We start from the raw sequence: 72089 nt of genomic DNA on the forward strand, positions 1-72089 counted from the left end.
CATACGTTTATTTATTTATTTTTTTCTTTGGTTTTTTGAATATACAGAGGTCAGTAATTCCTATCCACCACATTTTAAACATTACAATAATAGAAACTCTTTTACGGAATGTAAGGAGTTGTCAAGGAAAAGCTTGCTTTCTGTGGCTTGTAACTGACACACTTTAAAATATTTATCGTCCTGTGGCAACTCTTTTCTGACAAGTGGCTACGGTAAGCACGTTATCAAATGTGAAACCTAGAAACCTCACCGCTTAGTTAACTCAGAAATGGTGGCAATCACTTAACAACGAAGGTGGATTTTAAAAGCATTTGAAATGGTTCCAGTTTCTTCCTCTCCGGATTTCCGGTCTCACTTCCACACAATTCTTTGCTGCAGATGGACACGTCCAGGAACTTAAGTCTGGGTTCGACATCAGTTTCTGAAATCAGAAGAAACTTTCTTAACCTGCACTAATATTTTTCTATCTTCCTCAGCTTGGCTTTCCTTTGCGATGAGGAGTACTAAAAGTGAGGACAATGACTTGCTTCATTCACCACTTCAGACTTTTTTCTATGTGCTTGCACATCACAAGCTAGACATCTCACATGTCGAAACACAGATTTTACCCATCTAAGAAACATATCAACTATATATGACGGTAGTATCTGTTCCCGAAAGAACAGTTACCGTGGATGACCATGCAGCTTTGCTAGAAATGAAATGATAATTAAATAGACACCCTAGCTGCAAGCAGGCGTTGATACGCTTCATTGGGGACATGTTGAAAATGTGTGCCCCGACCGGGACTCGAACCCGGGATCTCCTGCTTACATGGCAGGAGCGTGCAAGGGATAAGTCCCTGCAGACGCACTATCCTCTGTGCCCGCGGTGGCTCAGATGGATAGAGCGTCTGCCATGTAAGCAGGAGATCCCGGATTTGAGCCCCGCTCGGGGCACACATTTTCAACACGTCCCCAATGAAGTGTATCAACATATCGACTGCCTAATACTCCGATTAACTAACAGTGAGAGGAGGCACATTTCAGTAACATCTTTTGAGGATGGCTTTGTAGCTTCAAGCTCGTCATTTTTAAATCTACAAAAGTTTTTCTCTATAATCTAACTCTAGAAATTTACAAAATCACTCTGCGCCTGTGTGAAAAGTGATTCTGGCGGAAGACTGTGTTTGTGCCCAAAGCAATGAAAAATCTTGAGTGTATTAATAATCTGAATCCAGATGATCACCATTTACGTGAAAAATGCAGTTGTGAAGGAATCATTGTTACTTCTAATATTGAAGACTCGCCGTAGTTTCAATTCTCCTAGTGCCATACTCACTATCTGTGACGTGTGTAAAACAGAATTCATGACTAAAAGAATGGAAGAGGATTTGATGATTGTTCAACATTTTATTTTGTTCACGAAATATACATAAAGAATACAAATTATTACACTTTGCAACACTTTCTAATTATAGTTAAATAATATTTTGCAGCCAACAACATAATACAAGAGTTTCTAGTTTTTATTGATTCCCCCAAACTTATTTACCCTATGTAAAAATGAGTAATGTTTTCTGATTTTGTTTAGAAAGTTGTCATTCCTATTTCACCAAAGGTCTGTTCGTGGTCTCTGCATATCTTAAGCGAAGTTAGTATGGTTCATTACAATCATAACTTCAGAGTGACACAAAAGCTAACGTTCACAAGTTCGTTACGCTCTATGGTCTAGAGCGACACCCTAGGGGGTCGGGTGGCCTTGCTCAGGTATCGCGGACGCAGGAGAAAGCAGTTGCAGCTTAAAAGAAACTTCTCCATTTTATGCTCGCTCAGAGCGAAGCGCAAAGACAATAATCTCGTCCGTGCTTGCTGGCGTACTCGGACAACTGATTGTAGTGACCAAAAACGCGCGACTATGCCCATGTTGACGCCTTGTCACATCCACGCCTCTACGGCGGCGAGGAATATAATTATATCTCTTCCCATAGAGCGCTGCGACCTCTTTTCACATGCACTTGATTTCTCGATCAGTATAGTATCAATAAAAAGAAAAGTAAATACGTTGCCTTTGAAATCGCTGACATACTTTTATTATACGACGGTTGACTGAAAAGTAATGCCTCCACCTTCGTAACTCTTCAACAGTTGGCAGCATTGGTATGCGACAGGTACTGGTTTGTTCCATAGCCTCTTCTCTACAGCTCCAGTTGGCGGGAAGCCTTAGCATTGAATGGTTGTGTTGTTACAGTGTAAAGTATGGAACTCGGCGTAGACGGTCGGTCAATGCTATTTAAGCTACAGGACGATCGTCGTATCACTCAGAGAGAAATTGCAAGCAATTTCGGCATTTCACAAGAACGTGTGGGTCACATTATTGCTTTGCTTGGCTATTGGAAGATCTGTGCACGGTGGGTACCCCGGATGCTGACTCCTGAAATGAAAGCACACAGACTTGAAGTTTGCAAGGAACTCCCATCGCGTTACAAGAATGAAGGTGGCGCCTTTCTGCATTCAATTGTGACAAGAGACGAAACGTGGGTACACCATTACGAGAGAACTTTGAAACAGTGGTTGCGGAAACAGAGTGTCGACTTCTTCCGTGACGGCTTCAGAAAACTTGTTCATCACTGCATTCGTTGGCAGAAATGTATCCAACTGGCTGGTGATTATGTGGAAAAGTGAATATTGGTAATTAAAGATCACATTCTAAGGATTATTTCTGCGTTTCATTTATTAAAGTATTCCCATCCAAACCCAATTAATGAAGATGGTGGCATTACTTGTCACTCAACCCTCGTAGTTCTGGGAGTCGCCAGAATATTTTTACTTGGACAGGGGTCGCATATTCAAAAAGGTTGAAAAACACTGGTGTAGAAAAACAGACTGAAAGCAGCAAAATACTTCCTACCTTCGTTTTTAGGTAATTAATTAGGAGTAGATTGACTATGAAAAGAGGAAAATGCCACATAAAAGAACTTCTTGCTACACCGTTAATGATCACTCAGAATTGATAGCTGTGACTGGATGTTTGCGAATGCTGTTACAAATGGAAGAGTCACAGTGAACAAGCAGTTTCTCTTGTTATATTGTGCGATAAGACAAAGTCAAACTAAAGGTCTTAATCGTTTCTTACATGCTGCCTTTTACGGTGAAATAGATGTATGTCTCCGAGATATTATCAGAGGAACTAATTCCTGAAATGAGTCCGCGATCGTTATTAAATTTTACGAACAGTACTGTCTACATCGCCCAACGATTTATATTTATTGCGTAACATTTTGCAACTGCTGTTGTCATCCGACCCAAACTTAAAACTCCTGTAAGGATAATAAGTATCAAGTGTGGCGTCTGCTTTCAGCTCTGCCCCACTGTTTACACAAATACGAGTACTGTTGTATTTGCTCATTTGTGTTTGTGTAATCAGTAGTGAAAAGTTGGTAGTTGATGCGACGCTTCGGCGTGAGTCTTACTGCTCACTTGCTGTGAACTTTGCTGCACAGGTTGTACGTTTGGATTAGAGGTCGGCAGCAGCCGAAACGTGCTATGAAATATTGTAATTAATAAAGAAATCGTTATCGGGGGTAGGACGTCAAACGTTCCGACTTGGAGCAGGAGAGGCACCACAGTACATTTTAATTTCCACTGTCTACACTTTTACAAGTAAATCCATAAAACTTTGTCAGCATGACCAGGAAGGATTCAGGATTCACACTTGTAGCAGCGGAAGTTCAAAAACATAACAAAATAATTTTTTTACATGTGAAATTTCATCATTTTTTCACTTACTATTGGCTGCATTTGTTGCTATAGGTACACTTTTCTTCATAATTAAGAGAGACTGTTCGATGAACTTTGCATAGCATACAAACCATACTTACAGGTGTCTGAGACTCTAGAATCTATTTAATTTATGAAAAAATGAATGAGCTGTTTCGTTTTAAACTTTATGTTTAGAAAAAATTCAAATTTTTTAGTTAATTATCTCAATTTTTACCACAGTTTTAATATATTTGGAAAATTCTAGATTTCAATACACCTGTAAGTATGGTTTGTATGCTGTGCAAAATTCATCAAAGAATCTCTCTTAATTGTGAAGAAAAATGTACCTATAGCAACAAATGCAGCCAACAGTAAGTGAAACAAATGATGAAATTTCATATCTAAAAAAAAATTATTTTGTTATGATTTTGCACTTCCACTGCTATGAGTGTGAATCCTGAATCCTTCCTGGTCATGCTGTCAAAGTGTTATGAATTTATTTGTAAAAGTATAGGCAGTAGAAAATAAAATGTCCTGTGGTGCCTCTCCTGCTCCAAGTCAGCCCGTATGACGTCCTACCCCCCGTAAGTGATCTGAACAATCTTATTATTGTGTGTGCCCAACATTGTGTCAGCCCTGTAACTGGTAGCTGCCCAGGAATTTAAAAGAGTGGTATTTAAAAAACCGTTGTGTCGTTTTCAGAGAAGGACGACGTGGTTACCTCGTCTGGCATTCCGTCTGCACCAGTGAGTCTGAAGTTCAGTTTAGATACGAGGAGAGAATCCAGATTTGTGTGTAATGTGGAAGGAAAGCTGCCATTTGTAGTGACTTCCACATCCCCACTGGAATAGTCCGATATCGAGGCTACAGTAGAGACTGGTCCTTCGCCGCAAAGTGTCTGGAAAAGACACCTGTGTGCGTGTTTGCCATCGAAGAGCACGTCGAAATCGAACGGCCTGCTCGGGTCGTCCGTCGCCGGCCAGCACTGAAACGGTGGGAAAGTGCCGGAGAACGGACAAACCCATTTGTCCGCGACCAGTTTCTGGAACACGTCGCTCGCCGGAGGATCGGAGAGAGACGGGAAGTCGAGGTACGTGGCGAAGAAGCACGAATACGGGAGGGGCAGTATGGCGCGCAGCGGCAGCGACGTGGGCTGCTCCTCACGGGAGACTCCACACACGACGGTCGGCGCGCCGCCATGGAACGATATGGTGACGAGGCCGTCGCTGGTGACGAAGCGGTCGCCGTGGAGCTTGTCGGGCACGGGGAAGCACTTCTGCCACTGGGTGCCGGGGCGTCGGGCCGTGAGCGGGAACACGGGCCCCGGCAGGGGGGTCTCGCCGGCGAGGCAGTCGAACTGAGGCGTCCTGGTCGCGCTCATCAGCCGGTAGTTGTCGGGCCAGTGGGATCTGCGGAACCTGAAAACACCGACACACTATATTCACCTTTTGTGTTTGCAGCTCTCGTCCTTTTCTTTCCGCATTTGCTTTTAAACTATGGGATACAGCTTTCAAATAACTTACGGGAATTCAGCCAGGTAACACTTACAGCGACCGCCGATATTTCGGCGGGAGAACACCCCGCCATTTTCAAGGCAAACGGCAACGGACAGGCGGCGTACATGCAAATTTAAAACCTCGGTCTTTCTAGAACATCTGAACTCGATCCACCCGAACATTCGTTTTACGATGGAGGTGGAAGAGGATGGTTGCCTTCCCTTTCTTGACGTGTTGGTTAGGAGGAAGGATGATGGATCATTGGGACATGCAGTCTACAGGAGACGTACTCACACCGACTTGTACTTACAGGCTAATAGTTGCCACCATCCGGCTCAGCGTGAAGGGGTACTTCGTACCTTGGTACACAGGGCACATATTGTTTCTGACGCTGAGACTTTGCCAGCTGAGCTGTCCCATCTTGAAGTTACATTTCGTCAAAATGGTTATAGTGATTGACAGATTGAACGTGCGTTGCGCTATCGACCCACTGTACATCCGGTGAATGATGATAATTCTGAGTCAATACGTAAGTCTACTGCCTTTTTGCCTTACGTACGAAACACGTCCAACAAGATCGGTCGTATTTTATGGAAATATGATGTGAAATGTGTTTTTCCGACCTCCATCTGAAATTAGAGCACTTTTGAGTTCCGTTAAGGATGATCTTGGACTGAGTAAGGCGGGTGTATATCGTATTCCTTGTAGCTGCGGCATGGCATATATTGGTCAAACTATCAGGACCGTGGAGGACCGATGTACTGAGCATGAACGGCACACACGATTACAGCAGCCAAATAGATCTGCTATTGCCGAACATTGCTTGGATACTGGTCACCCCATGTTATATAATAACACCGAGATATTGGCATGCACGTCCAGCTATTGGGACAGTGTTATTAGGGAGGCAGTTGAGATTAAATTAGCGAGTAACCTCGTTAACAGGGATGGGGGTTTCTGTTTAAACTCTGCTTGGAATCCGGCTCTCTCCCTTGTCAAAAATCAGAGGGACAGAGTCAATGCTACCTCACCTGCGAATTCATAGTCTCACTATCGATAGCTCTGACTTTGGTCATCTTTGGTGGCACTAGTGTTCAGTGTGTGTGTTATCTTTCCTGCTTCAGTCCGAGAACCGAGATTTTAAATCTGCATGTACGCCCCCTGTTCGTTGCAGTTTGCCTTGAAAATGGCGGGGTGTTCTCCCGCCGAAATATCGACGGTCGCTGAAAGTGTTACCTGGCTGAATTTCCGGAAGTTATTTGAAAGTTGTATACGCAAGGAGAAACTCAGGTCTCACATATGGGATACAGGTTCCGCTTTTTTTTTTTGCCCAAACATGTTTCAGCACCTATGTGCCATTATATGTTGGTTTTTGTTTACTGAAAAATCGCAAAAAGTGAAAATATTTTAGGTTATAACTGATTTAACAAAGCGAGCCCTAAAGGAAGTTTTTGTTCGTTTTGCTTCTTACCGTGATTTTACATTATGTGGTGTTGCAGGACCAACTCTATAGTGTCCTGTTTGTCATCTTCAAACCAAACGATGTAAATGCAAATGTCATCGGCGTTTTAACACATCTCTTGTTTTTTAAAAACAATTTTTGGCATGTCAAAATGTTTTGTGCATATATTTGTTATTATACGCATTATTACCTTAAAAAGAATGAATAAAAGCGTTATGAGTTACCAACAAATGTGCTAAGAGTTATTGGAACCAACAAATCGTACTCATTTAGGCGTAAAGATGATGGTGATGCACAACCATCAGCTTCAACTTTGGGGCAATTTCAGTACCCTTTAATCTGTCTAACTGACTTTAAGAGACATTCCAGACTGTTATAAATACGACTAACAAATTCTGAAATAATAAAAGTATATATAAATATTTTTATGTTTTCAATCCCATCAAATTATTTTAGTGACATCGAGCTGCTTTTCGTCTTCATTCTAGCGACATTTAATTAAGTCTTGTTGGCAACACACCTACGAATGTCGTTTAGCTGTTTGAAGTCGCTTATATTTTAGCATTGTTGCTCAATGAGCATAACGTCATAATATTACAAGGTCGTTGTTACGATTGGTCACTTGGGGTGGAAGGAGCGGGAACTAAGATGGACAGAGGGGATTCTGAAGTTGTCTATTGCTTCTGGCACTGTTTGCTATGACTGTTACTTATCGGCGAATGAGGCGTGGCCTCCGTTTTCTTCCCTCAAGAAGCAGAGAGCGCGGCTATACACTATCTGTGGCGCTAGAAGAGCAGTAGGCTGGGGAAGCGTGGGGAGAGAAGTCTATGGGGGAGAGCGGCAGTTGGTGGGGGGTCGCTCAGAGCTCTATAGGGGAAAAGCCGTCCTAAACTGAGGCCTACACTCACATTTTTGGTACATATTAAGCGGGGCTCACCCACGCCCACAACTGCGACGTGACCTTCCGAAAAGGTCAGTAAAACCTACACATTTCTCTTGTTGCCATGTAAAAATTTGCTTCTTAAGGCCAGAACTCAGCGGGGTTTACACGCTCATCTCACTAGCATGTTGTGCAGACGCAATTGCAAGAGAATTCTGAAACGGTGGTGTATGAAGCTTATTAAGTGAGGAACTGAGGAAAAGTACGAGCAGCATCTGATGAAAAAGCACGTCCTCGGTATAAAATAAACGTGTAATGACTTCACTATGTTGTTCCAAAGCCCGTAGCATTTCCTGTTTCACCAGCCATCGATGGCCTTTAAAAATTACATTCTTTCATCGGAAAAGTCTGTAGTCAGTGTAATAACGCGGTAAATAATGAAATTTTGCATAATAACCATACGGCAAAATACTCTCCTCTTTGTATGCTATGATTTGCCAAGATCTCATTTGGATATTCAACCCGTTGTGAATATTTCACTCTGACGTTATCGCTGGCGCGGTGCGATCGCAAATGAGTGCGCCACGTCAGATCAGTTTTCTCGACATTGGTGACTGACAGAGGCTTCCAAGCAAGTCTAAAGAAAAATTCGATGTGTTAGCAAAATTTCATATGCAGCAACATATTATGTAATGTGCACCAGAAGCAAAATCATACCGACCCCTACTTTTCATGACAAAGTTTTTCGGATTTCGCGCAGTGTTCACCTTCCACGTAAATGTCACAATTATGTTTATTAACGAAATGATGGACACATCAGAATGAACCTGACATATAGTGCTACAAGTAAGCAAATATGAAATTTTTTTACCGAATAGTTTCTACAAAAGCGTTTGAGAAAGGTTGCAGGGCGTGTACGTCGATTCTGTCGTCGCCGACCGGCCGTAAGGTGCCAAGAGCTTGTCGGCCTCCCCTACTGAACACAGGAATGAACTCGCCGAGCTCTCACAATATCCTGCGCGACGTATACTCGCCGCTAGGGCCTGCGTTAGGTGGTGCTGGTGTGGCCTGTTGACTGGTAGCCAGGATGGGGCAAACCTGTATCCATCCTCCCTATTCGTGTTGTTAGTGTGTTTTATTATTTTTGTGGATTCTCTAGTCTTGCGTTTCGTTAGGGCTGGCGCTTAGCTAGTTCGCAATTATAATCATGAGACGTCTCTCGGATAAACCATCGCTGGAGGCACCATGCAAGACGATCGTCAATCTCACTGACATGGAGTTGTCTAATGAGGCGGTTTCGGTTCTGGAGAAGGGACTCAACTTTGCTCCCACCCCTAGGTTCACGCCGGTCGCGGACGTCGTCAGTGCAGTGGAACAGGTTGCAGCGCGATTACCACCTGAAGCAGCAGAAGAAGTGCGTCGGAAACCTGCCGGGCTCTGACCAGAACTAAACCTACGAAGACTAACATTTCCAGTAGAGAGACGGCGGCCATTGGGGACCTAAGAGAGTGCTCTGATACTGTTATCTTACCTGCTGACAAGGGCAATGCCACTGTTGTTCTTTCCCGTAAGGACTACATTGAGAAGATGCAGCGCCTGCTAGATGACGACTCCTATAGGACCCCACGAAGAAGGTGGAGAACAAGACCAGGGCTCTACTCAAGGACGCGGATCTACCAGAAGGGGACGCCAAGAAATTGTCACCTCAAGGATCTGTACCACCAAGACTTTATGGACTCCCTAAGGTCCACAAAGAGGGGGTACCTATGCGCCCTATTGTCAGCAACATTAGGGCACCTACTTACTTGCTGCAAAATATCTGGCTGAATTACTTAGCCCCTATGTAGGTAAAAGGAAAGACACTGATATCCTAGTGAGCTTCGACGTGGTTTCACTATTCACCAGGGTGCCTCTACGAGAGTCAGTCGAGCTTATTGGGCAGAAATTGGACGAGAAGACCACCACTCTTTAGGCATGTCTTGGCCTCAACGTATTTTTTGTTTGATGGGGAATACTATAAGCAAACGGATGGAGTCGCAATGGGCAGCCCACTCTCGCCGGTGGTCGTGAATTTGCACATGGAGTAGTTCGAGGAGGAAGCCTTGGCGTCATCCAATTGGAAACCTACTTGTTTCTTACGTTATGTCGATGACACGTTCGTCATCTGGCCCCATGGTAGGGACAAGCTCTTGGAATTCCTTACACACCTGAACTCCATACATCCAAACATCAAATTCACTATGGAGACCGAAGCAGATGGAAGATTACCTTTCCTGGACGTCATGGTCAAGAGAAGAGCTGATGGTACCCTGAGCCACGGTGTGTACAGGAAGAAAACGCACACTGACCTGTACCTGCACGCAGGCAGCTGCCACCACCTTTCTCAGAGGAATGGAATACTAAAAACACAAGTACACAGGGCGCGCAGCATCTCAGACGCAGAGAATCTGCCCCAGGAATTGGAACACCTCAAGACCGTGTTCCGAAATAACGGATACTCGGAATGGCAGATTAGACGCGCTTTTCGTCCCACCACGACAGTACAACCTGTGGAGACGGATGAATTCACGGAAGAAGAGGTAGCGACTGCCTTTATTCCGACAATGGCGCACTATGGGGGAAAATCGGCCGTATATTAAAGAAACACCGAGTTAAAATCGTCTTTCGCCCGCCCAATAAAACATGGGCATTACTGGCAAGTGTGAAAGATGACCTCGGTTTGAGGAAGGCCGGCATATACCAAATTCCCTGTGAGTGTGGGAAGACTTATATCGGACAAACAGTACGCACCAACGAAGATCGTTGCCGAGAACATCAAAGGCACACTCGACTGAAAGATCCAAATAAGTCGGCGGTAGCAGGGCACTGTTTGTCCGAGATACACAAGATGGATTATAAGCGTACCAAGATCCTGGCTCAGACCTCTAAATATTGGGACAGCGTTATAAGGGAAGGTATCGAAATTCGTACCAGGAAAGATCTTATCAACCGAGATTGAGGCTACAATCTCAGCAAGGCTTGGGACCCGGCACTGAATGTAATTAAGAAGACTCTCAGCAAGAAGTACGGACTGGCGACCAGGGTGGACGTAGCAAGCACATCGACGCTACGACAGATACCGACGCCCTCGTCTTCGCGACCACCGGCGCGTGGGCGCGGACGGCGAAGAGAGCGGCCCGCGGGGGGAGGGGGGGGGATTTAAATCGGCCGCCCGCCCTCAGGAGCTCAGTTCGTCAGCGCACTGACGATGGCGACATGTCTGATCGCCGAAATATTGTGCCCGTTGGACACTATGAACCGGCAGTATACCCGTGGACTGTTCGAGCAACAAATACGCCGGGAGAAACTGAAGAATCATTAGACAAATTGTTTCTTCTACATTTATTCTTATTCCTAAATACAACTTCAAACAGGAAAGTTGTATTTATGGCTTATTGAATTATAATTGGAGTACTACTATGGAATCTTGCTCACCCGAAACTTCGTAATCCTGCCTGTTCGCGGATTAAAATAATTCGAAATACTATCCTTGAATTTACTATCCTCACAGATCCAGCAGCTGGAGAGGCCTCTGTGATACCCCCTATACCTCTGGTTTTCAAACTGTGGGGTGGGCCCTCCAAAGGGGGGGAGGCTATGGGGATGTATAAAAGGGGGCGTGGCCAGTGCGAATGGTACCAACGCATTACTTAATTAAGAAAGTAGCTATTTGCACAAGACAAATGTGTTAGTACTGTAAGATGGCAAGAATATGCCCCTTACATTAAGTCATTAAAGATCACCTAACTCACGTTGAGCGAACAGTAGGGCTGAACAAAAATGACTGACAAGGCACAATGCATCTTGTAGAGGGTATAGTATGGACGTATTGGAATAATTAATATCAGGTGATGGTTTTAAAGTAATTCACATGACATGAAAACTTTGTGGAAACACGTCGATTTACTGGAGGCTAGTTTATCCCAGGGAAGTATTCGAGTTGACCGTGGCCAGCTGGGGAACGGCGAAGGGAAGCGACAATAGGCAGCTTAGGGCGGCTCAAGCTCTGAGAAAGCGGTAACAGGGCGTGGCCTCCAGCTGCCTTAAGATGAGTGACAGTGAGTGTGTGGTTGACCCCATGCTGGTGTACCGGGAAGCAGACGGAGAACTTGAATGCATGTTGATAAATGTACATCGTCCCATTTTCAGTGAAGCGTGCGAGGAAGCCACGCAAAGCTGTGGTGGAGTGGTCAACAGAGGCCAAAATATGCATGTTCGTGACTATAGCAACTTCACACAGAATTCACGGTCCACAGAGTCTGAAGTAGATCAGGTGAAGGGCGACAGAATGAAATACGCCGGCCTCCGATGGGAACATAGGACCAAGGAATCTGAAGTACTCTCCTTGGAGTCAGAATTCCGGAAAAATTGGTGTTTGTGCAGACGCTAACCTTGATGGGTGGCCTGGGAGGAGCTAAATAGCAGAAGTTGAGAGGAAGGGAAATTTTGTGGGAATTTGTTCACTTCCCAGAGCAGGCATTGGTCGGCGCTGGGAAGCGACGTATAACTAAAGCGACTTGCGCTGCAATTGGTGTAAGTGATTTCGCTGGAGAGGAAACCGAGGTGAAGAGCAGACTGGGAGAAGTCTCTGTAGGGGTCTTCCTTTGCCAGCTTGCCTAGAGAGTGGCCATGGCGTTCTTTACTCAGCTTGCCTGAGAAAGAGTGAGCATCTCTGCAGTTTAGTACTTAGCAAATGGAACGATTGAGCTTGGAGATAGGAAGTTTTGGTTAAGCTATGTACTGAGCAAGATAGCTAGGAGTGAATAGACGACAACAGCCTTGCAGCACCATGAGGTCGGCCGACATCCACACAACGACGCCGCTCCGCCACGCTGTTATCGGTGATATTGCGCCCGCTCCAGCCACTGATTAATTTGTTCGATCACGTCGGCAAAGTTTCCACAAGGGTTTCATGGGCTGTGTATTGTAGAATTCTTCTCGCGCTTTGCATTATGCCTGGGTCAGTCGATAGGAATTACTTTTGAGTTATCGCGCTTTACTCCACACAAACGTGATTTATTACCACTGCCTGGTAGGAGAGTCATATAATGTGATGATTGAAGGTCGTGAGTTAAAATAAATTTTTGCTAATTGACTGCATCTGTTTTCAATCAAGTAGTTGAAATCCCAAGTAATTTTCTTAATTAATTTTATGTTCAACATTTGCATCTGGTGTTCAATAGTTGAATATAACATCAGTGTGCACCCCTTTTTAATTAAAAGTGATCAATTCTGAATCAATTAATGTCAACACTGCCACCACAGTTCAATCAGGAGTCACAGGGTCTTATTACTTTCTTTGCATTATCTGACATTGCGGCAGTTTTGCACTCTCTGTTGATCTGTTAGTCAATTGGCTGGGGTGTACACACGCCAAAACCAGATAAGTGACGGGTGGGGTGTTACATATGGCGACCCTGCCAGGATACGATACTTCAGGATTTGCTAGGAAGTAGTCTTGAAAAAGGAAATTTTTCCATGTGATTCATTGCTTAGCTATTTTTAATTGAAAAATGGGTAGCATTAGTTACAATAAGTTACATTGTCTTCTGCATGTGCTGTCCTTTGCATTTATAGGTGCCTGTGCATTGTATTTGTGATTTGTTGGAGTACTTATGATGTGCAGTGCTGTAATCAGCCGATGCTGAGCACACAGAACACAATCATTGGCACTAGCCTTGATGGGGGAATGCTTCATGAACTGTTTGTCGGGTCACTGCTCACACCCAGTGTATTAATTTGTGTCCTGATATATGTTTCGCATTATCTAATTATTGAGAGTAAGGGGTACCTGGGTTTTGAGTTTTCGTGTAACATAAAAGTGCAAATGATAACGAAGGGAAAAGCCAAGACAACGGCACAATATAATCAGATTGTTACTCGGGAGAACATGGGTGATAGTAGGGAAAGCTCTACCGATGAGCGTGACGAACGCGAGCTGCAACTTCGTGAAACTGGGTCTCACGACTGGTTTAGTCCGCTGAATAGCAAGGACGTTGATTCAGGCAGTGATACTGAGGGTTCGGGGGACGCAGGGAGTACAGGATTAATCCACAAGTATGGAAGATCCAGCCTAAGAAGCCAGAGTGTGTTGGAACAAAACGGTGTGCGACCATTATCAAACGATTCATTCACAAGTGATCCGACGGGGGTGCGGAGACGGTACTTGTCTAGATATGGAAGGGTTCTTCAGAACAGAGGAGAAGAGTCGCATTTTCAATCACAAAAGAACGAGGATCAAAATGCTGCTACTCTCAAATATATTACGGACCTTTTGCAACAGATGCAAACAGTGAACTTAGAGCAGAGCGCCAACCTTAATGCCGAAATTAAAAAGGCGAATTCGGAGTTGAAAGAGCAAGTAAAACAGGAGGTAAAGAATCTCGGCGTCAAAATAGAGAAAGAGATTGTCATCATCAAACGAACGGCAATTGAAGCCAAATTAATTGCGAAAGGTGCAAGGAAAATAGCGAGGAAACTCGGGACTCCACGCAAAGCACGGCAAAAGTAGGAAGGGTCATGTTATCAAGGCTACAAAGCCGGATAAAACGTGTCGAAGAAAAGCAACAAGAGCAACCGGACATAGGGCCTAACGAGATTAAAAGTGATCAATTCTGAATCAGGTAATGTCAACACTGCCACCGCAGTTCAATCAGGAGTCACAGAGCGTTATTACTTTCTTTGCGTCATACGATATTGCGGCAGTTTTGCACTCTCTGTTGATCTGTTAGTCAATTGGCTGGGTTGAACACACGCCAAAACCAGATAAGTGACGGGTGGGGTGTTACAGTACTTATAACGAACTGTCTACCGGGTACCCATTATTTTCTGTGTACTCTGAGATTCATGTTCCTCTTAGATAATCAGTCTAACGGACCGTAGCCAATACGACCGCTGGAATTCATAGCATATGAGAACAGTAACGTGCGAAAACTTTGTCCATCGTCGCACGTCGGCCCGTTTCGGAACACTTCGTGTCCACTGTCTTCTGTAAAGGATTTCTCACAGCTTCAATGATACGGTAATTGTTGCCAGACATGGCGTAATTTCCAAGCAGCGCTGGCACTCGAGTTCTAGTTGGACTGAGTTGTTCAGTCACTATCGATCAAAGAAGTAGTTTAGTAGTGTTTACTTTTAATGTGAAAGCTATTTTTTTCTTTACTTCGTCATGAGTAACATGCAATGAACAATAACGAGCAAAAAGATATTTTTAAAAAAGTGGTTAACGAACCAGCATAGTGAGTAGGAGATCACGGGTTCGAATCCCAGTCCGGCACACATATTCACTCGTCGCTGCTGATGCCACACGAAGTTCTCATGCAGCTGACATCAATAATACGTTCCCTTCCCGATCCTTTCTCCAACCTCATCTTTCAGTTTAAATCACACTCAATACTGATAGTTATTTCCATCATGCACTTTCTTCTATTCAATCAATAATTTAAAATCTTTTCAAAAATATGCAAGATCATCCATCACATTGATTTATTTGTTTCTTTTTTTAATTAGTACATGTGTATACAAATCGTATATGTCTCCAATAAAATATTTATATTATAAAGTTTATGAAATTTTTTGCTCTTTTTACTCTTATCCGCGCGAATAGTTGCGACCGGCCGTAGTTCAGTCATCCAGTAGCGTCCCCATTCGAAGCACTTTGCGTGAACTGACTTCCGTTTCAGACTGCTCGCAGCCTCAAAGATCTGTCAGCAGTCCCCATTTTTCATCTAATCATTGCGATGTGTTCCAACAGACTTAATAATTTACACGATGTTTGCCACAAACTAGCCATCTCTGTAAAGAGTAGAGCCCGAATATGACGCAAATGCGTGTACTGACCATTTCAGGCAATAAACGCATATGCCGAAGAATTTTTTATTTAATATCTTGTATTTAGAAATTTTTAAAGGATACAAACCATTTGCTTGACTTCAATGGAGATGTTGCAGTAACTTGCATAGGCATCATAAGTACTGTGTTTTCTCATGTGATTTATGATCAAATTGAAGATTACGTAAAATTTATAGTAATTTGGTTGCACTAATTATTATTTTAGAACTGTAAAATTTTGGCAATTTTTGGAGGGCTTTGTATCGTAGAATTGTGTGTAAGACACAATACAATAGGCGTAAACCATTTTCTTCCCATGTCTATGTCAAGATGTTAGTCGACAAAGCACATATACAGGGTGGTCCACTGATCGTGACCGGGCCAAATATCTCACGAAATAAGCGTCAAACGAAAAAAGAAACTTGTCTAGCTCGAAGGGGGAAACCAGATGGCGCTGCCATAGGTCAAACGGATATCAACTGCGCTTTTTTAAAATAGGAACTCCCATTTTTATTATTCGTGTAGTGCGTAGAGAAATATGAATGTTTTAGTTGGACCACTTTTTTCGCTTTGTGGTAGATGGCGCTGTAATAGTCACAAACAAATGGCTCACAATTTTAGACGAACAGTTGGTAACAGGAAGGTTTTTTAAATTAAAATACAGAACGTAGGTAATTTTTATTTCGGTCGTTCCAATGTGATGCATGTACCTTTGTGAACTTATCATTTCTGAGAACGCATGCTGTTACAGCGTGATTACCTGTAAATACCACATTAATGCAATGAATGCTCAAAATGATGTCCGTCAACCTCAGTGCATTTGGCAATACGTGTAACGACATTCCTCTCAGCAGCGAGTGGTTCGCCTTCCGTAATGTTCGCACATGCATTGACAATGCGCTGACGCATGATGTGAGGCGTTGTCGGTGGATCACGATAGCAACTATCCTTCAGCTTTGCCCACAGAAAGAAATCCAGGGACGTCAGATCCGGTGAACGTGCGGGGCACGGTATAGTGCTTCGACGACCAATTCACCTATCATGAAATATGCTACTCAATACCACTTCGCCAGCACGCGAGCTATGTGCTGGACATCCACCATGTTGGAAGTATATCGCCATTCTGTCATGCAGTGAAACATCTTGTAGTAACATCGGTAGAACATTATGTAGGAAATCAGCATACATTGCTCCATTTAGATTGCCGTCGATAAATTGGGGGCCAATTATCCTTCCTCCCATAATGACGCATCCTACATTAACCCGCCAACGTAGCTGATGTTCCACTTGTCGCAGCCATCGTGGACTTTCCGTTGCCCAATAGTGCTTATTACGTATGTTTACGTTACCGCTGTTGGTGAATACGGCTTCGTCGCTAAATAGAACGCGCGCAAACAATCTGTCATCGTCCCGTAATTTCCCTTGTGCCCAGTGGCAGAACTGTACACGACGTTCAAAGTCGTCGCCACGCAATTCTTGGTGCATAGAAATATGGTGTGGGTGCAATCGGTGTTGATGTAGCATTCTCAACACCGAAGTTTCTGAGATTCCCGATTCTCGCGCAGTTTGTCTGCTACTAATGTGTGCATTAGCCGCGACAGCAGCTAAAACACCTACTTGGGCATCATCATTTTTGCAGGTAGTGGTTGACATTTCACATGTGGCTGAACACTTCCTGTTTCCTTAAATAACATAACTATCCGGGAACGGTCCGGACACTTGGATGATGTCGTCCAGGATACCGAACAGCATATAATGCACACGCCCGTTGGGCATTTTGATCACAATAGCCATACATCAACAAGATATAGACCTTTTCCGCAATTGGTAAACGGTCGATTTTAACACGGGTAATGCATCACGAAGCAAATATCATCCGCACTGGCGGAACGTTACGTGATACCACGTACTTATACGTGTGTAACTATTACAGCGCCGTCTATCACAAAGCGAAAAAAGTGGTCCAACTAAAACATTCATATTTCTTTACGTACTACACGAATATATAATAAAAAATGGGGATTCCTATTTTTAAAAAAAGCAGTTGATATCCGTTTGACCTATGGCAGCGCCATCTAGCGGGCCAACCATAGCGCCATCTGGTTTCCCCCTTCAAGCTAGACGAGTTTCGTACTTTGTAGTTTTTTCGTTTGATGCTTATTTCGTGAGATATTTGGCCCGGTCGCTATCAATGGACCACCCTGTATACGAGTATTTCCTCGTTACTCAAAAAGGAAAAATGGGCGAGGGAAGTGCAGTACGCCCATCTTTAGTTATTCTTCCCGTGCCGTGTCAGAAAAGTCGGAACATTTGGTATCGATAAACCTCTTTGTCCCACTGGCGCCATCGTCAAAATCTTACTGGTGTGACACTAAAGACGCGAGGGAAGTGGTGCTGTGTCATGGTGTATTGTCTGGCGTTGCCAATTTAAACAATTACGAAATGAGCGAGTAATTACTAATGGTAATAAATGTACTTATATAAAATGATCTGACATGACCTAAAATGCTCAATACGCTTTTGTAATATCGTTTTTCTCCACTGACTGCTTAGTGCCACAATCACTTCCAAACAGTTTTATTTATCTTTATACATGTGAACGACGCATTTGCAGATGACCGTCTATCTGTATAATGAGTAATATCAGATCAGTGTTTCTTCCGTGTCAAATTTATACCATTCCAGCGTTTTGGTACGATGAGCGAACTCGTCGATTGGCAGCTCCGACCTGGAGACAGATACATTCCCCCTCTCACGTCACCCGTCGCCGCAGTACAATGGTACCCTGCTGCTCTCCTCAATCTGCTCGCCCTTGAGGTAAAATACTAACTTCAAATGTTCGTACTGTAACAAATACTCTACCGCTCACAATCCACTGAACGCGTGAACATCAGTATATATTTGTGTAGAACTGTGAAGTGTACTCATCGTACTTACCAGTATAAGACCTTGTCCCAAAATGAACTGAGGAAACAGTTATTAAGAAAGGGCATTGTGTTGTGGATGTTGTACGCACAATTTTAGTTAGCGGCCTAACTCGAAGGCTTGCGTAATGCAGAGGGAGTGTTGTTAAGCCGTCGTCTACGTGAGAGGTGGAATGTTGACTTGCCTCCACATGGGTCCTGCCAACCCACAGGTGCGTGCATTTCCTACGGACCGGAACTGGTGGCCGTAGGCCACAGTTTTGGATAAAAGCATGTGCCAAAATGAAGTAAATATAAATATAAAACTGAAACCGAATTTTGATACTAAGCAATTTTTATTGTTTTTTACTTCATTGTGCAATTTTGATTTTGTGGCAGTTCATGAATGCACGAATATTTAAGATGTGATAGTGCGTGGAAATTGGGGCTCTAATAATGATTCTTCACGAATCCGTTTTACTTCCGTGCGGTTTCAATACATCCTCTGTGGATGACGAACTGCGACTGTAATTGGCGATTTATCTGGTAATAAATATGCAACCGGTCGATTTTTTACGATTTATTCAACCATAAACATGTTTTCGAGCCACTGCAAGTTCATCATCAGATGGAGGTGTTACAAAAGCTTTATGTTGTGGACCAAGTGTTGGTGCTACTGGCGGAAACGACGGAAATTTAGTAATCGGTGACGAAACGTTTACGAACCCGAAAGTTTTTTATGTTTTAGGTACTTACAGTGCGTTGCTTTGTGGTATCTATATCAGATCTCTTCCTAGAATGGCCATTATTGAGATATGTACACAAATATACACAATGTTCAGCTGCTCTTGGTTTTACACTGATTCACAGAAAGTAAACACTAGAAGTTTTTACCAACAGTTGCAAATGTCTCCTCTATTACGTTGCTTGTTACCGAGCGGAGTAGCGTAGTGGTTAAGCACACTGGTCTGGCATTCGGAAAGACGACAGTTCAAACCTGCGTCTGGCCATCCTGATTTAGGTTTTCCATCATTTCCCTAATCGCTTAAGCCGACTGGGATGGCCGAGCGGTTCTAGGCGCTACTGTCTGGACCCGCGCGACTGCTACGGTCGCAGGTTCGAATCCTGCCTCGGGCATGGATGTATGTGATGTCCTTAGGTTAGTTAGGTTTAAGTAGTTCTAAGTTCTAGGGGACTGATGAACTTAGAAGTTAAGTCCCATAGTGCTCAGAGCCATTTTTTGAACCTAATCGCTTAAAGCAAATGGCGGAATGATTCCTTCGAAACGGCACGGCCGCTTTCCTTCTCCTCCTTCCCTAATCCGAGCTTCTGCTCCGTCTCTAATGACCTCGTCGTCGACGGGTCGTTAAACACTGACCTCGTCCTACTGCTCCCAAAGTTGCTTGTTAACGTATAACTTGTTGAATATGTAGAAAGCAAACTTCCTGCCTTGTATCCTCCATCTGAAGTTCTATCAGATGTAAATTATTTTGCATTTTATGTTCGACGTTTTCCATTAATATAAAAACAACAAGATTTCTAACTGTAGAAAAGTTCGTAAAAATATCAGACGTAGAATCGGAAAGCTATGTAGTAGAGTTTTAAATCCAACTATTTTGATGTCACTAATGTGGGACGTTGAGAAACAAAAGATTGCCAAAAAACTGAGCTTCCTAGAATTAGCTGAAAAAATGCGCCACACCGATCAGTTTTCAGAAAACTGACGACATCACTAACGATGTTGTGAAATAAATAACACTGATATAAATAATACTGCCAATGGAGAATAATATTGTTGTGGCTTTTGTTGTTGCGCGTCTCCAGACTGTTGTCTCACAAGAAACTCCTTGTGTGGAGGGTCGCAAAAGGCCAATGATGTTCACGGCTTTCGACACCCTACACGAGTTACTCACAACAGTGCCATAGTTTTTGTGGCGCTGTTACAAAGCAGAGCAATGTCAATGATTAACGAAGCAAGGATTGTGGTATATCTACAGCAATAGTTGCCGAAGTTGACATTTCGACAGAATGGAACCCAAGGAATTTCCCATAGTGAGAAAGAAGTGGCGAACAAATTATTACCGTTTCTGTAAGATGAGTCAGTGGAATGTGTGGTGTCGTATACGCTCCACTGTCCGGACTATGTACGTGTGGCGTACAGTGACGACAATACGTGCTTAACAAGCGAAAGTGATACTGAAACACGTGTCGAGCCATGTAATCCGTCATCCTTGTCAGACAGCGAGCCACAAATTCCGTCTCCAGTGAAACGTGGTAAAGGACAGGCGTTGTCCAAGGAGCGAGTACCAAACATAATTACATACAAGAAAAATCATCCGCAGCGTAGTAAAGAAACAATTATGAACAGATTTCGAATAAGTCCACGGCAATAAGACAATGTAGTGCATAAGGAAAAGCTATGGATATCCAAGGGAGGCCAAGGCGCACTTGTTACAAAAACTGGTGTTCGCGCGTTTCCAGGATGCTCGATACAGTTTATAGGATGTGCATGTTAGTGACCTACTACGTAATGCACATCAGATTGCACGCAGCATAAATTGCAGGAAAGCAGTGGATGGTTGCATAATCTCCAACATAGTGGCGGATACAGAAAAACCTCAAGGAGGAGGCGCTAAAGATATCTTGAGCTACCTTTACTTTTAAGCTACCTTTACTTTTACCATAACAAAAAATAATCATGTCACATGCAAAGTTTAAGAAAGTTTTATTTAAACTGATTGTACACATAGACAATGCCATCTTATGATATAAAAAAAATCACAATTGTGGTTCTCTTCCTTAAATGATGGATTCTATGCACCTATTATTCCTGGCAAATTGGTTAATTACATCGTCAATAGGACAATCAATGTTAGGGTCAGTTGCTTGCCATCACGTTCCATCAGTTTTCATCTCCCAGTTACACCCATATGAGTCTACACGCATTCTTTAAGAGTGGATACGTAGCCGAACGTCCTGCACAGTTTGTAACTCCCAAGGAGTTCGCCTTCGATCTTGATGCTTCGAACCTTTGTGATCACTGTGGCTCGCCATTTTTCATCCTGTGTGCATGTTGCATTTCTTGACGATTGTCCATTTCGTTGAGTGTAATGCATACATCGCATAGGAGGCCGATCTCTGCACCTCCCGGCGGCTCATTTTCTGTCGCCCTCATGATGCACATGGTGAGTCATTAGCGGCAAATATTTTCCCTGTCACAATCGCTAATACAACACTATCAAACGAACATTACTAAAGACTGAACTTGCTATCTCGCACCCAAGAGGTTCCTCGTGAGTGCTCCTTTCCCAAGGCAGCGCTTACCCCTGAAGAACTAAAGCCACGCCTCATATCTGCTTCTGCCTCCTTCCGTATCAGATACTAGCAATCTTCGCATCTGCTTCCTTCCACGGCCCTAGTAGGAATGATTCATGTCTGCTTCCCTCCGTTGTTGACTCAAGAATGATTCTCTCTGTGTCCTTCTATTGATTCCGACCGCCACTTGAAAAGCCATAAGCTTGCTTTTAGCAAATAAAACTTGTAGCAACTATTTATCTGACAATCAGGCGAGCCACTATTTGCGAGGCATCCTTCTATGGGGAATTCATATTATTGACCACTGGGACATGGAGAAGCCGACTTCCTTTCACTTCCTCCAAGTAAACTCGAATGGAATATTTCCACGTAGACCAGAATGAACAAAATATATAGGTGGAGGGAGATAGAGTGTGTTTGCACAACTAACCCCCTGTCATCAACTTGGCTGAGAATTTTAGAACCTTTTAGAAAATTTCCTGTTGGTACTCTTGCAAAGGAAGCTACAAAGAAGCCTTTCCGTACCACTAGCGAACTCCAGCGGTTTCTGAACGTCCACTGAGATGACATATTTGCTCAACTCCTCCCCTCATGGCATCACTAGCTCCCAGAGCCCGTGACGGAAGCCATTATTAAGATCAACAAAGGAGGCGTACATGAAGAAGGCCGAAATTCTAAACCTAGCTTTCAAAAACTCGTTTACGGTAAAGGACTGCAGCACCATTCCCCCTTTCAATTATGGAACAAACGCAAGGACGGCTGACATAGAGTGTAGTGTATCTGGGATGGTAAAACGCCAGGAAGGCATCTGGCCCAGACGGTATCCCCGTAAGATTATATGTTGACGGTGCTACAAATATAGCATCATTCTTATCCATCATCTATCATAGGTCATTGGAACAGCTGAAAGTTCTACGGGACTGGAAAAAGGCCGAGGTCATAGCAATTTATAAAAAGGGTAGAAAATCGGGTGCACGTAATTACTGGCCAATTTCACTGACATCGATTTGTTGTAGAATCGTGGAGCATATTTTGTGTTCAGACATAATGGCCTTTCTAGACTCTGAGAAGCTCATCTGCAGAAACCAGCACGATTTTAAGAAACAGCGGTCATGCGAGACACAGCTGGCCCTCTTTGTACATGATATACAACAGGCTCTAGATACCGGCTCCCAAGATGATTCCATATTTCCCGACTCTCGAAAGGCGTTCGACTCAGTTCCGCACTGTCGCTTGCTACAAAAAGTGCGCGCTTGGGGTCTATCCGATGGCATATGCGGTTGGATAGAAAGTTTTCTAGCAGACAGAGAGCAGTATGTCGTCCTGAATGGGGTGACTTCAACAGAAACAAGCGTAACTTCAGGTCTGCCCCAGGGCAGCGTAATAGGTCCTCTGCTTTTTACGATTTACATAAACGATCTGGTTGATGGTATTGACAGCGGCATTAGATTGTTTGCCGATGATGCTGTATTCTACAGGAAAGTAGTATCACACGAAAGTTGTGAACAAATCAATGAGGATTTGCAGAAAATAAATGCTTGGTGTAATGACTGGCAGTTATCCCTCAATATTAGGAAGTGTAACCTACTGCGTGTATCAAGGCGAAAATCCCCATTAATGTACGAGTAGAAAATAAATGCCCAGTCTTTGGAAGCGGTAACATCCTTCAAGTATCTGGGTGTGACTATTCGAAATGATCTCAAATGGAATGATCAGATTACACAAGTAACGGGGAAGGCGAGCTCTAGATTGCGGTTTATTGGTAGAATCCTGAAGCGATGTAGTCCTTCAACAAAGGAAATTGCTTACAATACGTTAGTTCGTGCAATCTTAGTATTGTTCGTGTGTATGGGACCCTTACCAGTTGGGTCTGATTCAAGACATTGAAAAGGTCCAAAGAAGAGCAGCAAGATTCGTGACTGGTGTATTTAGCCATCGCGAGAGCGTTAGCGTTAGCGTTACAAATCTCATAGAAAATTTGAAGTGGGATACACTTGCAGATAGACGATGCGCTAAACGGAAGGGGTTGCTCACTAAATTCCGAAATCGGATCTTCGCTGAGGATGCAGAGCATATATTATTACCACCAACTTTCACATGGCGCAACGATCACCATTTAAAGATAAGGGAAATTAGAGCTCGTACTGAGGCGTTCAGACAGTCGTGCTATCCGCGAGCGGAAGAGAGGGAGGGAAATATGACTAGCACGAATTGTGCCCTCCGCCACAAGCGGAGTATATATGTAGATGTAGCTGTAGAAGTTAGCATCTCAGTTGGTGATGTCGTCAGCTTGGCGCCTACACAGAATACGAATTTGAAATAATTCACTGCAAATCACTCAACTTTATTCTTCAGAAAACCGTCATCATTTGAGGGAAACCTGGACACTGATGATTTACACATACAAATCAGTACAATCACTACAAACTTGGCTCTAACTCACAGAATATTTGCTAATCATTACAGCAGCTTACGTCGGAAGATCACGATCGCAAACTTGAAACACACACACACACACACACACACACACACACACACACACCTCATGAGCCAAACCATTATGACTATCTGCTTAATAGCTTGTTTGTCCATCTTTGGAACGAAGTACATCACTGATTCTGCGTATGATGGATCCGACAGTAGGCACAGGTCATGTAATTCGCTTCAATAATGTGCCGCTGATCTGCGTACGCGGTGATGTCGTCCGATAGCGACCCAGATGGGTTCTATGGGGTTTATATCAGGCGAATCTGGTCGCCGAGACATCAACGTGAGTTCATTGTAATACTTCACAAGCTACTGTAGCGTGGTTCTGGTTCCGAGACAGGGACAATTATGGTGCTGAAAGATGACGTCGCCGTCGGGGAAGACACCAGGTGGTTCGCAGCTGTCAGCATGTCTTCGATTACTACCACAGGTACCATGCAAGCACAGGAGAATGTCTCTCATAGCATAATACTGCTCGCACCAGCCTGTGTCCGTGGCGTGCAGCACGTTCCGAACCGCTGTTCACCTCGATGACGGCGTTTGTTGCGGGGACCATTGCTTTAGAGCAGCAAAAATGTGATTCACCCGAAGAGCCGAAACGTTTCTATTGACCGACGGTCGAATCCTGATGGTTCCCTGCTCACTGCAATCGTAATTGACGATGTCGTTGGTTCAACATGTGAATGCGTAGAGGTGATCTGCCTCGGAGCTCCATGTTCAACTGTGTCCGAAGAACGGTGCACTGTGAAACACTTGCGCGTGCACCATCATTGTGCTCTTTCGTCAGAGATGCCACAGGCTACCATCTGTCCTGCTTTACAGAGCAAGCAAGCTCCGAACCTTACGTTCTGTGAAGAGTCATGCACGTCCAGCCATTTAGCACATAGTGGTAGTTTCACTGTCCTACCTCTTTCTGTACACGCTCACGACAGTAGCAAGCAAACTTTCGGCCAACTTCACCATTTTCGAGATACTCTTTCAGCGTGTCTGCATAACAATAATAATCTGTCCTTTGTTAAAGTCGTTTATCTCAAACGGTTTCCCCACTGGCATCCCATATCTTCGTTACGGCGACACCCCATCCGTTTCTGCTCTGCCTACATATTCTTGTTACCACGTCTTGTTACCAGGCGGCATCCAACGTCGCAGTGGGGAGTGATCATAATGTTTCGGTTGATGAGTGTATTTCATCAAATCTGCATGGGTCCAGTTTTATACCTTCAGTATTTACAATGTGGTCTAAGAACTTCTCTATGAATCTGAGTTTTGCAAGTTTTATAGTTATTCCTTGTGAATACAATCTTGTAACAAGTTGGTCTAGCGTTTGAAGATGTTACTGGCGGGGGAATCGGAAAACAGGTAATAATTAAAAACAGATTTTAATGAAACGTTCCAGCGAGCAATTGACAGGGACCTTTTCAACCGAAATCGAACCTTTTTTTTGGTTGTATGGCCCGAAAATTAAATCCTGATCTTTTGACGTAAGTAGCTGAAATGATCAGCAAATATTGTACGAGCCAAGATAGAGTCATTTTATAGTGGGGTATGTACGTGTAAATGACTACTGTCTTGCTTTCCATTCAGTGATGATGCTTTTGTGAACAGAAACCGGTAGAGGGATGAAGCTGTGCTAGGTACAGATGGTGGTTTGTATTGCATTACTTCAAGTACTAGATAGCTATAGACTGTTGCTTCAAGAATATTATAATACATAACATAGCTCCCGTTGTCAGTGCGACAACGCACTGGCGGTGCACCGTATACACAAATGAGCCTCTGGGAGACAAAGTGGTATAACCCGGTTTTTCCCACATTCGAGAAATGAAAGGTTTTGCGGTTCATTTAATGTAAAATCGTGCTTTACAATAATTCGTGATTCTTTTGATGAAGTGTACAAATGACATATTATAACTACGTTTGCGACACACATTTCAGTTATTAAGAAATTCGTTTTTATAGTCCCTAAAAGTTGGAGTACTACTTTTGCTCTCAGAAACTTACTCATATGAAAGGTGAAGTGGTATAAATAAATAGTTTTACCACCCTTATTATAAAGATTTTGGAGAAGTTTAATACCTGAAATGAATACACTATCTTTTAATGTCCATGACTGTAATTTATTTATAAAACATAAACATGATGTTATACAGTAAATGTGAATCTGCACCTATTTTTGCGATGGTGTACTTTTCTCAAATGAGTTAAAATAATTGCATTGTTGTTGTTAATTATTTGAATGCTACCTAATGAGTCTGTCTAATAGTTCAGCAGTGCGTTTCACTACGGATTATATATAAATTGTTGTTTCTAGATGTCGAAATTTCTTAAAATGTAGTTCTTGTCTTGCTGTTGTTTAAAGAGGCTTTATAATGGAGTACATATGTTTACTTGATTTTGCGTCAACATCATCTTTCTCTATCAAAGGATCAACATATCCAGGTCCAGATTCCTGAGCCGAACTTGCAGTTGTCAGTTGGTTGGAGGAAGCTTGGTGCACCGGAGGGATGCACAGGAGAAGTGTCATCCTGTCTTTCCTTTTGTTTCGGTGACAGGTCACACAGCATTGTTGAGAGGGATCAAATGGCTCTGACCACTATGGGACTTAACTTCTGAGGTCACAGTCCCCTAGAACTTAGAACTACTTAAACCTAACTAACCTAAGGACATCACACACATCCATGCCCGAGGCAGGATTCGAACCTGCGACCGTAGCGGTCGCGTGGTTCCAGACTGAAGCGCCTAGAACCGCTTGGCCATTCCGGCCGGCTGAGAGGGATCAGTTTTATGGTTTATGTATTTAATATGAGACATCAATGGGAGACTTCGGCATGGATTGCAAACTTCCCTCATAAAAACAATTTCTGCTTTAATAAATCTGGATATTACAAATCTAAAGGAAGAAGATCACGTGGCCTTGCCGCTTGATTTATAGCACTATTCCCGCGAACGCACGTCACTCTGGCGTGAGAGGAAGAATGCATTTTGAGCTCCCAAGTGAGTCCGGTGGGAGGTATCGTTATACCACTTCTCCACAGCCAATTCCCGAACATTGTGAGTAAATTGAGTGGTATGGTTCAAAAACTCTTACATCAAGTGATCAGAACTACCCTTGATTTGTCTGTCCTTTTGCTATAGGTTAACGCTTTGCTCACACCCATCCTATTAGGATTGGGGGTGGGGGGAGGTGGCGAAATCAAGTTATAAACAGAGAAGCAGAGGTATGCATTTCTTTTAATTACACGATCCAGCCAGCAATTGGCAGGGATCGTTTCAAGCAAAAGCGAATCAAAAGCGTTTTGCGCTTCGGAAGATTAAATTCGCCTTGTATAAGTCCATGTTGTAGTATAAACATGTAAAATGAATGTCTTTTACTATAGTTCATAAAATGAAAATTTGTAATACGTCGATTTTGACGATCTAACGCACCAATTGGACAGAATTTTGCACATTACCTTCCGGGAGGATATCCAACAATTCACTCTACTAAGCAGTGCCAGGCCGACCAGAGTTGGATCAACGCGTTATTGACTTGCTCAATTTGTGAAGATCTTTCTCTTGAATAAATCATCCAGTTTTTTTGAAACTGTAATCATTTGACTGTCTGTACATGTACATCAATTCTACCGATTTCTGTCCCATTCGGATAATTTCTTCGTGGCGCATAATTTTTTTTCTTAGAGTTTACTAACGTAAAATCGACACTTTCCTGTGTCTCTTGATCATGTAGATGGTATGAGTGGGGGTTGCTGTAGGTCATGCCAAAACAATGCGCTCATTTTTCAATTTAGTAAATAAATACTTTGTAAAGTGGAAAAATGTTAAACGGCGCGGAAGGAATATCATTCTAGCAGCCAGAAACTCCTAATAGTCACTTTTAATAGAGTAACGCACAATGGTTTGAAGTGATGAAATGGATTAAAAGGTATTGTATCTGAGAGTGTGAACTCGCTGACGTTCGTATTGCTGCAGAACGTTCAGTACTGTAAGGGGATATTTTATTTCAGTACAATAATAACAGTTTTTTTGTTTTTAGATTCAGCTTATCCATTACGGATGTTTAAGAATCCATCAGTGTTTATTGAATATAACTACAGAAAACTGCAACGTCATTTTTTTTGAAACATTTATTCCATGAATCGCAGGTTACATAGCTATTGCAAAACGTAATGCTGGGTGGTGGCTCTGTGATAGTACTCATGGCTATGCATTAAAATATGTTCCATCTTCTTGTCACAGAGCCAGCACCCAGCATTATGCTTTGAAATAGCTACGCAACCTTCTGTACACCATCTGAAAAGGTTCTAAAACCGGTTCATGGAATGAATAACTATTCCAAAACGATGGCTGGTTATAGTTTTGTGTATTTACATATTTTGCTTTAGTCACAGAGTGTAAATATTTCGGTGAAATGGAGATTTATTTGTAGCTTTAGAGATTTAAAGCTAGTCTTAATCCTTATTAAAACACTATGTAAATACAACAGTGTTCGCATTGGCGCTATCTTTCAGTAATGACTTCAAATCGTTCAAATGGCTCTAAGCACTATGGGACTTAACATCTGAGGTCATCAGTCCCCTAGGCTTAGAACTACTTAAACCTAACTAACCTAAGGACATCATACGCATCCATGCCAGAGGCTGGATTCGAACCTGCGACAGTAGCAGCCGCGTGGTTTCGGACTGAACTGCCTAGAACCACTGGGCCACAGCGGCCGGCCAGTAATGACTGTCTTGCAGAATAGTACGTATGGTTACAAAAGTAAGTACTGTACAGGTAAAGGTAACGGATATCAACAGTGCGTGTGACCTACCAGAAACTTGGCCCATAAAAATTTAGAAACAGTGTTCTTCAGAATGCAATAAGCATATTGTAGTGACTCCAGTTGCCAGATATTTTAATTTAATGCTAGGTGGCACTGAATACGACATACCTGGTTTTGACTTCCGTGCAGTGCCAGTAATACGGCTGAAATAGTTTTCAACATTCATTTTACTCATTTGATAATGATTTTCTAACGGAACGTCGTCCTCGGCAGATAACTCTCTTATTAGCCTATTGGGTTTTCCAAACGATTCCTACGAGATACCTGTTTCCATTCCCAACATTTGTAGGTTCGTTTTCCCTTCGTCAGCGTCACTATAAATTCTTCTGCTAAAAGCTGTGCAACTGCCGTACGAATAATTTATCTTGTCACCATCTTGAAATTAGCTTAAGTGGCGTTTACAACTTCGCCGTGTGGAAACACTAACTTGTGCGTAAGGGTAGCTGTGGGGAGGGGGAATGGGTGCACGCGTAAGAAATTAACGGCTGAGGAAACTCGGCTTAAGGACCGGGACAACGATAGTTGTGGCGTTTTGCTTGAGAACGACGATGTACAGCAGCGGCGCTACAGTTAGACAGCTGTAGCCTATATACGGACGACATGTTATCTTGGACAACTTGTATACTAAAACTAGCGAATCTGCAAGCGATCATACTGACGGGTTATTCGTTTACGACCAATTATTTGACAAATATAGTCGATAGTTTCCCACTACAGTACCCTAAACAAAGCAGTCGCATAAACAGAGGATCAACCACAGCAATGCAAGAGCGACCATCCGCTGTCAGAAGGAAATCTAAAACAAAACGAGATAAAAGTGTAGCGTAGCACATAATAGCGCTTACTACAATACTGACAATGTAAAGAACGCGTCACGTGGAAATTATCTGCCGCTCACCTAGCGGTCAGTATCCCAGTATTACCTAAATAAGAAATTTTCTTTTGCTTTTTCTACGCGTTCCCTGAAGTAGTGAAGCCTTGGGAAGCACTTGTAGCAATGTTTTCCCTCTTGTTAGGAATAGATAGCGGCTCCTCCAACCCTCTTGAGCACAATTTTTAACTCAATGTTTCCTCGTTTATTCTTCCAACATAAATTTAATGACACTGCATACAATCACGCGTGCCTGCTTATGAAGTACGATCCTTGCACACAGGCCCGGGAATAGACAACGTTCCGTCAGAACTTTGAGAGACAGCCATGACAAAATTCTTCCATTTGGTCAAGATGTATGAGTCAGGAGGAACACCCTCAGACTTCAAGAAATTATTCCTATTCCGACGAAAGCAGGTGCAGAAGGTGTGAATATTATCGAACTATCAGTTTAATACGAGGGCTATTCGCAAAGTAAGGCACGATAGGTCGCGAAATGGAAACCACTGTGAAAATCAAAACTGTTTTATTTGCAACAGTTAGCTACAACTTCCAGTTACTTATTTCCATAATCGTCGATCCGACTCAGACGTTTGCCGTAGCGTTGTACCAACTTTACAATACCCTCGTTGTAGAAGGCAGCCGTCAGTGCTTTCCGCCAGTTCTCGTTGTCTGTGCCAAAATGTTGTCTTCATAGCCAGCGGTTCATGTGAGGAGATGAAACTCAGAGGGAGACAATTACGGGCTGTATTGTGGGTAATAAAACATTTCCAATTGAAAAGGATGCAGGAGCATCTTCATTGCCCCTGCAGAATGCGGCTGAGAATTGTCTTGAAGAAGAAAATGTACGACAGTTATGTTGGCTGCATAGCTTCAGGCGAAATTTCCCACCAGACCCTCGTATTTGGCGGGAAACACTGTTGTTCTAGGTATCTTTATGTACTTCCTGTGTGCTCAGAACTAAAAAGAACGACGTAACGCGATCGACGGGCGTACTAGAGACACTGCCCAACACACCTGTGCAAAACTTCACCGGATTTTCACTGTGGTTTCCATTTCGCGACTGATCGTTCCTTACTTTCCGAAAAACTCTCGTAAATCATCGTTGAAAAATGATAACATGAATTCCTTACAGAAGAATGGAGAAACTGGTTGAAGACCAGTTTGGATTTATGAGAAATGTAGGAACACGCGAGGCAGTACCGACCCTACAACGTATTTTAGAAGACAGGTTAAGGAAAGGCAAACCTACCTTTGTAGCATTTGTAGACTTAGAGAAAGCTTTTGACAACGTTGACTGGAATATTCTTCTTGAAATTCTGAGGGCAGCGGGGATAAACTGCAGGGAGCGCAAGTCTATTTACAACTTGTACAGAAACCAGACGGCACTTAAAAGAGACGAAGGGCATGAAAGGATACAGTAGTTAAGGGAGAGAGGATTGTAGCCTATCTCGAATGTTATTCAATCTTTACATTCAACAAGCAATAAAGGAAACAAAAGAAAAATCTGGAGTAGGAATTAAAGTTTACGGAGAAGAAATAAAAACTTTGAGGCTTGCCGATGGCGTTGTAATTCTATCAGAGACAGAAAAAGACTTGGAAGAGCAGCGGGACGGAATGGACAGTGTCTTGAAAGGAGGATATGAAGATAAACAGCAACAAGAGCAAAACAAGGATAATGGAAAATAGTCGAGTCAAATCGGACGATGCTTAGGGAATTAGATTACAAAACGAGGCACTTACAGTAGCAGATGAGTTTTGCTATTTGGCAAGCAAAGTAACTGATGATGGCCGAAGTAGAGAGGATATGAAATGTAGACAGGCAGTGGCAAGAAAAGCGTTTCTGAAGAATAGAAATCTTTTAACCTCGAATATAGGCTTGAGGACTAGGAAATCTTTTCTGAAGGTATTTGTCTGAGTGTAGCCATATACGGAAGTGAAACAAGGACGACAGGTAGTTGAGACAAAAAGAGAAGTTCTTTAAATGTGATGCTAAGAAGGAATGATGAAGATTAGATGGGTGGAGCGTGTAACTAATGAGGAGGTACTGAATAGAATTGGGGAGCAAAGAAATTTGTGGCACAACCTGACTAGAAGAAGGGGGAGACATTTTGAGACATCAAGAGATCACTTTAGTACTGGAGGGAAAAAGAGGGAGGGGTGTAAAAATAGTAGAGGGAGACCAAGAGATGAATACACTAAGCAGATTCAGAAGGATGTAAATTGCAGTTGTTACTCGCAGACGAAGAGGTTTGCGCGGGACAAAGTAACATGGAGCGCGACATCAAAACAGTCTTCGGACTGATTCGTAAAAAAAAGAGGTTCCGATCCTGTTATCTCCCAGGGAGTGTTTTTGAAATTTGTACTTCTTAAGACGTTATTTTGATGCTTTTCTCAAAATCTTAAAAGTATGAATGCAACATTTGTTTTACATCGCTTCATCGTAAAGGTCAATGGTACCACATCTCAGAATCTGTGCTTCTGATTTTTTTTTTCGTCAGAGATACTGGTACGACGTACTGGTGCGTACGGTCACAAATCAAGCACTGCTTGCACATATGGTGGGCGAAGACGGCGGTACTATGTGCTATGCACTAGAGAGATAGCAACGAGATCAACCGAAGTGCCCTGGTCGGAAAGCGTCAATCGATTAAGGCATGGGCCTCTCCGCAACACAACGGTATAGACTCGCGCAGCACTCTGGATGGGAAAACGTTTCTGCTCAAGGGCCACGCTGTTTTGCATGTGCTCTACCTGGAGCCAGGAGGCGGCCACGAGTACGACTTCGCGTGACGCTACCGAAGCTCCGTAGAATGGACAACAGGAACGTTTCAAATTTACGGATTGAGTCATTATGGTAGTTGTTCCTACTACACTGCATTGTGTACGCACAATAAGTAAAATTTCACTATCCGATGTCGTTTCTGGTACTGCAGTTTTAAAGGCCAGCAGTGTAAACTGTATACAGGAGACAATGAAGACCTGCAACACTGAGGAAATCGATCAGGAAGAAGAGGGATACTATATCTTGCGCGATGGGTTCAACTTTACAGCCAGGCAGCTAAAACCTGGGAGAGCCATTGAAGTTGATGATATACCAGCAGAACTCAAAAAGGCTGCTGGAGAACCGCTAGATGAAGAAGTATTCCATTTCATAAAAGTTATATATGAAACTGGGGAACTCCCAACAGACTTTACAACGTTTCACAGTGCCAATGCCAAAGAAGATATCTGCGAACAGATGTGCGCAATATAAGCGCCTCAGTTTGGTAACACACGCCTCAAAGAACTTGACGTCTATCATTCCTAAGGCGGACAGATGGCAGGATAGATTCAATGATCACAGACGATCAGTTTGGCTTTAGGAGAGATGTAGACACATGAGACCATTAATTATTGAGAAAAGACTAAGGATGGGGTCAAGATACATGTATTGCCTTCATTGACTTAAAAAAAAAAAAGCATTCGACATGGTAGACTGGCTACAGCGTTTTTAGACACTGAGGAACACTGGTATAAAGCATGACAGAAGAGTAATGCAGAGACTGTACAGAAAGACGTGGCCGTGATAAGGTGCTAGAGCATCAATAGGAAGTCACCATCAGGCAGTGTGAACGACAGACCTGCTCAATCTCTCTTGTCTTGTTCCATGGATACATTCAGAGGACAATGGATGAAGTTAGGGAGAAACTACGAGACGCAGGAGGAATTAAAATTTATAGAAAGAAAGTAGACATGCTGAGATTTGCTGACGATGTGCAGTGTCGAAAGAAGATGCAGAGCAACTAGAAGTGGTGTTAGCCGAGATGGAAACCACCCTCAGCTCTTCCTGTAATCTGAAAACTAATAAAGGTAAAACAAAAATCTCAGTAGTGAGCAGACAAAACATTATTGCTCGATGTTCACTTAACACTGAGTGACTGGAGATTGTCAGTCCTGTGGCTACCTACGGGCAAAATTACAGCAGACGGAAAAAAATGAAATGTTGTGTGGCTAGGGCCTCCCGTCGGGTAGACCAGTCGCCTGGTGCAAGTCTTTTTAGTCGACGCCACTTCGGAGACTTGCGTGTCGATGGGGATGAGATGATGGTGACAACACAACACCCACTCCCTGAGCGGAAAATTCTCCGACCCAGCCGGGAATCGAACCCGGGCCTCTTAGCATGGAATTCCGTCGCTCTGACCACCCAGCTATCGAGGAAGTTCAAGAAAAGATACTGTAAGCCGAATCCACCACACAAAAGCCGCTTTCAACAAGAGAAGAAACCTTTTCACTTCCAGCAGCGTAGACAAACATCTCAGAAAAAAACTCATAAACATCTACATTTACATCTACATTTATACTCCGCAAGCCACCCAAGGGTGTGTGGAGGAGGGCACTTTACGTGCCACTGTCATTACCTCACTTTCCTGTTCCAGTCGCGTATGGTTCGCGGGAAGAACGACTGCCGGAAAGCATTCGTGCGCGCTCGAATCTCTCTAATTTTACATTCGTGATCTCCTCGGGAGGTATAAGTAGCGGGAAGCAATATATTCGATACCTCATCCAGAAACGCACCCTCTCGACACCTGGACAGCAAGCTACATCGCGATGCAGAGCGCCTCTCTTGCAGAGTCTGTCACTCGAGTTTGCTAAACATCTCCGTAACGCTACCACGCTTACCAAATAACCCTGTGACGAAACGCGCGGCTCTTCTTTGAATCTTCTCTATCTCCTCTGTCAACCCGACCTGGTACGGATCCCACACTGATGAGCAATACTCAAGTATAGGTCGAACGAGTGTTTTGTAAGCCAGCTCCTTTGTTGATGGACTACATTTTCTAAGGTCTCTCCCAATGAATCTCAACACGTTTGTTTAGACTGTGCTGTTGTACGGAAGTGAAACATGGACACTTGGAGACACAGGAAAACATAAAATAATAACCTTCGAGGTGTGGTGCTACCGCAGACTGCTCAAGATTTTCTGGGTAGACAGGTTGTCAAACTAAGAGGTGTTCCACAGAGTGAAGAGAAGCCTTGTCTCCTGAAACTAATTATACACATAAGGAACACATGGGTCGGCCATCTAATGAGACACAATGGTATCATTAGAGGTATCATGGGATGAAATAAAAGAAGCAGACCGAGACTAGAATAACCGGATCGTGGAGGTGCACCACCTATACTGCTCTCAAGGGGAAGGCTAATTGTTGCTAACTAAACAGACAGTTCTATGTAATGCTGGACGGAAAAAAAAGCCGATGGCGTCGACAAAAGAACGGTCTCACCGAGGGCCTCCCTACTATTTAACCTATACACCAATGATCAACCAACACCGGAACGTACTATCCACATCTTGTATGGCGATGATCTGGCCATTACAGCGCAAGGAAATAGCTTCGAGGAAGTAGAAGGGAAATTAGAAAGCTCGCTACACGTAATGTCTGAATACTATAAAGAGAACTCCCCCAAACCAAATCCATCTAAGACACAAGTTAGCGCTTTCAACCTCCGCACAAAACAGGCAAACAGGAAGCTGAACGTCACCTGGAATGGCAACAAACTGGACCATACGGACAAACCAACATACCTTGGTGTCGTGCTGGATAGATCACTGACGTACAGATATCACTGTGAAAAAACCTGCCAAAAAGTTGCTGCCAGGAACAATATTTTAAGAAAACTGACGAATAGTAAATGGGGAGCTAGTCCGACTGTATTACGAACAACTGCTCAAGCACTTTGCTTCTCCACGGCACAATATGCATGCCCTGTATGGTCTCGATCCACACATGCCAAAGAAGTCACTACAGTCCTTAATGAAACACGCAGGCTAACAGCATGCATGAAACCCACTCCACTTGGGAAAATATACAAAGCAGCTGGATTCTCATCTCCTGAATCCCGAAGAATTGCGCTCGAACATACAGAAAAATTTAAACAGATTAACCCCTGCATGGTTCTTCATGTGGACGTAGCAGACTTAAATCCCGCAAGAGATTTCTCACTAGTGAGTTGAACGAGCCTCCGAAGGACTACCCTGTCTCACGAGAAATACCCAGCGGCAGTACATCAACCTGGAAGATTTGAAAGCTGGCCGGAGTGGCCGAGCGGTTCTAGGCGCTACAGTCTGGAACTGCGTGACCGCTGCGATCGCAGGTTCGAATCCTTCCTGGGGTATGGATGTATGTGTTGTCCTTAGGTTAGTTAGGTTTAAGTAGTTCTAAGTTCTAGGGGACTGATGACCTCAGATGTTAAGTCCTACAGTGCTCAGAGCCATTCGAACCATTTTTTTTTTGAAGATTTGGAGAACACTGAACCGCATCAGAACAGGCGTAGCACCAGTTAAAGGAAACCTAGTCAAATGGGGCTTCAAGGACGAAGGAGACAACAAATGCGACTGTGGTGAAGTTCAGGATATGGAACACCATCTACAGTGTTCCATCTGCCCCACAAGGTGTACCCTTGACGAACTATGGCTTGAGAAGAGAGAAACATTGGACTTGGCCCAACATTGGGCTGAAAGGCTTTTTGGGTTCTGCGCGCTGGGTGGAGATTTTAATTTGCCGGATATAGACTGGGAGACTCAAACGTTCATAACGGGTGGCAGGGACAAAGAATCCAGTGAAATTTTTTTAAGTTCTTTATCTGAAAACTATCTTGAGCAGTTAAACAGAGAACCGACTCGTGGCGATAACATATTAGACCTTCTGGTGACAAACAGACCCGAACTATTTGAAACAGTTAACGCAGAACAGGGAATCAGCGATCATAAAGCGGTTACTGCATCGATGATTTCAGCCGTAAATAGAAATATTAAAAAAGGTAGGAAGATTTTTCTCTTTAGCAAAAGTGACAGAAAGCAGATTACAGAGTACTTGACGGCTCAACACAGAAGTTTTGTCTCAAGTACAGATAGTGTTGAGGATCAGTGGACAAAGTTCAAAACCATCGTACAATATGCGTTAGATGAGTATGTGCCAAGCAAGATCGTAAGAGATGGAAAAGAGCCACCGTGGTACAACAACCGAGTTAGGAAACTGCTGCGGAAGCAAAGGGAACTTCACAGCAAACATAAACATAGCCAAAGCCTTGCAGGCAAACAAAAATTACGCGAAGCTAAATGTAGTGTGAGGAGGGCTATGCGAGAGGCGTTCAATGAATTCAAAAATAAAGTTCTATGTACTGACTTGGCAGAAAATCCTAGGAAATTCAGGTCTTATGTCAAAGCGGTAGGTGGATCAAAACAAAATGTCCAGACACTCTGTGACCAAAATGGTACTGAAACAGAGGATGACAGACTAAAGACCGAAATACTAAATGTCTTTTTCCAAAGCTGTTTCACAGAGGAAGACTGCACTGTAGTTCCTTCTCTAGATTGTCGCACAGATGACAAAATGGTAGATACCGAAATAGACGACAGAGGGATAGAGAAACAATAGAAATCGCTCAAAAGAGGAAAGGCCGCTGGACCTGATGGGATACCAGTTCGATTTTACACAGAATACGCGAAGGAACTTGCCCCCCTTCTTGCAGCGGTGTACCGTAGGTCTGTAGAAAAGCGTAGCGTTCCAAAGGATTGGAAAAGGGCACAGGTCATCCCCGTTTTCAAGAAGGGACGTCGAACAGATGTGCAGAACTATAGACGTATATCTCTAACGTCGATCAGTTGTAGAATTTTGGAAGACGTATTATGTTCGAGTATAATGACTTTTCTGGAGACTATAAATCTACTCTGTAGGAATCAGCATGGGTTTCGAAAAAGACGGTCGTGTGAAACCGAGCTCGAGCTATTCGTCCACAAAACTCAGAGGGCCATAGACACGGGTTCACAGGTAGATGCCGTGTTTCTTGACTTCCGTAAGGCGTTCGATACAGTTCCCCACAGCCGTTTAATGAACAAAGTAAGAGCATACGGACTATCAGACCAATTGTGTGATTGTATTGAAGAGTTCCTAGATAACAGAACGCAGCATGTCATTCTCAATGGAGAGAAGTCTTCCGAAGTAAGAGTGATTTCAGGTGTGCCGCAAGGGAGTGTCGTAGGATCGTTGCTATTCACAATATACATAAATGACCTTGTGGATAACATCGGAAGTTCACAGAGGCTTTTTGCGGATGATGCTGTGGTATATCGAGAGGTTGTAACAATGGAAAATTGTACTGAAATGCAGGAGGATCTGCAAAGAATTGACGCATGGTGCAGGGAATGGCAATTGAATCTCAATGTAGACAAGTGTAATGTGCTGCGAATACATAGAAAGAAAGATCCCTTAGATGGCTCCGAGGACTATGGGACTTAACTCCTGAGGTCATCAGTCCCCTAGAATGTAGAACTATTTAAACCTAACTAACCTAAGGACATCACACACATCCATGCCCGAGGCAGGATTCGAATCTGCGACCGTAGCGGTCGCGCGGTTCCAGACTGTAGCGCCGAGAACCGCTCGGCCACTCAGGATGGTGAAAGATCCCTTATCATTTAGCTACAATATAGCACGTGATCAACTGGAAGCAGTTAATTCCATAAATTACGTGAGAGTGGGCATTAGGAGTGATTTAAAATGGAATGATCACATAAAGTTGTCGTCGGTAAAGCAGATGCCAGACGGTGATTCATTGGAAGAATGCTAAGGAAATGCAATCCGAAAACAAAGGAAGTAGGCTACAGTACGCTTGTTCGCCCACTGCTTGAATACTGCTCAACAGTGTGGGACCCGTACCAGATAGGGTTGATAGAAGAGATAGAGAAGATCCAACGGAGACAAGCGCGCTTCGTTACAGGACCATTTAGTAATCGCGAAAGCGTTACGGAGATGATAGATAAACTCCAGTGGAAGACTCTGCAGGAGAGACGCTCAGTAGCTCGGTGCGGGCTTTTGTTAAAGTTTCGAGAACATACCTTCACCGAAGAGTCAAGCAGTATATTGCTCCCTCCTACGCATATCTCGCGAAGAGACCATGAGGATAAAATCAGAGAGATTAGAGCCCACAGAGAAGCATACCGACAATCCTTCTTTCCACGAACAATACGAGACTGGAATAGAAGGGAGAACCGATAGAGGTACTCAGGGTACCCTCCGCCACACACCCTCAGGTGGCTTGCGGAGTATGGATGTAGATGTAGAAACAAATCTCCGGACACGAAAAAGTAAAGTAAAGTAAGCTGCTAAATAAACTGTTGGTGAAGACCTAAGAAGAAGAAGAAGAAGAAGTGTAAATGAAAAGAAAAGTGTGTGCGGAGTTACTTGTTGAGGTTGATGGTCCACCTGGCGGTGAGCGGCAGGAGGCCGCCTTGGCTGGCCGCGAACAGCCCGGCGCGAACGTCGTCGGTGGCGTCCAGGCGGCAGCGGTAGAACTGCCGGGACAGCCAGCCGCGCATCCAGAAGTCGGCGCGGCTGTCGTCGCCGTGCGCGGCGTGCTGCGAGGACAGCTCGCACTCGACCTGCGGCCAGCCGCGCGGGCGCAGGAGCACCGTGTCGGAGCAGGCCGCAAGCCGCCCCGCCGCCAGCAGGCACGCCACGTGCAGCAGTGCTACGGCCCGACGTTTCGGCGCCATGTCCCACCCGCAGCACCTCGCACACGCCCGGACCCTGCACTCGCCAGCGCGTGGGCGTACCGGAACCGCTGCTGCAGACTAAATCCCGCCGTGGCCCCATCTGGCCCCCTCCGGCACAGGAGAAAGGAAGTCTGCAGATAACCGCTTCAGTGTCGCACGCTCATGCTCGCGTGCTGGTCGATGAAACAGGGTTTCTCAAACTGTCCGTCTTTGCAGAGACACATTTCTCCAGGATCGCCGGCCGGTGTAGCCGAGCGGTTCTAGGCGATACTGTCTGGAACCGCGTAACTGCGTCGCAGGTTCGAATCCTGCCTCGGGCATGGATGTGTGTTCTAGGGGACTGATGATCTCAGATGTTGAGTCCCATAGAACTCAGAGCCATTTGAACCATTTTTCTCCAGGACCAAGTCTCACGTTTGTCGAGGGCGTTCAACAAATAAGGGAACTCTTTTTTTTTTTGGGGCCAATTTCAGTTCAAAAATGCGATATACGTTTCGGGACAACGCGTAACATTCCAACTTCAGACCCCATAGTCTCACGAAGTTCCTATAGCTGACTATGTACCTGTTGTGTACATAGTTCCGCGTAGTCAGCACGTACACAACTTTCCCAATAGAGCGCGCCCAGTTAAGCACGACAGCGCAGGGGCAGCCCTCGTCTGTCTCCTCACTAAGAGATGGCGCTGCCTTAGAGACGGACCAAATTCTGCTTCCGCCGATCCACGTATTAATATGTAACGCAGCCAATGAGATTGCTGCTAATGTAGAACCTTTTCTCCTCACCGATCACACTCACGCAGTGATACCTGAACGAGCGAGGTATAATAACGAGTGTACAGACCTCCGATTAGTCAGTCTGCATTTGTCTGCACCAGTCTACATTAGTCTGTACCAGTCTATAGTCAAGTTTCAGTCTACACCTAAGAAAATTATCATTTTCCTGTACATAGCCATGAAGATAAATGTATAGACACTTTGTCAAGTATCAGAGATATGTGAGAATAAGATTAACGTACCCAGACCAAAGGAACTTCAGATTGTCAATTGTAAACAGCACCCAGAATCAAGTTACGCAATGTCTATGCTTTTTATTATTTTAATAAATGTGTGTGAAAATTAATCAAGTTCTGTTTAAGTTGGTCACTGTCAATCTGCTACTCTAAGCGTGCAAATGGCATTTCTATCGTCTGACCTAACGGCAGAAGATAAACACGCCACGATAAGACCACGAGACATATTGCTGACAATCGCCTACTTCGTTAGAGCGGCAAGTCAAATAATCTGATGGTGTGTGAACCGAGGGTCTTACAGTATGCACACCACAGTACCCTTCATATTGGCGTTTGCGATGGAGATGTGTTCCAAGCACAGAGCTGTCACTGATTTTCTTTTGGCAGAAAGACTGAACATCGCAGGGATTCATAGGCCCTTGCAGAATGTCTGCAGAGACGTGGCAGAACGGCTCTGAGCACTATGGGACTTCTGAGGTCATCAGTCCCATAGAACTTAGAACTTTCACTGTACGCTAGGAAAAAATTATAGTCCGCAAATAATGTGTCGTTAGTAATTTTTTTCCTTCCTAGGCCGATCTTCTGGAGATATGGAAAATTACATTCTTCTAGAAATTTTTAATAGATATGTTTATATAATAAAGGATTGGAGACAGATGGCGTCCTTATTTTATTCCTTAGTTCACAGTCAATAAATCTTTGTTTATACTAATTTTAGCGTTACAGTCATTTAAGGACAGTTAACAAAATTAGGGGTACGTTATAGTCGATGAGTATTCCTCATAACTTTGTCCTCTTGGTGCGCACCACATTCATCCGATAATTTCATCTTACCTACCTCAAATGGTTCAAATGGCTCAGAGCACCATGGGACTTAACATCTGAGGTCATCAGTCCCCTAGAACTACTTAAACCTAACTAACCTAAGGAGATCACACACACCCATGCCCGAGGCAGGATTCGAACCTGCGACCGTAGCGGTCTCGCGGTTCCAGACTGTAGCGCCTGGAACCGCTTGGCCACCCTGGTCGGCAGAGACGTGGCAGCGACCAAAACAAAGTGAGTCGTTGGGCGAGGGGTCTGTCATCATCGCAACAAGGTCCCTCTAAGCTGTCCGATCTCCTACGTGCTGGCTGGCTGCTCACAGCTGTGATTCCAGCAATGTTGGAACGTGCGTACACTCTCATTCGAGGTGATCGACGGATCGCAATCAAACACATCGCTGCACAACCTGAGATCTCCATTGCTGACACACACGTCCACCAGATGGTTACTCCAAGGTACCCGCTGGATACCTAGTTACCTAACAGAAGTCCATAAAGATCAATGAATGACCATCCGTGTGGAATTGCTTGCGCGATGCGAGCCTGACCGTGACAATGTTTTGTAGAACATCGCCACTGGCTGGGTTGATCACTTTCAACTGGAAAAAAAACCGGCACTTCATGGAATTGTGCCACACCATCTCTCCTCCGAAGTAAAAGTTCAAAGCCGCAACCTCAGCCGCCTCTTTGACCCAATGAAGGAGGCACTCTGCAGGAAGCAGAATGTGGATGATGGTTAGGATATTGATGAAGCAAGACGTTGGCTCCGACATCGACCAGTGGAGGGCTACCATGCGGCCATACAGGCCCTCGCCGTAAAGTGGCGTAAGGTCGTCGCACTGAACGGAGGTTATGCTGAAAAATAGGATTTTGTAGCCAAAACAGTAGGGTCCAGTATGGTGTACTGGAATACCAAATAAAAAATGGGTTGCATTACTTACTGAACGCCCCTCGTAAATGAATCATACGAACAGCGGATAAAGCGGCATAGAGCGATATTTCGGAGGCTTGCTAGACAAACAAACGCAGATAGTTGGTAAAGAACTGTTAAGAGAATAGAATATAATTTGAGTGGGGCTCAAAAGTTTGTGTTCAAAATGTCCAAAAATTTTTGTAGTGAAGTTAGTGTCAAACCAAAGATATACATTTTACCAGGAAATGAATGGCAGCAACATTACAAGCAATTATCAATCAATGAGCCATACTATACCAGAATTGTGGCTGTTGGAGAATAGAATGCAATTAAATGACAGACTTGGAAAGTAGTTTAGAGGAGGCTGGGAACAGGAAGGCTACAACACGGGTGGAATAAATCTTGTAATTATAAAGTATGTCAGTATTTAATGGAAAAAGTCATCTGCGCAGTTCCTGCTTCATGGATGTAACAGGAATTATAAGTATATACACGAAAAAAGATGAAAAAGAATGCTCAAATTACAGAGTTATATCAACTTTAAATGCTGCTTATAAAATCTACTCATCAGTAATTAAAAGGACACTCAAGCCAAATGCAGAAAGCTTTTTATAAGATGTGCAATGTTGCTTTCGTAAAGATAAGTCCTGTGCAGATACGAGATATGTTTTAAAACAATTAATAGGAATAAGAAAAGAGTTCAATAGGCCACTATTTACACTATTTCTAGACTATGAGAAAGCCTGCAGTGAGGTTGGTAAGATGAAATTGTGGGATGAATGCAGTGCGCACAATGAAGGCAAAGTTATGAGAAATACTCATCGACTATAACGTACCCCTAATTTTGTTAACTGTCCTTAAATGACTGTAACACTAAAGTTAGTACAAACGAAGATTTATTGACTGTAAACTAAGGAATAAAATGTCATCGTCTGTCTCCAATCTTTTTGATAGAAATACATATATTACAAATTTCTAGAAGAATGTAATTTCAGTATCTCCAGAAGATCGGTCTAGGAAGGAAAAAATTTACTAATGTTATTTGCGGACTACAATTTTTTCCTAGCATACAACGAAAGCGCTTTACAAGAAAATGTCTTTAAATTGACTGTATTTTTACAATCTTATTAAATTGTTACATATTAAAATAAAACAAAAGTAAATTTAATGGAAGGGAAACGCAGAAAAGAGCAAAAATAGTGATAAAAATTAAAATAATACAAAAGGTAAATTCCTTTAAATATCAGTGAACAGAGGTAAAAGTACATAAAACTAATCGAGATGTTATTCAGAGTCTACAGAAATATAATGCCATAAATGGTTGTATATGGATTTATCTTGGTAGAACTACGAGAAAGGAGGTAACACGAAAATTAGATAATGTGGTGGCTAAGCTGCTCTTATGTATGGTAGCGAAAACTGGATCCTTAGAAAATGATGAAGTTTCTGAGGTCGCTTCTTGGATTAAGGCTAAGAGACAGACTGCAGAGTGAAGGTATAGGGTAATAACTAGATCTTAAAACAAGAAGAAGAGAAGAGATTAGACATTGAAAAAAAAAGGTATGATGACATTAAAAGAGCACCACTTGAATGCCTGCCATAGCAAGCATCACATTTCAACCAAACTCGAATACGACATACAAAAAGGTCAATGAAGAGAATTTTGAAATTACAGAAAAAGAAAGAAGAAGAGAATGAGAATGTAAAAAGTAGCGATACATTTGTTTACAAGTGCATTTTTCTATGTGAACACTGTCCAATGACGCTCTTTGAAACTAGATAAAAAGGATTCCTGATTTAAAAAAAAAGTGAGACACTCCAAAGACATGGTCGGAATATAACTTCGTCGATGTAGACACCGTCGGAAGTTTGTAAATGATTTAGAGCTGCAGTTCTCTGTGGCAGGTAGAGTCTGCGCAGGCAGCTGGTAGACGCGCAGGCGGTGGTTTTGCGCGGGGTGAGAGGTAGTGGTGGGGACTGTGGGCAGGTGCCGTCGGGGAAATGCCGAGCGCTGGAAGGGAAGTGACGTTCTATACTGAAGCCTACACTCACATTTTTTGTAAATATTAAGTAGAGCCCCTCCACGACCACGCCTGCATGGTGACCATTCAAAAAATCTGTCATCTCTGTTTTCGTTAGTATCTAAAACCAATTCGGCCAAAAATGCAGCGGCTTAGTTTCACCTGGCATGTTAACTGTTTGTAACTTTCAGAGAAGTGTGACGAGTGGCGATTTTTGAGTAAAACCTGCACATTTCTCTTGTTGTTATATTAAAATTTACTTTTTTGGACAAAACACACCAGAGTTTACGGTCTCACCTCGCTAACATGTTGTGCAGACGCAACTGCCAAAGAATTCTGAAACAGTGGTTTATTAAGTTTATGAAGTGAGGAACTGAAGAAACGTATGCTCAGTATCTTGTGAAAAATCGCGCACCCTCGGTATAAATTAAACGTTTAATGTCTTCTGTTTCTGTTGTTCCAAAAGCCACAGCATTTTTCGTTTCATCAACTATCAATGGCCCTTAAAAATATTCCTTCATCGAAAAAGTCTGTAGTTAGTGGAATAAACGGTAGATAATGAAATTCTGCATAGTAACCAAATGGCTCTGAGCACTATGGGACTTAACATCTATGGTTATCAGTCCCAAAGAACTTAGAACTACTTAAACCTAACTAACCTAAGGACAGCACACAACACCCAGTCATCACGAGGCAGAGAAAATCCCTGACCCCAGCGGGAATCGAACCTGGGAACCCGGGCCCGGGAAACGAGAACGCTACCGCACGACCACGAGCTGCTGCATAGTAACCATGAGGCAAAACACTATCCTCTTTGCGTGCTACCATTTGTCAAAATCTAATTTCGAAATTTCAAACCGTTTATGAAATATGAGGAATGTTGTGAATATTTCACTCTGGCTTTAGAGCTGCCGCGGCGCGATCGCAAATAAGTGTGATAAGTCAGATAAATTTTCTCGAGACTGGTGACGGATAGATACCTCTATCCAAATCTAAAGCAAATTTCATATGCAGTAACATATTATGTAATATTCACCAAACGCAAAGGAATAGCAACCCCTATTTTTCATTCCAAACTTTTTCGAAATTCGCGCATTTCCACGTTAACATCACAATAACTATGACTATTAACGAAATGGTAGGCACATCACCATGAACATGACATACACTCCTGGAAATTGAAATAAGAACACCGTGAATTCATTGTCCCAGGAAGGGGAAACTTTATTGACACATTCCTGGGGTCAGATACATCACATGATCACACTGACAGAACCACAGGCACATAGACACAGGCAACAGAGCATGCACAATGTCGGCACTAGTACAGTGCATATCCACCTTTCGCAGCAATGCAGGCAGCTATTCTCCCATGGAGACGATCGTAGAGATGCTGGATGTAGACCTGTGGAACGGCTTGCCATGCCATTTCCACCTGGCGCCTCAGTTGGACCAGCGTTCGTGCTGGACGTGCAGACCGCGTGAGACGACGCTTCATCCAGTCCCAAACATGCTTAATGGGGGACAGATCCGGAGATCTTGCTGGCCAGGGTAGTTGACTTACACCTTCTAGAGCCCGTTGGGTGGCACGGGATACATGCGGACGTGCATTGTCCTGTTGGAACAGCAAGTTCCCTTGCCGGTCTAGGAATGGTAGAACGATGGGTTCGATGAGGGTTTGGATGTACCGTGCACTATTCAGTGTCCCCTCGACGATCACCAGTGTGTACGGCCAGTGTAGGAGATCGCTCCCCACACCATGATGCCGGGTGTTGGCCCTGTGTGCCTCGGTCGTATGCAGTCCTGATTGTGGCGCTCACCTGCACGGCGCCAAACACGCATACGACCATCATTGGCACCAAGGCAGAAGCGACTCTCATCGCTGAAGACGACACGTCTCCATTCGTCCCTCCATTCACGCCTGTCGCGACACCACTGGAGGCGGGCTGCACGATGTTGGGGCGTGAGCGGAAGACGGCCTAACGGTGTGCGGGACCGTAGCCCAGCTTCATGGAGACGGTTGCGAATGGTCCTCGCCGATACCCCAGGAGCAACAGTGTCCCTAATTTGCTGGGAAGTGGCGGTGCGGTCCCCTACGGCACTGCGTAGGATCCTACGGTCTTGGCGTGCATCCGTGCGTCGCTGCGGTCCGGTTCCAGGTCGACGGGCACGTGCACCTTCCGCCGACCACTGGCGACAACATCGATGTACTGTGGAGACCTCACGCCCCACGTGTTGAGCAATTCGGCGGTACGTCCACCCGGCCTCCCGCATGCCCACTATACGCCCTCGCTCAAAGTCCGTCAACTGCACATACGGTTCACGTCCACGCTGTCGCGGCATGCTACCAGTGTTAAAGACTGCGATGGAGCTCCGTATGCCACGGCAAACTGGCTGACACCGACGGCGGCGGTGCAGAAATGCTGCGCAGCTAGCGCCATTCGACGGCCAACACCGCGGTTCCTGGTGTGTCCGCTGTGCCGTGCGTGTGATCATTGCTTGTACAGCCCTCTCGCAGTGTCCGGAGCAAGTATAGTGGGTCTGACACACCGGTGTCAATGTGTTCTTTTTTCCATTTCCAGGAGTGTATAAAGCTACAAGTAAAGCAAAAGTTAAATTTTTTACCGATTCGGTTTTGTAAAATTGCTTGGGAAAGATTGCAGGACATGCGCCTCGTTTCTGTCATCGCCGACCGGCCGAGAGGTGGCAGACAGTGTTGGCCTCCCCTTCCGCACAAACGAATGAATTCGTCCATCGCTTTGGACCAAAACTCCACTGCACATCAGCCACCGTATGCCTCACGTATTCTAGAACGGCCACCTGAGTGCCCAACACCGATGTGTTGTGCGTAATAAAGTAAGCGTTAACATTTTTACGGTTTAAAAGATTGTAAGACGATCTGCGATAAAAATAATTAACGATTATGTGTTTAAAAGACAATTTCGTACAACAAGTTACAATTATACTACACGCAGTTCATTTACTCACCCACCCACCCACCCACACACACACACACACACACACACACACACACACACACACACAGAAATAGAGACAATAAATATATAAACATACAATTACGCTACAAAGACGAGGAGAGAAGTGCTCCGATTACAAAGGGATTCAGCGAGGTTGCAGTCTTCCACTACATTCCAACAGACAATAAGATATGATCAGCGAAACCAACTGTCCAGCGGTGGCATACCTCGATTCGATCCAGAGACGGGATGAAGATGCGGCTGACTCGTCTTTACATAGGGTATGTCACTTTTATACTGCAGCAAGAAGACCCTCCAGTTTTTTATATGTATTTCATTGTACCGTATATTAACAGTGTGCTTATTTTAAACTGCATATAGTATGTTGTGGACTGGCAAGAGCGCCAATCCACTATGAGAGGAAGCCGAAAGGCACGCGTTTAAGCTCACGCAGGCTGGCGTGAGTTCTGGAAAATGACAAAGAATTGAGACTAGCAAAAAAAAAAAAAGGTACGTAGCTTCTGGAATACTTAACTTTAATCCATAATTGGTGAACATCGGTCTGACGGTACATGCATCACAAGATAAATAGCAAATGATAATGGTGCCTTGCTAGGTCGTAGCAAATGACGTAGCTGAAGGCTATGCTAACTATCGCCTCGGGAAATGAGAGCGTAATTTGTCAGTGAACCATCGCTAGCAAAGTCGGCTGTACAACTGGGGCGAGCGCTAGGAAGTCTCTCTAGACCTGACGTGTGGCGGCGCTCGGTCTGCAATCACTGATAGTGGCGACACGCGGGTCCGACGTATACCACCGGACCGCTGCCGATTTAAAGGCTACCACCTAGCGAGTGTGGTGTCTGGCGGTGACACCACATAGTATGTATAATCTACGTATTATAACTGACGGAAAGAGGAATGAGGTATGCGTTTTTAAATTTTGAGGGCTTCCTGAAGTGCAGGGCGGTGGATGTTTCTCTTTTGTGCAGAGCGGCTTTGTAAGACTGCAGTCTCTCTCCTTTCGACTTCTGTGGGAATTTACGGAGATGGGACCTGTATAACTTGAAGTAACCAGAGGTTGTAGAAAGTTTCAGAGAGAGCATTAGGGAACGATTGACAAGAATGGGGCAAAGAAATACAGTAGAAGAAGAATGGGTAGCTTTAAGAGATGAAATAGTGAAGGCAGCAGAGGCTCAAGTAGGTAAAAAGACGAGGGCTAGTAGAAATCCTTGGGTAACGCAAGGTATATTGAATTTAATTGATGAAAGGAGAAAATATAAAAATTTAGCAAATGAAGCAGGAAGGGAAAAGGAATACAATCGTCTCAGAAATGAGATCGACAGTAAGTGCAAAATGGCTAAGCAGGGATGGCTAGAGGACAAATGTAAGGATGTAGAATAATATACCACTAGGGGTAAAATAGATACTGCCTAAAGGACAATTAAAGAGACCTTTCGAGAAAAGAGAACCATTTGTTTGAATATCAAGAGGTCAGGTGGGAAAAGCAGTGATAAGTAAAGAAGGGAAGGCAGAAAGGTGGAAGGAGTTCATAGACGGTCTATACAAAGGCGATGTACTTGGGGTAATATTATGTAAATGGAAGAGGACATAGCTGAAGAAGAAATGGGAGATATGATACTACGTGAAGAAATTGACAGAGCACTGAAAGACCTAAGTTGAAACAATGCCCTGCGAGTAGACAACATTCCATTAGAACTTCTGATAGCTTTGGGAGAGCTAACACTGACCAAATTCTACCATCTGGCGAGCAAAATGTATGAGACAGGCGATATATCCTCAGACTTCAAGAAGAATATAAAAACTCCAATCCCAAAGGAATGAGGTGTTGATAGGTGTGAAAATTACCGAACTATCAGTTTAGTAAGTCACGGATACAAAATACTAAGACGAATTCTTTACAGACGAATGAAAAAACTGGTAGAAGCCGACCTTGAGGAAGATCAGTTTGACTTCTATATAAATGTTGGAACACGTGAGGCAATACTGACCCTACGACTTATCTTACAAGATAGATTAAGGAAAGGCTACGTTTCTAGCATTTATAGATTGGAATACTCTCTTTCAAATTCTGAAGGTGGCAGGAGTAAACTACAGGGAGCTAAAGGCTGTTTACAATCTGTACAGAAACCAGATGGAAGTTATAACAGTCGAGGTGCAGGAAAGGAAAGCAGTGTATATTAAACAAGCAGTAAAGGAAACAAAAGAAAAATTTCGAATAGGAATTAAAACCCATGGAGAAGAAATAAAAACTACGAGGTTTGCCGATGACGTTGTAATCCTCTCAGAGACAGAAAAGGACCTGGAAGAGCAGCTAAACGGAATGGACAGTGTCTTGAAAGGAGGGTATACGATGAACATCAACTAAAGCAAAACGAGGATAATGGAATGTAGTCGTTTTAAAACCGGCGATGCTCAGGGAATTAGATTAGGAAATGAGACACCTAATGTAGTGGATGAGTTTTGTTATTTGGGGATCAAAATAACTGATGATGGTCGAAGTAGAGAGGATATAAAATGTAGACTGGCAATGGGAAGGAAAGCGTTTCTGAAGAAGAGAAATTTGTTAGCATCGAGTATCGAATTAAGTGCGAGGAAATCATTTCTGAAAGTATTTGCCTGGAGTTTAGCCATGTATGAAAGTGAAACATGGACGATAAATAGTTAAGACAAGAAGAGAATAGAAGCTTTTGAAATGTGGTGCTACAGATGATTGCTGAAGATCAGATGTGTAGATCACGTAGGTACTGAATAGAACTGGGGAGAAGAGGAATTTGTGGCACAGCTTCACTGGGAGAAGGGATCGGTTGGTAGGACATGTTCTAAGGCATCAAGGAATCACCAATTTAGTTGGTTTGTTGTGGAGGAGGAGACCAGACAGCGAAGTAATCGGGTTAGGGGAGGACGGGTAAGGAAGTCGGCAATTCCCTTTCAAAGAAACCATCCCGGCATTTGCCTGGAGCGATTTAGGAAAATCACGGAAAACCTAAATCAGGATGGCCGGACGCGGAATTGAACCGTCGTCCACCAATTTAGTATTGGATGGCAGCGTGGAGGGTAAAAATCGTAACGGAGACCAAGAGATGAATACACTAAGCAGATTCAGAAGGATGTAGGTTGCAGTAGAACTTGGGGATGAAGAAGCTTGCACAGGACAGAGTAGCATGGAGAGTTGAATCAAACCAGGCTCTGGATTGAAGACCACAACAACAACTTACTTTTACCTGAAGTTTTAAAATCCGATGCAATGCTAACTTTTATGTTTATCTTGTATTTATTTTGTGTGTATATGCGAACGTACATTTTAGAGAAAAGATTTGATTGTTTTAATGTATACACATAATGGTTTACCATTTAAGCCGTACTCATCGAGCTGTATTTTAGTACTTTCACGACAGAATGAAAGGGCTGCCGGCTGGTCCCGGCGGAGGTTCGAATCCTCCCTCGGGCATGGGTGTGTGTGTTTGTCCTTAGGATAATTTAGTTTAAGTAGTGTGTAAGCTTAGGGACTGATGACCTTAGCAGTTAAGCCCCATAAGATTTCACACACATTTGAACATTTTTTTGAAAGGGCTGCGAAGTCAGGAACTTCTCTCTTCCGTCATGTGGAGATCACACCAGCCTTGTCTTCAATTTCTACTGGATCCCGTATCTGCGTTTCCTTTTCAGATTACTGTCATGGCTCGCTCTATGAAAGTAATTCACGATATTTTATTTTATTTCGACATAACAGCCATCAAGGAGTGTGACTGAAAAAATTTAAAATGAATATTTGACGTCGCAAACCGTCGTCAAGCCACAGTCACTTAAACACAAAATTAAAACTTCATTGTTTTACTGACTGCGGCTTGACGACAGTTTGTGGTGTCAAATAAACATTTTGTAATACACGATATGCTCAGTCTTTTAGAACTGATGTCTGTGAGTTGCTTCTTGAAATAAGTTTAAAAGAATTTTTAAACTCAAGAGTTTTTACGTATTCTACGAATTTACCTTTTCGCGATGCAATAAAAACGTTTTGAAAACATCCCCACAGCTTCCTGCTCCCAAGCATATCATAAATTTTATATGAGTGTGTCCTCTGACTGAATTTGATTCCTTTTTGTTAAAACAACAAATGCTGGTGCCTCGGCATCTATTTCTGTCTTTTTTTGGCAGCTTTCCACCTCATAGAATGAACTGTAAAGGTTGTATCATTTCGTTATGTAATACTCGAATTAAATTACTATTTTATGAGGGATTACTTTAATCATTTATTATTTGATACATTCCTTGTTCTAATCTGATTTTTCAATGCTATTTCAGCAAATTACTCGGAGCAATTATACTACATAGTACATCGATCGTCTTAGTGCGATGGTGCAATAGAGCGACGGCCATAATCGTAGCTTTAAATGCATTGTTTACAATCAGAAGTTCTATCACGAAGTTCGATTGCACATTTTAAAGTATCATTTTACTACAAGGTCAATACCGACACAAAATTTCTAATTATCTTTTGACGACCACGAATCATTGTGTTAAAGATAGACCCATGCCTAGTTTGATTGCTACGGTCATCAATTTAATTGCATCTTCTCTCTTTTTATTATCTTATTCCATACAAGCAACATAAAAAATTGCAGAGGAAGGGCGATTATAGCTGGCGACTGTACCAGGACTTATAATTGTCTAACATCGCTGTTTTCTATGTCCATAATTGGAGACATCAGTGCATCACTATTAGAGGTGAGGACAACATGCATCGTTCAACTTGTCATGGTGCGTCCAAAATGTAACGTTAAAATCTTCGTCTATTCTCATAAGCAACAAATTCTACTATCGTGAATTAGTGGCGAGGCGTGGCATTTTGTGTAGGATAGGCTGAGAATTTTCAAAAAAGAAAAAAAGTATCAAAACAAGTCTTGTAAAATAGAAACACTGCAACAGTAACTTAGTTACATATTTCTACTAAGATTGAAACTACTACAGGAATTGTTATAAATAAATTCATAAAAATATAAAACAGCTTCACATTCATAAAAATATAACACATAGTAATGCACCGTTTCATCTTTTTATCAGTTTGTTCTATACTCTTATCCTTTTTCTTGGCGTAAACATCGATGACAAGGAATATGAAATCCTGCCGATTGGTTGAAGATTTTATAATTAACTTGTCTATAGCCAAAATCATCATGTTTGACAGAGTGTCATTTGTCATTGTGTTGTAAAGGTAGGCTTTAACGCGTTTTAGTGTACTCGTGCTTCTTTTTCAAGGCGCAGTGGTTGTTGGAATTGGAAGAACCAACGAAAGTAATTTCACACAGTCAGGGAACACGTTTTTTAATCCATTGTTTATAATTGATATAAGGAGATCCTGAGGCTTTAGACGTTTATCCTCCAAGCTGTAAATAAACCTAACCTCTCTTTTCTGTTTTTCATGGTCCATAAAGGATATATTTTACGTAGTTTTCCAGCTTCACCTATAGGGAAATTATTTGACCTACTATAACCTGAGAACCTTTTCTCATTTACACGTTCTGTAAAATTTAGTCCTAGGATCCAGTTTCGATATTTACTACTACTGTGTCAATTATTTCGAATACTAGCCTTCTCAAATTCTGAATACTTTTTCTGTTTCGTTAAAATTAATTTCAGATAGTCGTGCTGAATTTATAAGGTTATTAGCCTCCACTACGCACTAGAGAATAATAATTTTAATGCATTTTGCTTTCAATTTCAAGTTTACAGCGTCTTATGTCCACAGTTTTACTTTGCAAGATGTCAAGCAAGGCACTTGTGTGCTGGAAAATCGAATTGTGTAGCTGCAGCATAAAAAGAAGTCTGATTATCCAGTATACCATTTAGCCCAATAGCTTGATGTAAAGAATGATCAGCCCACCCTTCATCGTTTATCAATCATTAAATGCTGCTCTCAGGTCTGTACAGTGAAGAGGAATGGTTGTACAGTGCATTAATGAAAATTATACCTTGTTTCACAAGTAGTTTACATTCCCTTTTCTTCAGAAGTTAACTTCTTTTACTGGAACGACTAAAATGTGCGTGACACCATGATAGATGTGCCATAAAAGTTAGTAATTGCCTAATTTTTTTACAGGTATAGAGGAGGACTAGGTTTAACTGACGTGCATAGCAGCGGAAAAAGGAGCATGAGGATACGCTTGTTTCACAATACGTAGAATGGACAGCAAATTTTTTTCCGTGCCATTGCACTGCAGCTATCGTATGTTTGCGATAATAATTTGTTTTTATCAATATTCCAACTGCTTCCTGATATAAAAGGACTACGTAATACAAGCTGTTAATTCATTCTGTGTGTGAGAGGAAGTGCCTTTAAGTACTCCACCGGATGCTAAATGATCTTTCGTGTAAGATTCTTCTCCTGCCGCGAAATCCAAAAGTTCTAGTTAATTTCCTTTATTCGCTGACACCTTAGATTCGTCATGACCTCTGAGAGCTAACTCTTGATGTACTAAAAAGTAGATTGTCTAAATAAGTCCATTCATTACACTTCTGTTTCGATTAACCTTCTCAATTTGTTTCAAAGCTTCCAAGCGTGTTGCCTCTAAAGGAGCATGGTAAATTCTTACTGTGCCTAGCTGATTGTATTTAACAGCTACTGTGATGCGTCAAATGGAACATTCATGCTTTTTAGCTTTCGAAAAGAAATTTTGAAGACTCTCTTTGCCTACTGCGCATTTACGCCATCCAAAACCATGATTACACCTTCCAAATAGTACACAGTAACAACAAAAAGTTTAATCTTCGTTGATCCATTATGGATCGTGGGAGGGCGGCTGGCATGAACTTCCTGATCCAATAATTTACCAACAGCCGTATGTATTGTAGAAATTTATTTTATTTTATGAACTTCTATGTGCTACTAGTTTCGGCGTTACATTGATGCCGTCTTCAGGCCCCTGTACAATGAGTAGAAGAAATGTACTGTTATAAAAAACTATAAAAAATATAGAACATACGGAACAATTGACAGGTATCATGTTAACTATGTAAGTGGTTCAAAGAGATATTGTATATCATTAAAATTATATGTAACATAATATATAACATACTGGACATACGAATGTATGCAGTACGTCTGATGTGTTGCATGGCCTATTACAACTGTGTGTTACTGTTTTATTAATAATAGTGTACACATATGTTCATATATCATGATTTATTTGAGTAAAACAGTGAAAACTATTAACAACAGCATGACATAGGCAGAAGCATATGTGCCCTTATGTTGCATATAATTTTAATGATATACAATATATCTCTTTGAGCCACTTACATAGTTAACATGATACCTATCAATTGTTAACGTATGTTCTATATTTTTATAATAGTACATTTCTTCTACTCATTGTACAGGGGCCTGAAGATGGCATCAATGTAATGCCGAAACTGGTAGCACATATAAGTTCATAAAATAAAACAAATTCCTACAATACATACAGCTGTTGGTAAATTATTGCATCAAGAAGAATAAGAACGTTTGTTCCTTACAAAGCTGCCACTTAGCCACGGTTTTGAATTGTACCACTGTGTTTCGAAACGTCTTACAAGTTTTCCAACTTGGCGTCGGCTTTCGTTCCTTCATTAGGAGTTTATCTTCCAAAGAAAGGCAAGAGAAGAACGCAGGGTTTTCAGTTGAAAATTCAGTGGGTCGTGTGGTGAAACAAACGTGTCCATGGGAGTTTGAGGTAGTGAGAGTTTGAGGTAGTGAGCAATACTTAACTATATAATTATTTAAATGTTAGACAACTTACACGTTTCCTTTCGACAACAGAGTGTCAAGACGGACGATTACACCTCACACGTGACAGGGCACACCGAAATATATTTCAGTAATCAGTTAACCACTTCCACTACTTACTACACTTTTAACTACAAATTTCATGTTCGAGGTTTCACTATAAGCACGTCTAGTAGGCTTGGGCAAATGATGCTTGAGTTCGAACGAGCTCAAAATTTCCCGATACAACAAGCCACAATAATAAGCTATGGCTCCAGTCAAAGTTTCATAATTTCATGAAACACTGGACCAAATAGCGTTAAATCCTACTGCTGCGCAAATTCCTGTTGTCTTTGAACAAATTTACGATAAGTTCTCATATAGTACCGACACCTATGGATATACATAAACATTTATGCTGACTTTGAAGTTAAGGTAACAGACAAACACGTATGTTGTCTTACAAAAAATAATACTTGGCTGATCCCAGTAAATTATTTTATTTTTTCATGAGAGACGGTAATGACTTATATGTTGCAAAGGAGCGATTCAGTCCCCGTTCACATTGTAGATTAACAGTTGCTAGAGTGCTAGACGATGCGAAGTAGCTCTATCTGTTAGGGACTGCTGAAAGACTTGTCATTACACTTAGATGTGTATGCTGGCGAGATGGAGAAGCAAATCAAAAGCCAGGTATCCACGCTGTAGAAACCCCAGTCCGCCACGTGAAAGACAGGGGCTTACTGACCATGATCGTAACAAGCACAGAGTTCCGAGCTGCTGATGGTTGCAAAGCTAGGTGCATTATACTGTTGTGTGTATATACGAAGTTCATACGTAAAATATTTCAAAACATTTAGGAAGGTACGTTATCAGCTTGGATTAAATTCAGTTTGGACGAATTATTTTGGAATATTTTGGGTAGGCTCAGGCTTTAAGCCTTAATGGATGCTCCGCCACAGTCGTGAATAAGTAATATTCGATAACTGCGAGTCACAATATGGCTGTCTTCGTTACGATACGGCGAATCCCGTGTTGCATTGTAGTACTCAAAATTAAATACTTCTTCAGATAGTGGTTTATTCAAAATTTTTCCAAAAATATTTATGTTTACATTAATGTTGTGGTGAAAATAGACAAGATTTCTAAAATGACAACACAGAAATATAGTAACGGAGAGCTTGACGTTGAAGAGAACGAGTTTCCTAACATGCATGAGTTCTGGAAACCGATCTGGAATTGTGCTCTGTAACAGATGCAGATATTATGACAATCTATTGGGTAAAAATTACGCTCATTTAGATGGTCTTTCACGTAGTGTAATTAATCTATCTGATGAAAAAGTTTTAATTGAAGTTAATGTCCAATGGGTGATATTTCACGTGAAACGAACATACAGATAGGTGGTCAACTAACTGATCTCATTGCTCTGTTGTTACAGAAATCTGAGGCAGTGAAGGAGACATAACCATAATTGCAAATCCAGTCTAAAGACTAAAAAGGAGGGAAGATTTTTTAAATAATGAAGAAACGATCTAGCTACTGATAACTACTTTCAACACATTGCTTCTGTCGTATAATACCTCAGCAAATGATGTCTTTGCAGCTAAAGCAAGCTTACTGTGGTCTTCCAGAATACGCACAGAAATTGTTTAGAGATCTAAAACAATTAAAGAATACTCCTGAAAAACTAGAACAAAATCGATACTTTCGTGTAAGAATAAGGAGCGAAAATACTAAAGGAGTTCAGTGATAAGTGCAAACACATTGTTGATCATTTTCCCAATGGCTTTCGCACAAATCTGTAGAAACTAATGATAAATTAAACTCTAAATTAGAGCATGTTATCAATGAGTCTATCACAGCCGCTATGTCCGAATGCAATAATTCGGGCGAATCTTTAAAATCCAATTGACTCAAATAAAGTCAGTGTGAGAAAGATTTGCCAAGATGGCTTGACCGGACAAGTCTGAAAGGTGTAGATCGAAAAATGTATGGTGATAAAACAAATTTTAATGACTTCGACAAATCGTATACCGTACGAAGTAATCACTGCACAACCACATTCTTCTGTTTTACGTGTAGGAAGTTTAAGGCAGCCCAAGCAATTACAGGTCTTTTCGTATAAACGGTGGAGCTGAGTTGCAGTGCAGAATTACAAATCTACAAATCTAGCCGGGTTAACAGTTGTTGTACTGCTTATGTGACGTCACTTCTTACATTACTGAGCACATGTGACAGCAGAAGCTTAGGAAGAAGAGAAAGTATCAAAATAGTTACCATGCGGGTTACTGAAGGGTGGGGGGAGGGGGCTGGAGGGATAATTCTATAGAAATAATCACGACGGTTGCTGGGATTTGAGTAATGTCAACTAGAACCGCGTGAAAACAAAAATTACTCGTATACGAAATAATCAGGTGACCTAGATCTGTCTTAAACTAGCTGATAGGATTACGACATCTCCGTAAATATCCTTGATGTGACTAATACACCACATTCATACAATCATAACCAAGTTGTGATAAATTGCTTTAAATCTCATAAAGACCTATGATTTTTCAAACAAGGTAATATCAGCCTTTGGCAGTCCAGAAAATGAACTATTTTAGACGACAGAGAGAAATTTGACACTAAATTATCAAACAAAAGGTATGAAATGTTTTTTCTTTGTCCTGAATGATAATTTATCTATTGTAACTTGTCCCCTTTTATAAATAAACGGTTAAATTCGAATAAACAAAGTAAAAATCATTTGAAAAGAAAACTAGTAGTTCTTCTTATACACAAGATAAAATACACTGTGGATTACAGTTACGTGAGATGCTTGTGATCGATCATCTAAATGCGTCTTAAGCAAGTGAGAATAATTTTGAGGAGAAGGAGTGTTCTGAGACACAGCGACAAGAAACTGTTTGCAGCAACTCAGTTTGCTGTCCACGTGAGCTGCTGAGGCCAGAGATACAGTGCCAGCTTATCTTCAGCCACTTCCTGCGCCACTCTGCCCATTTATCTCGTCCTGCGTCACTTCCAGTGAAATCGCACGCGTCCTGTCTGCCTCTCCCAGCAGCATTAATAACTGCGCCATCGGTTTCTTCCGGTGGAAAGATGTCTGCTCATTACGGTTTAATAATAAAACGCCTTGCGGTAGCTCCAAGTGATGATGGCCCCTGCTCCCTAAGGCTATACTGCGTTAGAACGACTCAGCAAATAAACTGAGAGAGGACCATATCAAGAGAGTTATCACAGTGCTCAAAACACACTGTTTCCATTCTGATTTATCTTTGCATCATTCTGAATTGTTATTTCCGCATCTTGCCTAAACCATTGGTTAGAAATCACGTGACGATTCCTTCAAAGAGGCCCCGAAAAGTTTGTTAACCCTTCTGTTACAAATGTAGTGTCAACTCCATCTCTTCCGACGATCCGCCGAGAGTAAGAAATTAATCAAATAGGAATGCAGTTCCATTCAGCTGTCGCTCAATAAACTTACGTTACACACTACAGTGTTACAGCAAGCGAACTCAGTGCTGTGGAGTGAAGTGTTGCTTTTAGGAGCGGATGGGGTTTCTATCGATGAGTAAATCCTATGTTATTCCTCCGTTACCAGCCAAAACTCTTCTATAGTTGAAAGATCTATAGCCGTACCCTTGAGGCCAATACAGATACTGATATTATAAATAGACTGAAAGATGGACACCGAAGTCGTTTCAGCGGAATCAAATAGAATGAATACCTTCTTATTCTAAGCTATCCAGGTTTATGATCATTCTTCTTCGAAATGGTTTGTACTTTCATAGCCAATGTTATGAAGTTGCATGGAAACTGACTTACTACCTGTTGGCTTCTGTCTCGGGTTCTTCGGCCGATGTTTCAAGATCTTTCTGACATTTTGCCACCACGAGTGGCTGGCATTGTCAAAGCTTCATCCTCCTTAGGCATCAGCAATAACAGAAGTCAACAGGCATTATGTCAACAAGTGGCAACGAAAGCCTTTACAATTTCAGGAATGAATACTCTTATACAGTACATTTACTCATAATAACGCTGATTCTTCATAGTGAAAGAAAGTGCATAATTTAAGCTGTAACTACTTTCTCCCGCAGTGTTTTGAATAGTCTGTCGAAACAGCATTAGAAGAAATGGTTGAGACATGAATTACATTTCGTTTACTTACTGTGCAACATAGAAATTGCCATGCATAAAAATGATTAAAAACAAAAGAGGAAACATGTTCAATAGTTTTTGGCTTAGATGTCTGTCCAAACTCAATTTTTAACCTTTGTAGTATGCACTTTTATCCTTCAAAATCAGTGTAAAGAGCGTACCAGAATCGTTTCTTATTACATAGACTCATGTACAGGATCATCGATTACCCTACGCCTCTAAATGTAAAAAGAAATTCTCTAATTCAACCGTCGGCTTCATGGCATTGTTATTGAAGACAGCAATGTGCTTCGTGCGGCCACAAAAATTTTAGTGCGATTTCTTTGCTAATCAAATCGACTTAATTTCAAAGCATATCATCGAATATATCGAAGCGTTGGTATATCTGAGAAATATACACGCTGTACATATATGAGATGTTTTATATTGATGTAAATCCACCAGACTTATGACGACGTATCTCTGAACTATTTTAATTTCTTCATTTGTACTAAAACTGTATCCGTGCATATGAAGGTTGTACGGAAAATAAGGTCCGATCGATCGCTACAGTGAAAATCAAAAGTGTTCTCTTTCTAACAGTTAGCTACACTTTACAGCTACTTCCTTACTTAGTTGCCGCTTCGATATAGACATTTGTAATAGCGTTTTACCAGCTTTCCAATACCCTTGTCATAGAGGGCAGCCGCCTGTGCTCTCCGCCAATTCCCTTCGCTGAACTGCAGCTCTTTGTCTATGCCGAAACGTTGTCTTCATAGCCAACGGTTCAGGTGAGCAGAGATGACTGTCAGTGCGAGTCAAGCCCGAGCCGCGTGGTGGATGATCAAACACTTACTATCGAAAACGCTGCATAAGCGTCCTCATTGTCCCTGCAGTGTGAGGCAGAGAATAATTGTCTTGAAGAAGGAAATGCATGATAGTTCACTGAACTGGGGTTGCATGAAACAAGGCGAAATCTCTCATCAGGCTCTCGTACTCGGCGGGAGGCATATTTCTAGTCACCTTTACTCACTCACTGTGCCCTCAGAACTGAGAAGTCCTGAAAATTTGTGATTGTGTATTTTAAATGGCTTCAAAATTAATTGTAGTATTTAAAATGGAAGCCGTGGGGCGCATGCAAGGAGTGAACTACTCAAACATCATATTTCTTGTTGGCTTCTGTCTCGGGCTAGTCGGCCGACTTTTGTCTGATAATTTTTCGGACTTTTCGCCAGCACGAGTGGCTGGCACTGTCAAAGCTTTAACCTCCATTCTTGATGGTGGGCCAGTCCAACACCAGCAATGGAGGGCGACGCTTTGACGCTGCCAGCCACTCGTGCTGGCGAAAAGTCAGAGAAATTATCAGGCAAAAGTCGGCCGACTAGCCCGAGACAGCAGCCAGTAGGCAACTTGTCACCAAGCGGTCACGAAAGCCTAAATTTTATTTATGCATCAAACAAGTAGTTTATGCGCTCCACGGTTTTTCCTTCAAATCTTACAAGTATTATTACAGCTACTGAAAATTCACAGTCACAAATGTTCAGCGCTATCTTGTCCGATTTTAAGCTTAGTAAATTTAAAAATGATTTTATTTAAATAAGCGTTTTCTGATTCTTAGGCTTGTGCGAGTGTGCGAAATTTTTCATTCAATTTCAGACATTATGATGAGATTACAACATAGACATGTGGTAAATTTCAGGTTTATTTCAGTTTCTCTGTACCTGAGACAATCAATACATGCAATGTGTTGGGTGGCGTTATTTTACAACTTACAAAGCCCGTTTACATCGAATAAGACATGGAAAAACATTTGTGCTCGTTCAATAAAAATATGTATGTGACTGACATTGTCAGTACACTTAATTTATTGTATAATGTCTGGATGTTGGGTGAATGGGGAACAAGCAGAGCTGTGAAACTCGTGGTAGAACGGAAGGACACAGGATGCTCACACATTCCTTCGGAAAATAGGACGGCACAGCCGCTTCCGGTGTCAATCCCGGGACCCGCCCGTGAGCTGGACCACCTACAAAACGGGAACACGTAGCCGGCATGCAGGAGTGAGGAAACGGCCTGTTCAGCCAAAAACACATGGCAGCAGGTATTCGCGTTCTTTCCTACAGATATAGATAGACCTTGCAGAAACTTCGATCTAGATTGTAAACTGCGATTGGTCGGCGTTCAGAAACGAGCACCTTCTGGAAAGATGATTCACCACCCAAAGTTAAGGGGGAGCAAAGACTTTGATCAGCGAAAAGAGGAGAGAAGTAAAAAGGGGAGTTGTTGCGGGGTCGTGAAGCAGGAGAATCGTCTTGGAGGTCCACGGCAGTCGACGGACGTCTTGCTATTATCTCGCTGAGGCGAGAAGTTCTGCGGTTATAGCTTCTGATCATCACAGTGATCTTGCTTATGCACCGGCGTGTGGGAAAGTGAATTTACATTGGTGGATCACGTGTTCCACTCTGTTCTGCACTGAGGTTTCACACTGCTCATTGAGACAGTAGTTCGCCGGCCGTTGAGGCCGAGCGTTTCTAGGCGCTTCAGTCTGGGACCGCTACGGTCGCGAGTTCGAATCCTGACTCGGGCATGGATGTGTGTGAGGTCCTTAGGTTAGTTAGGTTTAAGTAGTTCTAAGTTCTAGGGGACTGATGACCTCCGATGTTAAGTCCCATAGTGCTCAGAGCCATTTGAACCATTTTTTTTTTTTTTTGAGATAGTAGTTCCTTTCTGCTATTTAGTACAACGGGGGATGTCGGTTACTCCTCGCCTAATCACAGGTCGCGAGTGCGTTCTAGGACAGGGCCAGACAGTTTAAGGGACAATATAAATACAGGGAGAACCTGAGATTTGTATCATTATTTTGTGTCTTTAAATTGTTCTTATGATGAATAAATATGTTAAAATCACGGAATTTATCCTTTAATTTTCCTACACCAATTAATATTGTCTCTTGTGTACATTTTATAACTTATTCGTTAGAAGTAGGACTCGATTTTGTCGGCTTATCCTGACATTTTATCGTATCCACAGGATAAGGTTAGGAAGTGGGTAGGTTATCACATGACAATTTACATAATTAATGAGAATAACGTACTCCTACTGTGGAACGTATGTCAGGCGACTTCAGTAGCGTTAAAATATCCATTGCGCAAATTATAATCATTATCATTATCACAGATACGTACTCATGGTGCAGGTCTCCGCCATCAGTAGCCAGTAGAAGAAGTGGAGGTACGTTAGAAATACATACAGGTATATCTCGCGTAGTCGTTCTTCCCTCGAAACATTCAGGACTGGAACAGGAAAAGGGGGAAACGGCAGCGGTACACAAACTTTTTTTTTTTTTTTTAAATATGGGACTTAACTGCTGAGGTCATCAGTCCCCTAGAACTTAGAACTACTTAAACCTAACTAACCTAAGGACATCACACACATCCATGCCCGAGGCAGGATTCGAACCTGCGACCGTAGCGGCCGCGCGGTTCCAGACTGTAGCGCCCAGAACCGCTCAGCCACCACGGCCGGCGGTACACAAACTATCCTCCGTCACACACCAGGGAAGATTGCGAGCTAATACTGCACTGTCATCCAATTCCGAGCTATGTTGAAAGTTTCAAGTTTCTGTCTGATAGAGAAGTTAATCTGAAATCAACTGCAAAACCGGTACCGAGCAAACAGACAGGCAAGGAACTGACCTAACAAAAACGTGTTATAATATGGATACTCTTATTGTTCCTTGACGGTGTCTTTAGGCTGTATACCGTAATACTCCTTTTTTCAGTTCAGTATTTATCATCCGTCGTGGCTCTTTTTGTGAATATCGGTTTCTGTAACTTAACAAACGATCTTCTGGAATCATACTATGAGAGCAGAAGGTTTATTCAGTAAGCGTTTAGTATGGTACGCAATGTCAAACTGACATAACAGGAGACTGTCACCTGAGGCACAAACTTGGTGCAACAATGCGACACTACACTGATAATGAAAAATTGTTTTTAATCGCCAACAAATATCTGTTGCATATTGCAGTCAGGGAGCGATTGCAATGAGCTGTGAATCTATTATAGTGGCTTATGAAACAATTCAGATACATTAAATTATTATTTGCGCCACTGAAGACAAATCGTGCTGGATTTGGATAGTTATAGTAAATAAACAGGAAGCAGTATCAAAGGTAAGGATCGGAAAAGCTGACCAGTTAAAACGATTGTTGGTATTTTAGTTCTGAATAACCGCTATTTTTCAGTATTTGTTTTGTCACGGTTGTAATATGTGTGTTTTTGCTAATAACTGGGTAAAAAACCGAAATATCAGTTAGCCTCAGCAGCAATGCTAAAATTTTTGGCTTTTAAATTAGCATTTTTTTTTAAACGAGGAATTTTTGTTTGTAAAATTTCCATTGCTTTTAAACATTGCGTTATGATACAAAATGTCAAAAATGATCAGTGTTATCTTAATTCACTACTGGCCATTAAAATTGCTACACCAAGAGGAAATGCAGATGATAAACGGGTATTCATTGGACAAATATATTATACTAGAACTGACATGTCATTAGATTCTCACGCAATTTGATTTCATACATCCTGAGAAATCAGTACCCAGAACAACCACCTCTGGCCGTAATAACGGCCTTGATACGCCTGGACATTGAGTTAGAGCTTGGATGGCGTGTACAGTTACAGCTGCCCATGCTGCTTCAACACGATACCACAGTTCATCAAGAGTAGTGACTGGCTTATTGAGACGAGCCAGTTGCTCGGCCACCATTGACCCGACGTTTTCAGTTGGTGAGAGATCTGGAAAATGTGCTGGCCAGGGCAGCAGTCGAACATTTTCTGTATCCAGAAAGGCCCGTACAGGACCTGCAACATACGGTCATGCATTATCCTGCTGAAATGTAGGGTTTCGCAGGGATCGAATGAAGGGTAGAGTCACGGTCGTAACACGTCTGAAATGTAACGTCCACTGTTCAAATTGTCGTCAGTGCGAACAAGAGGTGACCGAGATGTGTAAGCAAAGGCACGCAATACCATCACGCCGGGTGATACGCCAGTATGGCGATGACGAATACACGCTTCCAATGTGCGTTCACCGCGATGTCGCCAAACACGGATGCGAACATCATGATGCTGGAAATAGAACCTGGATTCATTCGAAAAAATGAGGTTTTGCCATTCATGCACCCGGGTTCGTCGTTGAGTACACTATCGCAGGCGCTCCTGTCTGTGATGCAGCGTCAAGGGTAACCGCAGCCATCGTGTCTGAGCTGTTAGTCGATGCTGCTGCAAACGTCGTCGAACTGTTCGTGCAGATGGTCGTTGTCTTGCAAACGTCCCCATGTGTTGACTCAGGGATCGAGACGTGGCTGCACGATCCGTTGCAGCCATGCGGATAAGGTGCCTGTCATCTCGACTGCTAGTGATACGAGGCCGTTGGGTTGGGATCCAGCACGGCATTCCGTATTACCCTCCTGAACCCACCGATTCCATATTCTGCTAACAGTCATTGGACCTCGACCAACGCGAGCAGCAATGTCGCGACATGATAAACCGCAATCGCGATAGGATACAATCCGACCTTTATCAAAGTCGGAAACGTGATGGTATGCATTTCTCCTCCTTACACGAGGCATCACAACGTTTCCCCAGGCAACGCCGGTCAACTGCTGTTTGTGTATGAGAAATCGGTTGGAAACTTTCCTCATGTCAGCAAATTGTAGGTGTCGCCACCGTCGCCAACCTCGTGTGAATGCTCTGAAAAGCTAATCATTTGCATAACACAGCATCTTCTTCCTGTTGGTTAAATTTCGCGTCTGTAGCACGTCATCTTCGTGGTGTAGCTATGTTAATGGCCAGGAGTGTAATTATGCGGACAGAAACGAGCAGCAAACATTTGACTTAAGAAATGGTGCAGTAGTGAATAACGTACTTGTTACCATGTCACGTGGCCGATTGGTTTTTAACGCGTGTACAACCAGTGTGCGAGTCTTTCCCCATCTGGTCTATATGTTAGCTTAACGAGTCGTTGTCGGACGTTAGTTGTATTACATAATGACACCGCTCCTAGTCTGGAAATATTCTGACGAGTGCGTTATCAACGAAGTACAATGCTCCATTTGCTTTAAAAAGTTGAGAACGGGATGAGCCACAACAAACTTGCTACTTATACGAGGAGGAAAAACTTAACAATTCATTCGTAACTTACAATAAAAATTGAACATAGTTGGTCTGTTGACTGTGACCACATAATATGCCTTTATCCACTTGTAGACCTTGAAAACGGAGAAATTAGCCCGGAAAGTATTCTCCAACATCAGTTTTCACCCTTTGGCGCTGACTATTCATAATGCGCAAATAGTGGTATGATCGTCGATTACAACATGATTTTTGAGCAGAATTTCAAAAAATTAGACTTAATAGGAGAATAATGGTGATTTTTTTTTGTATTCTAACACTTATCACTTTTCGCCAAAGGCAGCCTATTTAATATTTTGATTCTATGTATCCTGAAACCAAGGGAGCCAAAATTTTCAGTCTTTGTTCGATTTCTTCGTTTATTACAGGAAATAACAGGAATAAAAAACGAAAATCACTTATTTCAGAAACAGATTATTTTGAGCGTTTTAACACTCTGTTTAAATTGCTACTGAAATAAGTCGATGTAACCGAAAATCGGTTGTTTCAGCGGTAACCACCGTTCCTAATCTAAGGGCGCCTTTCTTTACGAAGTGGACTTTTCAATTGCCGGCCGCGGTGACCGAGTGGTTCTAGGCGCTTCAGTCCAGAACCGCGCGACTGCTACGGTTGCAGGTTCTAATCCTGCCTTGGGCATGGATGTGTGTGATGTCCTTAGGTTAGTTAGGTTTAAGTAGTTCTAAGTTCTAGGGGACTGATGACCTCAGATGTTGAGTCCCATAGTGCTCAGAGCCATTTGAACCATTTTTTGACTTTTCAATTTGATGTTCTGCTAATTTAATTGCTTTCAACTATCTTCCAACGGAAGCTGCTGTGGAATATTCTACAAGTTTTCAGTACATACGCAACTTTTTGGTGAAATTTGCCACTCCATGTTGTGAAAAAAATGCATACTGTTGAATAAGTTTAGAAATTTCGGAGCCTGTCACGTGTGCAATTTGGACCTTTATAACACTGACGGTATTTTACGCAAATTAGGTATAAATAGAACTAAGATGCCTCATATATTAAATTTTGATGGCAAATGAAGGGAACTACAGATTCCATGAATGTAACGTTGTAATAGCTGCCAGCGTAGTGGAAAGAAGAACTTGATTTCACCCCGTCACTGGTATGGAGCACAGCTTTAGCTCTTCACTGAACAGAACTTTCATCAACAAAGAAGTGAAAAGATCATAAAGTAATTAACAACTGCGAACTTCAAATCAAAATAAGCATAAAGCTGACTCGTAATGAATTAAGTTATATGTCCTCATAAATGCCGAGAAACTGAAGAACAATGATCTAAATTAATTTCTTTTGTTGTATTTTTGTAGCTTCGGGTCGCACAATTGGTTTAGTCTTATTAGAAATCCATCATCGTGATTAAATTACATGGCTACTCGTCAAAGTATAACTAAAAAGCCAAGGCAAGCGGAGTGTCTCTCGTTGCCTTCGACCACATTTTCTCTAAACTCAAATTGTCATCCCTTCTTTCTCTTACGTTCTGTTCGAAGCACCTACTGAACGCTCACTAAAACATCATCTAATGCTTTCTATACGTTAATCGTTACAATAAGTATTATCCACTAAAATGGGAGGGCAAGAATAGAAGCTGGAATACAAAGAAACATAATGAGATCATATGAACCTAAAATAAAATCGGAAAGAGCAACCGAGGGATATGAGTGCCTCCTCGGTGATCATAGCAACACTCGATGACCTGAGCTCTGTCACCTGAATCCAGAGCGAAGAATGTCAACTCCTGCGTCCGAGAAGCGTTCCAAATTGCTGCCGCGATCTGTTCTACCCAAAGATTACTGTACTACGCAGTTGAAAACCTCGTACTCTCAGTACAATGTATGTAAATCCAACTTTTAAAAAGCCAGTAGGGATGCCAGTATTCACATTTGCACTGGTGGGGTGTGTAAGAGTAACGTTTCTGAGAGAGGGGATTAGAAATCGATGTACCCAAACCGTACAGTAAACGACGCTATTAGAATCCACTTGACAGAATAGTACGGTAAAGTCAGTATTTAAGCTGCGACGGCAGCAGAATGTGTAGCACGATAGTCAGGAGTTACTGGTGTTGTAGAAAATCCTGAAATATTCACAGAGACTCAAACTGTTTGCCGGATCAGGGCTCGAAAACATAAGCTTGCCTGTCGTCTGCAAAACTCTTTTCTACTGAATTCTCCAAACACGACCCACGGTCTACCCCCAAAGCTTAACTTCTTCCACCACCTCTCTCCTATTGTGCCTCTGTAAAAGTAGAAGTAACGGTTGTAGTAGTAGAAGCAGTAAAAGTAGCAGTAGTGTTGGTAGTAGTAGTAGTTTTTGAGTCATTTGCAGATAAATTTTACGAGAATATTGGAGATGTTATGACATTACAAGAGCAACTACAAGAACATAGTTCATATACACAGGAATTTACACACTTGGAAGTCTAGTTTGTGAAGGATTGGACTGGTAGTAGGAAGTTGCCTTATAGTAACATCCACAACTGCATTCGCCTGAAATAATTTAGGAAAACCACGGAAAACCTGAATAGGGATGACCGGGTGAAGACTGAAACCTACATCCTCGCTAACACAAGGCGTCTTTAAAACAGTGCTACTGCAATCGTTTATAGCTAGTATAAAATACTATTTCCCAGAGAAATATTTAGTAAAATGAAATGTTAGTGCTACATTGTCCATACATTTCTCATCCCAGTCACTACACGCACTATACACATATTCTTTCATCATGTAACACTACGCATACTTTCAGTTGCTATAAGGATCATAGTGACGGTGTTTGGTTTCCATTTTCGTTTCCGCAACCTAACACTTGATAGTTTGAAAAACTGAGTCAGCATTCCTCACTAATAATAGATGCTGAGATCAGAAATAGAGATAAGATGTTAGAGCTATACACTGATCAGCCATAAGGTTATGACCACCTATCTAATACCCGATACGTCCAACTTCGCTATGCATAATAGCGGCGAAGCGTCGTGGCACGGGAGCGATAAAACACTGGTAAGTCGCTGGAGGGAGTTGGAACCACATCTGCACACACAAGTCACGCAATTACCGTAAATTCCGGGGCGGGAGGAGATGAGCTCTGATGCCACATTATATCATATCCTATATATTTTCGATCGGGTTCAGGCTTGGCAATTTTGGGTGGGGGGGCACTCACCATTGTGATCCTTGAACCACTCCATCACACTCCTGGCCTTGCGATATGACGCATATCTTGTTGAAAAATGCCACTGCCTTTGGGAAACTTGATCGTCATGAAGGAGTTTACGTGGTCTGCAACCGGGGTACGATCCTCCTTGGCCGTCGTGGGGCCTCACTCGAGCTCCACTGGACCCATGAATGCCCACATTAATGCTCCCCAGAATACGAGGTGCATTCAAGTTCTAGGGCCTCCGATTTTTTTTTCTCCGGGCTGGAAAGAGATAGAAACATGCACATTGTTGAAACGCGTATGTATTTAGTACAGCGATGGCGAGGCATGACAGAATGTCTGACCAGAGAGTTATTTATCGTTGCTAGTCTGCGCTTGACCGCGCGAGAGTTCAGTTCAGTTGCGAATGGCAGTCGGTTGCAGTCCAGTTGTGAGAGAGTTCAGTTGCATGTAGGGAGTCGGCAGGTGCAGTTGCGGTCGAGTTACGAGAGAGTTCAGTTGTACGTAGCGAGTCGCGAGACCATGTAGTAGCGCGCAAGAGACAGTCGCAGTTGTGTGTGAGGAGTCGGCGGGCGTCGACATGGGGCTCTGGTCAAGATTCAGGACGAGGTATATTTTTTAAATAAGGTAATGAAGCAGCATTGCGCTCATCTGATAATGTAATGCATCTTAAGTGTAATTAATTTGTTCAAGAATCGCCCCAATAATAATTTTGTTTTCAAACCAAGCATTTTAACAAAACAAACATTTTATTGAAAGAAAATTTCCCATGCATTTCCTTAAAAAAAAATTATTTAAATTCAAAGAATTTTTGCGATGCATTTCCTCCAAGCTATGGCGAAAAATAAGAGCAGATGCAATTTTACTGAGGTAAGAACAGGGCCTAAGATCGATATTTCGGTCTATTTCCGTTTTCATTGTCACTGAGATTTCATTTTTTATTGAATTGACTTTCATTTTTGTGGGGAGCTTACACATGGCTCAGATTGCTAGTTCTCATTTAATTGTCATTGTCAATAAGTTATTTTATTTGCTGGGAGGTTACACTAGGTTCTATTCTCGTTAACATTTAATTATTGTCTTTCAGATTTTTGTGGGGACGTTACACTTGGCGACACCTGGTCCAGGATCTTATTTCGTTGAGAATCTTTTGAAAAGTAGTCAGATTTTGCTCTTATTTGCTTAAATGTAATTAGCATTTGGCGCAACGCTTTTGCTAATTTTATGACTTTCTTTCCTCAGATCATCGGCAATTCGTTGCTCTGTTGTATTTGTGTGTTGTTTTTGCATTGTGCTTATTTATTTTGTGAATAATTTTGACTATAGCAAAAATGCCGCGAAAGACTGTGAATAGTGTATCGCGAGGTATTATGAATGAAATTACCGACTTAAACAACGTGTCCGATAGTAATTGTGACACGCAGTGTAATGATGACAATCCTGCGTTCACCGACAATCAGTGCGTTCCAACCTCTAATGATGATTATTATCTTACTGATGAACAAACGAACTCAATTGTCTCCTCTGTTAATTTGACGACAATTGATGACGCGGGGCGTTCTGTTGGAATGTGCGCTGCCCAGCTTAATACACCCGGTTTGGAAAATTCAAATAATGTACAGACAAATTTTTCTAATGAAACTGGACAATGTGCTGAAAGTACGACGGATTTATTTAATTCCGAAATAGTGTCTGACAGTGTACATCCGACTGATAAACGTTTTTGTAAATTACAGAATGACCAAATGGTCACACAAAACGCGACAATTGCAAATACACCGTCAAACAGTACAGAGAATGGAGTAGGTAATGCTATTTTGGATCAAATTATGGCAATATTGCTACAAAATAGTGAAGATAACAAACAACTTAATGAAAAATTAGACAATCTTAATGAAAAACAAGACAAACAGAGTGAAAAATTAGACAACAATGACGTAAATCTCAAACAGCTTAGTGAACAGGTCAAACAACAGAACGAAAAACAAGACAAGCTAAATGAAAAATTAGACAACAATCCTAGGCAGCTTAGTGAACAAATTAGAGCCGTTGCCGCGCAGTGTCATGACACTAAGGAACAGTTACACGAGGAAATTGAGGCTTGTTCAAAGAAAAGTAGCGAAGAAATTAGATCTGTTGCTCAAGAATTAAGGGAAATGCAAACAGCCACAACAGAAACACTTAGAGCGGAAATTAGTACAGTCGCTAAACAATGCTCTGAAAAATCTACTCTATTACGCGACGCGTTTAAAGCAATGACAGCAGAAATTTCGCGCACAATGGATGAAAAGATTGACGCGAAATTCGACCAACAGAACACTTAAATTGACGAACGTTTTAATCTCCACATACAAAACAGTGATACGCGTTTCCGCAAATTTATTCAGGATCAAAATAAAGTAAAACGTCAAGTAATGGAAACAATCACTGCACAGAGACAAGAAGACAAACGTAAAATGTTTGCGAAGGCAAAAACGTACGTAGACAACAATATTGCTTCAGTGTCCGACGAAATTAATACCATCAAACAGTCGAACACAGAATTACGTGACGAAATTTCCGATCTTAAATCGAAAACAGACACATACACAACGGATTTTCAAACAGTGACCGCCAGACTCAAACAATTAGAAGTAACACAGGATTCCGATGTCGTCAAAGCTGATGTTAAGAAATTGAACGAAACTACACGTAAATTGCAAAAACAGATTAATGCATCAGACACTAAAACCGATGATCAGTTAAAAATTCTGACTGAAAAATATGATGAATTGGCCAGTCGTATTGATGTTATCGAAAGTACTAATGACAATAAATCAGACGATACTGCACCGGTTTCATTTAACCAAACACCTGAATTTCAAAATTTACAGCAGACAATTAATGAGATCGATTCGTCTAATAACATGTTGCGTAGAAAATTGTCAGGTTTACAGCAAGAAGTATCAGAGATGAAAAATATTTCAGTTAATAACACATCACAGCAGACGCCACTTTGCGAACATTTGTCAGACTCACACAGCGCGTATAATTTGGGTAATCTACAGAGAGTACGTGACTTAGATTCCGAACAGACACAGACAAATAGATTCTCTTATAATCGTGAACCTGTTCCATCATACAGAGACGATAATTTTGACTACAAACATTTTCTGTCAGTGAGAAAATTTAAAGTGTTTAAAAGTGACAGAACACAGATTCACCCACTAGATTGGATACAACAATTTAGTTTTGCTTTTCCACCGACTTGGCCCGTAACACATAAACTTGAATTTATTTGTAGTTTTTTGGAAGGCGAACCGGCAACTCGTATGAGACCGATCGCAAGACAATGTTACTCGGTAGAAGAGTTTCAGAATGCTTTTCTGCCAGCGTATTGGTCGAAGACGACACAGCGCGGAATTAAAGATCAGTTAATTAGTTTACCAAATTATGAGAACTCGAATTTTCCCAGTGTCACGCAATTTTTTGAGCACATGGTGCAGCAAAACCAGTACCTAAGTGAACCGTATAGTGAATCTGCACTGATACAATTATGTATCTCTAAATTACCACGATCATTAAGAGTGTTACTCCTAACGGGTCAGCAAAAAGAAAATATTTCAGCGTTCAGAGATCTGCTGCAGCTTTTAGAAGTGCAGCAATCAGATTATTCTTTCGTAAACAAAAATTTTTCGTATCACAACCAAGGCCAACAAAC

General features: G+C 42.4%; 1 protein-coding gene across 1 annotated transcript; it reads right to left on the reverse strand.

Moving 5' to 3' along the window:
* Window positions 1-4195: 4195 nt before the first annotated feature.
* LOC124711837 lies at window positions 4196-39447 on the reverse strand. The gene is made up of 2 exons (XM_047242061.1): window positions 39073-39447; window positions 4196-5158 (listed from the first exon to the last, which is right to left on the reverse strand). The coding sequence occupies exons 1-2, from the start codon at window positions 39381-39383 to the stop codon at window positions 4417-4419; spliced, it is 1053 nt and encodes a 350-aa protein (XP_047098017.1). The 5' UTR covers window positions 39384-39447; the 3' UTR covers window positions 4196-4416.
* Between the last annotated feature and the right edge of the window lie 32642 nt (window positions 39448-72089).

The sequence above is a fragment of the Schistocerca piceifrons genome, chromosome 8 (assembly GCF_021461385.2).
Source record: "Schistocerca piceifrons isolate TAMUIC-IGC-003096 chromosome 8, iqSchPice1.1, whole genome shotgun sequence".
In the NCBI taxonomy this organism is placed as follows: domain Eukaryota; kingdom Metazoa; phylum Arthropoda; class Insecta; order Orthoptera; family Acrididae; genus Schistocerca; species Schistocerca piceifrons.

Excerpts from the sequence above, each read along its gene's own strand:
- LOC124711837 (XM_047242061.1), bottom strand. The coding sequence starts at position 39,383 with ATGGCGCCGAAACGTCGGGCCGTAGCACTGCTGCACGTGGCGTGCCTG. Across the intron at positions 5,159-39,072 it reads TGGACCATCAACCTCAACAA|GTTCCGCAGATCCCACTGGC; the intron begins GTAACTCCGCAC and ends CGGTGTTTTCAG.